The following is a 72089-nucleotide window of genomic DNA, read 5'->3' as shown; positions in this document are numbered from 1 at the left end:
ACGAAAACCTAAATATCTCTTAACATACAACTCATATGACCGTTTCGTTTCTTCCATATGAAAGTAGATTCATCAAGGTTCATTTACATAATTTATTCACTATTTAATTCCATTCCTAATATTTTTAGTGATTTTTCACATCCACATCGCTGCTGCTGTCAGCATCTGCCTTTAAGGTAGACTTTACCTATTTCATAGTTTCCAGGATTCAATTAACCCTTTTTGCATGCATAGCACAAAGTATATCATGATTAACCATTCCAATGGCTAATTGTTTCCAAACATTTCCATACCTCTTAGTGATCAACATACAAACGATTGTAGTACTATGCTAAAAACGTATATAAGCCATTTTCTCATGGCTATCCAAAGTGTACATACCAAAGTTCAAACAAACATAATAGCCTATACATGCCGAAATGTTCTCTTAGACCATCTAAGAAGAAGATACCAAAAAGTTGCTAGTCGGTGTGATGACTTCGATGACGGTCCCGAATACGCAAAAATTGAGTCCAAGAAACATAAAATAGGTGACAATCAAACACCGAATGAGTATATAACTCAGTAAGTCATAAGCAATGCACTACCAACCATTAATAACATTATCACAGGAGGAAACAAAATGGAACGAGGCTAATTACTCCATTCAAACCGAACTATACCATAGTTCCTTAGACCTTTCGATTCAATCTCATACCAAGTTACACATTCACATCCCATATACTAATCAATAGGATATTTGAGGCATTTTTATACACCATTTTGTTTTCGTTACAATCATACGACTACATGACCTTTCACTTATTCCACGATAATTCTTATGTACGTGACTTCAATTAAAATTGTCACATAGGTTCAAAACTTACCAAGCTCAACTCCAAATATAAATATAGCGCCCATTAGCCACGAACTCAAGGTACTTACCCGATCCGCTGTCCGTGGTCAACTCAATAATGTCGCACACTCAGTGTCAATAGTGATTCAAAAGCATATAGTGAGTCCGCACACTTAGTGCTATATAATCAACTCACGCACTTAGTGCTATATGATCAAACTTGCACACTTAGTGCTGTACAAATTTTAAACCCGCACACTTAGTGCCATTCTCATGATCACAAATGTTTATACCCGCACACTTAGTGCCGAAATCAACAACTCAATACATCTCACCTCTTTTCTTTTCATTCAATACTCTCATCACCACATACATACATGTATATAAATTTATCATTCCTTTCGGCATAATTACATAGACATTATGTCTATTTAAATCAATACAAAATATATGCTTAGTGACCTACCTTGTGTTGGGTAAAATAGTTCCAAGTCGGGTACTCGATGACCTTCGTCTTTCCCTTGCTTGATTCTCCTTCTTTAACTCCTTGAGCTTAATCAATAAATCAACTAGTTTAACCATCTTGCTGAGCATTCATAATTCAATTACACATGCATATGTATGTTTGTATATTCGGCAACCATCCTCACTAATTACCCAATTTAGTCGATTATACACATAATTAAAGGTAACATCACGAACGGGCATACTTATATATATTTATACATATATATATACACTTCCAAATGGGCATCACAATTAGATTTAACACCACCTTCATACTCAATTAGATGGCCGAATGTATGTATATATATACAATGTCAACTATAACATCTTTTAAACACCTAATTTCATCTCATGAACACTTAATCAAATTTTCCTAATCTAGCATATATTTTCACATCTATTTGTATCATCATGTAAATTCACATATAACTACATTTCTTAAGTTCTACATCTTAATGCCCATTATAGCCACTCCCATGGTCTAAATCTAACAATCGGCAACACCTACCTTTTCACTATGTTTGCGAATACTCATTCTCTTCTTAGTCCTAAATTCGGCACTTCCAACAAATTAGCTTAACAATTCCAACTTTCATGCTAACATCCCAAGCAACTTAACACATCCATATAACTAACATGTTAATAGCTTCAAGGTATCAACTAAAATTTTTAAGCTTCTTTGTCAAATCCCAATTCTCCAACAACCCCAAATCCAACCATGGGATAGATAGAATTCAAACTAACAACTAAAACATGCATGAGTCTCATGGACAACATCAAACATACCTTGGTCTAGCAACTACCATGGCTGATTTTCTCAAGCTCTTCCCCCCCCTTCTTCTTAGGACATTCGGCCAAGCAAGGAAAATGAAAGGATGGACACTTTTTTTTTTCTTTTCTTAGTTTTCATCATATTCATTTTTCATTATTTTATTCTTTCTAACATAACCACTAACTAAACATGTTTGCAACATGTTTCCACTCATAGCATGGCCGGCCATCATGCTTAACTTTTGGGTAAATTGACATGCAAACCCATCATTTTCACATTATGCATTAATAGCCCCCTTTACATTTGCCTAGCACATTTCTAGATTTTCTCACATAAGTCCTATTTGATAAAATTCACTTACAATTAACAAAATCCAAACATGAAATTTTCACACATGTATATGTACATATAATGAGCATCAACTATAACGGTCAATTATTTTTATGTCTCGGTTTAGTGGTCCCGAAACCACTTTCCGACTAGGGTCAATTTAGGGCTGTCACATTCCCTTTTAGTGTTTTAAAAGTCGACTTTTGTTAAGCTAACCAAGTGAATGGAAGCTGGGCACCAGGTAGGTATCCGTAACAGAGGAGGTGAGCCATGAAGGCTGCTTAAGTACCAAGCTCTTTGATTGGATCCAATCCTAGACATGCCCACATCCATTGCCACACTTGGTTATAACAAACTGAAATTTCCCTGAGTGGTCATCTTTGGTAAATCGAATATTCGTGACGTCGTGTTATTTTAAAAACAAGTACCGTTTTGAAATCGCACCCTAAGTCTAGCCCATGTGAATTATTATCCATCAATTTAAAGTTATTTGAAATAATATAATCCCAAAAAAACAAAGAAGAAAATAAAGTTAAAATGGCTTTATTACAACCCAGAAATTAAATAGTAATTAAAAATAGCTTAAGAAAACCAATCTCTTTTTCAAACCCAAAAGCGTCCACCATGTTCACTCTGAATCCCCTCCGGCTCCACGACACTCCTATCAAGGCCCACCTGCAAGGTTAAAGAAGGGGTGAGTTTGGAAACTCAGTGTGAGGAAAACCCATTCAAAGCCCAAGTCAGCTCAAGCCCATTGGGCCTAAGCCCATTCAGTTAACAGTGAAACTGGGCTAGAGCCCTTTTCAGATCACAATAAATTGGGCTTAGCCCCTTATTCAGATAACAGTACGGCCCATAGGCCCATTTCAAAATACATGCAACATCAATAAACATATGCAAGCCTATTTTGGGAGACTACTCAACCCACCAACCGCTACACTCCACCCGTACCAGCCCTACACTCCATGTGGGGAATAACTCAACCCACCCAGCCTTACACTCCATAGTTGCAGCCTTGCTACTCAGTTAACCATAAATTGAGGCAAATTGTAACACCCCAAACCCGAGACCATCGCCGGTGTCGGACCCGAGGGTTAACAAACCAAGTTCACATGTTTTTGCCCACCAATTTGACATTTCCAGTCAGGCTGGAAAACTGCGTCACTGTCGCCTTAAAAATCATATCTCGAGTTTCAAAACTCGGAAACTGGTTTCGTAAATTTTCCCTGAATTTAGACTCATATATACATCCATGGATTTATTTCTAGGATTTTTGGTCGGGCCAATTGGTACAGTTTATTAGTTAAAGTTACCCAAGTTACAGGGATCGACTGCTCTGACCTTCGCGCGGTATAACTTGAATATCTCTCTGCACAGGGCTTTAATGCTGGTGTCGTTTGTTTCTAATGAAACTAGACTCAAAATGGAATCTGTACATATAAGGTATATCTCCTAATTCTTTTGGATAATTTATGGTGAATTTTTAAAGTTGCGACAGGGAACCCAGAAACCATTCTGGCCCTGTCTCACAATAGCTTTAATATCTCTTAACCTGTAACTCCTATGACCGTTTCGTTTCTTCCATATGAAAATAGACTCATCAAGGTTCATTTACATAGCTTATTCACTATTTGATTCCATTCCTATGAATTATGGTGATTTTTCACATTCACGCCACTGCAGCTGGCAGCATCTGTTTTAAGGTAGGACTTACCTATTTGGTAGTCTCCATGATTCAACTAATCTTGCCATACATAGGTTCATATATGATCATTTTAACCATGCCAATGGCTGATCATATGACCAACATTCCCATTTCCAAACCATAGCCACATCATGACCCCAAATATATATACATACAACCCACAATAAGTCTAAGTTCATGCTCCCTTTTGAGCCATTTTCGCATGGCCATACAAACTTACATTACAACGTATTTAACAAACAAGAGGTAGTCCTATACATGCCATCTCAAGTTCAACCAAAATTTATACCAAAATGGAGGCTTGATAGTGTGGATGACTTCGACTTCAACGATCCCAAATCCGATTGCCTCGGCGAAATCTAGAAAACTAAGAGCCAAAGCAACGGGTAAGCATTTTATGCTTAGTAAGTCTCAAGGAATATAATGAACTATAATTTACAGCAATACATTCACATAGCCAAATGCATCATTTCATTAATACACATTCTTACTTCATACTTCATCATTGTATAAGTTCGCAAGCATCAATCAATTCAATAACTGAAATTCATTAGTCGATTGAGCGAATGTTGCTCAAACACGTCGACTTTCCAATGCACATATAACGTACCTTATCCTTTGGGCTGTCCGAGTGTACTAATTAAATTCATTTCAGCAACCAACACTCACCTCCAGCCCAAGATTCTTGAATATAACCGGATATAATCACGTGCACAAATGCCTTGGTCTTAGCCCGGATAGAATAACTTCGCACGAATGCCTTGAGCCTTAGCCCGGATATAACCACTAGCACAATTGCCTTGGTCTTAACCGGATATAATTTCAGCATAATTGTCTTGGGCTTAGCCCGATATCATTCAATTTCTCATGCACACATACATCAATAATCATTGGACATACATATTTCATTTTCAGTTACTAAGGCTCAAACACAATTAATATCATTAGCATATTCGCCTTGGGACTTAGCCCGGTGGAATTCAAATACTCATACACACATAATCAATAATCATACACATCCATATTTCATCTCACATAATTCAAGTAAGGTCACTTCTTGAGGACTTACCTCGGATGTTGTCGAACGGCTTTTTCGGCTATTCGATCACCTTTTCCTTCCCTTGTCCAATTGTGGCCCTCTTAGCTCTTGAGCTTAATTCAAACAAATTCAATTTATTAAAACCTCATTGTGCTTGCTTATGGCGAATATGACAAGGATTTTAAATGGTCATATGGCCACTCTTTAGCTTGAATACACAATGGTCATGCACATTTTATACTACATCAAGCAATTCAATACAATTTATTTGAGCATCAAGGAAATGCTAAGGCCTTCAATAGGCTACCCAAGGCCGAATATTCATGTACATGTTGAGGTCAATTTTGCACTTAATACCTCACAAAAACAGCATGCAATCTACTAATTTATGCTTTGCACATTGTGGCCCAAAACTTATAATATAGCATCAAGCACTTATATGTGTGCTAGGCAATTGTGCTTGCAATTTCACAAGCATTCTTCCACATTTTCTTCTTTAAATCAATATATTCATCACTTAGTTCATAACCAAACATAATGTGCAATCATATATATGCATATATGAGCATGGCGAATTTTCAAGGTGTCCATAGCCATCCAAAACACAAACTTTTAACTAACATGCAAGAAGCATGAATCATGCTCAAGAATGCATCATGGCCAAGTATGACAATCATGCTCCTTTTCAACTTTAATCATGATAAAACAAAGAGAAAACTCAAAATCTTACTCATGAGTAGAAAATCCATCATTGCATGCATCATCATCAAGCTTCACACTTAGCATGCAATGGCTTTATCACTATAACAACTTTGGCCAAATACCATTTCCATGGCATACCAAAGATTTGAGCCATGGCTAACATGCACATCAAGTTAGCAACCAAAACATGCATGAAACTCCCAACACAACCTCATACATACCTTAATCTTGATGCAAACTTAGCCAAATCTCCTTCTAGATCTCTTCCAAACCAAGCATGAAGCAAAAATCCTCCTTCTTCCTTAGTTTTGGCTCAAAGAAAGGATGAACAAAATTTTTTCTTTCCTTCTCTACAACTCACGGCAATGGGGTATGCCACTCTCTCACACACATTTTTTTTCATTCTTTTCTTACCCATGCTTATTTGTTTACTATTTCTCCCTAATGCCCAACAAAACATGTTTCATGACATGTTTGACCCATATTCTTTGTCATGGCCGGCCATTACTTGTAGAAAGGGGGAATTTGACATGCAAGTCCATTATTTTGCATGCATGCTTTAATTAGTCATCACCTATTTTCCTATCGTACTTTCAAAGTTCACTACTAAGTCCTTTCTTATAATTTAGCACCTAATTAATAAAAATCGAGACACGAAATATTTACGCATACCAATTCCACATACAATAAGTACGGAATATAACACTTAATTATTCTTGTGACTCGGTTTCGTGGTCCCGAAACCACTCTCCGACTAGGGTCACATTCGGGTGTCACAACTCTCCCCCACTCAAGAGATTTTCGTCCCCGAAAAGCTTACCGGTAAATAGGTTCGGATATCGCTCTCTCATTGAGTTCTCGGTCTCCCAAGTAGCTTCTTCTATCCGTGCTTGAGCCATAACACTTTCACTAGCGGAACCCGCTTGTTTCGCAACTCTTTCACTTCTCGTGATAGGATACTGAATTGGTTCTTCCTCATAACTCATATTAGCTTGAATTTCAATTTCGATGGACTAATCACGTCGTTGGATCGGATCTATAACGTCAAGCATCGAAGCGTGGAAGACATCGTGAACCTTTTGAGTTCGGGGCAAAATCAAGCGATATGCCACCGGACCGACTCGCTCGATATCTCATATGGCCCAATGAACCTCGGGCTCAACTTGCCCTTACTAGAACTCGAGTATTTTTTTCCAAGGCGATACCTTGAGGAACACTTTATCACCCACGATACTCGATATCCTTACGCTTCATATCCGCGTCGACTTCTCGACGATCGAAGGCTATCTTCAAACTTTCACGGATTACTTTTACTTTCATTCGGCATCCCTAATCAAATCCACCGAAAATCTTGCTTTCACCAAGCTCGGTCCAAAACAATGGTGTACGGCATTTACGCCTCGTACAAAGCCTCGTAGGGTGCCATCTTAATACTCGATTGAAAGTTGTTGTTGTGCGAATTCAATCAACGGCAAATACCGCTTCCCATGAACCACTAAACTCGAGGACGCAACATCTTAACATATCCTCAAGTATCTCGAATTACCCGCTCGGATTGACCATCGGTTTGGGGGTGGAAGGCGGTCTTTGAAATGCAACTTGGTACCCAAAGCTTCTTGCAACTTTTTCCAAAACCGCGAGGTAAATCTCGGATCTCTATCCGACACGATAGAAATAGGCACCCGTGTAATTTCACAACTGAGAAACGTACAATTCCGCTAATTTGTCCATTGAAAATCCGTATGTACGGGACAAAGTGGGCCGACTTAGTCAATCGATCTACCACGACCCAAACCGCATCCTTCTTACTTGCGACAATGGCGGTCCGGATACAAAGTCCATTGTGACTCGATCCCATTTCCACTCGGGTATCGTGATTGGTGAAGTAATCCACGAAGGCACCGATGTTCGCTTTCACTTGTTGACATATTAAACATCTTGAAACAAAGTCGGAGATGTCTCGCTTCATACCATGCCACCAAAATCGACGTTTCAAATCATTGTACATCTTCGTACTCCCGGGTGGATTGCCATTCGGCTACAATGGGCTTCATTGAGAATTATCGAAATGAGTTCAATTCTTTGGGACACAGATCGACTTTTGAACCTCAAACAATCGTCATCGTCGATTTGAAACTCCGAGTCCTTGTTCGAACACACGCGGCCGCTTTGCAACCAACTCGTCATCGACTTTACGAGCTTCTCGAATTTGGTGTGTCAATAATGGTTTGGCTTTCATTTCAGCCACTAACACACCTTTGTCGGATCGGATAGACAAGTGCACATTCATCGCTCGTAAAGTGAATAACGATTTACGACTCAAGGCATCCGCAACTACATTCGCCTTTCCGGGTGATAGTCAATGATCACTCATAATCCTTTAACAGCTCGAGCCAACGTCTTTGTCGCAGATTTAAGTCTCGTTGGGTCATCAAATACTTGAGACTTTTGTGATCCGAGTATACATGGCACCTTTCACCGAATAAGTAATGTCGCCAAATCTTTAAAGGCGAATACGATGGCGGCCAATTCGAGATCATGAGTCGGATAATTTTTCTCATGTGGCTTTAATTGCCTCGACGCGCAGGCCACAACTCGACCTTCTTGCATTAATCGCAACCTAACCCAAGTAGAGAGGTCGCTATAGATGACAAACTCCTTGCGGACTCGGGTTGCACTAGAATTGGGGCTTCAGATCAAATAAGTTTTCAGATTGATCGAAGCTTTTTGGCATTTCTCCGTCCATTCGAACTTAACATCCTTTTGGAGTAGCCGTCATCGGCGTGGCTATCGTTGAAAGCCTTTACAAATCGTCGGTAATGTAAGCAAGCCCCAAAAAGCTTGAACCTCGAGAATATTTCTGGAGGCTTCCAATTTAGTATGGCTGAAATTTTATTGGTTCGACTCGAATACCGTCTGATACCACATGACCCAAGAAGCTTACCTCTCTTAACCGAACTCACACTTGCTGAACTTAGCATATAATTGCTTGTCCCGTAAAATTTGCAGCACTAACCGCGGTGTTCAAAGATGTTCGGTCTCATTTCTTGAATAGACCAAGATGTCATCAATGAACACGACTACGAATCGATCCAAATATGGTCTAAAGATTCGATTCATTAAATCCATAAATACCGCGAGGGCATTAGTGAGCCCAAACGGCATCACCAGAACTCATAGTGACCATATCTCGTTCTGAAGGCAGTCTTGGGCACGTCTGAATCTCGGATTCGCAATTGATAGTAGCCCGATCTCAAATCTATTTTCGAGAACACCGAGGCTCCCTTCAGTTGATCGAACAAGTCATCAATACGTGGCAACGGATATTTGTTCTTTATCGTCGCTTTGTTGTCGGCGATAGTCGATGCATAGTCGCATGGTTCCATCCTTCTTCTTCACGAACAACACCGGCGCACCCAAGGCGAAAAACTCGGGCGAGCAAAACCTCTATCCACCAATTCTTGCAACCGAAGTTTTCAACTCCTTCAATTCCGTTGGTGCCATACGATACGGAGCTATCGAAATTGGGGTGGTACCGGTACCAATTCGATGCCAAATTCTATTTCTCGAGCAGTGGTAAACCCGCAATTCTTGGGGAAAACATCCGGTATTCACAAACCACGGCGCAGATTCGGGTTTCTTCTCGATTCCTTGTCATCGAGTGCGTCGCGCAAGGTACGCCGCACCCTTTTCTTACATATTTACGGGCCAACATCGGCGATATTACGGTGGCAACCCCTTTAAGTCCGTGGACTCAACCCGAATTATTTCATTATTCGCGCACCTCAAATCGATAGTCTTGCTCTTGCAATTTACAACCGCATCGTGCATGGTCAACCAATCCAAACCAAGAATAACATCGAACTCATCGAATGGCAAAAGCATTAAGTCCGCCGGAAAACAAGAACCTCGGAACACTAGGGGACTTTTCTTGCACACTTTGTTAACAAGCACGTAATGACCCAAGGGTTTGACACCGAATTACAAACTCAAGAGACTCAATGGGCAAAGTCTTCTGGATGCTAAGGTTTCACATATATAAGAATGAGTAGAACCGGGTCAATCAAAGCAATTACATTTGTATTGAAAAGAGTGAAAGTACCGGTAATAACATCCGGAGAGGCATCCTCGGCGTGCGCGATGGCATAAGTCCTAGCAGAGCACGAGCCTCGGATCGATGGTAGCATCTCTAGATCCTCTCGACCGCCATGACATTGCCCATATTTCTAGGTGGCCTACCTCGAGCGATGGTAGCACCGGGTTTGCACTCGACTTGCATTCTGTTCATGCATCCTCGGGCAATCCTTCATAAAATGGTCGGCCGATCCACACTTATAGCAGGAGCGATCACGAAACCAACAGCTCCCGAATGCCATTTGCCACAATGTGGACACTCCGTCCTCTCTCGGCGATCATTTCCGCCACCAAAGCAATCGAGGTGACTCGTGTGGTCACGGGGTCGATCGCGTCCTCGTCTAGAAAATCCCAAACGCCTCTAGACCGGCTCGCATCATCTCGAAATCTCTTCGATGCTTGTTGAAGAGACTTTCCGAGGACCTCTTCGAATTCTCCAATCCCCACATCGCTTTTTGTTTCTCCTTTCTAAGCTCTTGACTTTACAAGCTCGCTCAACAAGTACTACTGAACTCTCGTATCTCGAGAATGCCAACAAACATCCTTATATCATCATTCAGCCCATCCTCGAAGCGTTTGCACATAATAGCTTGGACGAAATGCATTCTCGCAGCGTCTGGCTAAGCCTCACAAACTTTCGTTCGTAGTCGATAACGGACATAGAACCTTGCTTAAGATCAAGGAACTCCCTCCGCTTTTGGTCGATGAATCTCTGATCGATATACTTTTTTGAACTCGGTTAGAAAGAATTCCCAAGTCACTTGCTCTCTAGGCACCACAAGTCGAGTACTCCACCAATAGTAGGCGGACTCGCGTAGCAAGGAGATGGTACACTTTAAGCACTCATCGGGTGTACAGGATAGCTCATCAAGCACCGGATAGTGTTATCTAACCATAATTCAGCTCGCTTCGGCATCATCATCATCCGTAGCCTTAAATTCAGTGGCCCCATGTTTTGAATCCTATCGATTGGGGCTTACCCGACCTTATTGGGTCGATCCACCGTGGTATTGTAGGTGCGGGGTTGCATTCGTCGGGAATGGAGGTGGTGGAACGGCCGTGTTGGTTCGAATGTATTGATTAAACCATTCGTTCATCACACTATAAAAGGCTTGCTTAGCCTCGTCATTAGGATTGCTGGCCATAGGTTGAGAGTCCGCCGCTGTCCCTTGCGCGGGAGCAGCGCCACACTCTCCACATCATCAGCTATCGCTTCGGTTGGGATCGGGATCCATTGCTATAAACAAACATGAAGTCAAATTGTCGAATTCATCACACTATCGATTCATCATTTAATGGCATGTATAGCTAGACCCCAAACACATCACGGTAGTCCTAGAATCGACTAAACCGTGGCTCGATACCAATAAAATTGTAACACCCCAAACCCGAGACCATCGCGGTTAGTCGGACCCGAGGGTTAACAAACCAAGTTCACATGTTTTTGCCCACCAATTTGACATTTCCAGTCAGGCTGGAAAACTGCGTCACTGTCGCCTTAAAAATCATATCTCGAGTTTCAAAACTCGGAAACTGGTTTCGTAAATTTTCCTGAATTTAGACTCATATATACATCCATGGATTTATTTCTAGGATTTTGGTCGGGCCAATTGGTACAGTTTATTAGTTAAAGTTACCCAAGTTACAGGGATCGACTGCTCTGACCTTCGCGCGGTATAACTTGAATATCTCTCTGCACAGGGCTTTAATGCTGGTGTCGTTTGTTTCTAATGAAACTAGACTCAAAATGGAATCTGTACATATAAGGTATATCTCCTAATTCTTTTGGATAATTTATGGTGAATTTTAAAGTTGCGACAGGGAACCCAGAAACCATTCTGGCCCTGTCTCACAATAGCTTTAATATCTCTTAACCTGTAACTCCTATGACCGTTTCGTTTCTTCCATATGAAAATAGACTCATCAAGGTTCATTTACATAGCTTATTCACTATTTGATTCCATTCCTATGAATTATGGTGATTTTTCACATTCACGCCACTGCAGCTGGCAGCATCTGTTTTAAGGTAGGACTTACCTATTTGGTAGTCTCCATGATTCAACTAATCTTGCCATACATAGGTTCATATATGATCATTTTAACCATGCCAATGGCTGATCATATGACCAACATTCCCATTTCCAAACCATAGCCACATCATGACCCCAAATATATATACATACAACCCACAATAAGTCTAAGTTCATGCTCCCTTTTGAGCCATTTTCGCATGGCCATACAAACTTACATTACAACGTATTTAACAAACAAGAGGTAGTCCTATACATGCCATCTCAAGTTCAACCAAAATTTATACCAAAATGGAGGCTTGATAGTGTGGATGACTTGACTTCAACGATCCCAAATCCGATTGCCTCGAGCGAAATCTAGAAAACTAAGAGCCAAAGCAACGGGTAAGCATTTTATGCTTAGTAAGTCTCAAGGAATATAATGAACTATAATTTACAGCAATACATTCACATAGCCAAATGCATCATTTCATTAATACACATTCTTACTTCATACTTCATCATTGTATAAGTTCGCAAAGCATCAATCAATTCAATAACTGAAATTCATTAGTCGATTGAGCGAATGTTGCTCAAACACGCCGACTTTCCAATGCACATATAACGTACCTTATCCTTTGGGCTGTCCGAGTGTACTAATTAAATTCATTTCAGCAACCAACACTCACCTCCAGCCCAAGATTCTTCGAATATAACCGGATATAATCACGTGCACAAATGCCTTGGTCTTAGCCCGGATAGAATAACTTCATACGAATGCCTTGGGCCTTAGCCCGGATATAACCACTAGCACAATTGCCTTCGGTCTTAACCGGATATAATTTCCAGCATAATTGTCTTGGGCTTAGCCCGATATCATTCAATTTCTCATGCACACATACATCAATAATCATTGGACATACATATTTCATTTTCGTTACTAAGGCTCAAACACAATTAATATCATTAGCATATTCGCCGGGACTTAGCCCGTGGAATTCAAATACTCATACACACATAATCAATAATCATACACATCCATATTTCATCTCACATAATTCAAGTAAGGTCACTTCTTGAGGACTTACCTCGGATGTTGTCGAACGGCTTTTTCGGCTATTCGATCACCTTTTCCTTCCCTTGTCCAATTGTGGCCCTCTTAGCTCTTGAGCTTAATTCAAACAAATTCAATTTATTAAAACCTCATTGTGCTTGCTTATGGCGAATATGACAAGGATTTTAAATGGTCATATGGCCACTCTTTAGCTTGAATACACAATGGTCATGCACATTTTATACTACATCAAGCAATTCAATACAATTTATTTGAGCATCAAGGAAATGCTAAGGCCTTCAATAGGCTACCCAAGGCGAATATTCATGTACATGTTGAGGTCAATTTTGCACTTAATACCTCACAAAACAGCATGCAATCTACTAATTTATGCTTTGCACATTGTGGCCCAAAACTTATAATATAGCATCAAGCACTTATATGTGTGCTAGGCGAATTGTGCTTGCAATTTCACAAGCATTCTTCCACATTTTCTTCTTTAAATCAATATATTCATCACTTAGTTCATAACCAAACATAATGTGCAATCATATATATGCATATATGAGCATGGCCGAATTTTCAAGGTGTCCATAGCCATCCAAAACACAAACTTTTAACTAACATGCAAGAAGCATGAATCATGCTCAAGAATGCATCATGGCCAAGTATGACAATCATGCTCCTTTTCAACTTTAATCATGATAAAACAAAGAAAAACTCAAAATCTTACTCATGAGTAGAAAATCCATCATTGCATGCATCATCATCAAGCTTCACACTTAGCATGCAATGGCTTTATCACTATAACAACTTTGGCCAAATACCATTTCCATGGCATACCAAAGATTTGAGCCATGGCTAACATGCACATCAAGTTAGCAACCAAAACATGCATGAAACTCCCAACACAACCTCATACATACCTTAATCTTGATGCAAACTTAGCCAAATCTCCTTCTAGATCTCTTCCAAACCAAGCATGAAGCAAAAATCCTCCTTCTTCCTTAGTTTTGGCTCAAAGAAAGGATGAACAAAATTTTTTCTTTCCTTCTCTACAACTCACGGCAATGGGGTATGCCACTCTCTCACACATTTTTTTTTCATTCTTTTCTTACCCATGCTTATTTGTTTACTATTTCTCCCTAATGCCCAACAAAACATGTTTCATGACATGTTTGACCCATATTCTTTGTCATGGCGGCCATTACTTGTAGAAAGGGGAATTTGACATGCAAGTCCATTATTTTGCATGCATGCTTTAATTAGTCATCACCTATTTTCCTATCGTACTTTCAAAGTTCACTACTAAGTCCTTTCTTATAATTTAGCACCTAATTAATAAAAATCGAGACACGAAATATTTACGCATACCAATTCCACATACAATAAGTACGGAATATAACACTTAATTATTCTTGTGACTCGGTTTCGTGGTCCCGAAACCACTCTCCGACTAGGGTCACATTCGGGGTGTCACACAAAGCCTCTAGTACGTGGACAAGCCACTTTCAGTACTTCCTCCATCAATATCCTAGTCCCATGCATCAGATAATAACAACATGGCATGTAGTAAATAACAACAGTCAAACATGCATTTAGGTCAATTTACTCCTAGGGGTATTTCGGTACTTTATCTCCTAGGGGTAAAACTGTAAATTTTCCACTTTTTAAAGGTATTTCAGTAATTTATCTATTTTAGGGTTTTTCATGCATATTCCTACCTTTCACGTACTAACAGAATCACTTACTAAGGGTTCTTACCGAATTGGGCCCGTTGGCCCATTATTCCAATTTTGGCCCATTAAGCCCAAAAATATCGAGGGCACAGAAATCATGCACTTTGCAGTCCAAACATTGTAGCTTACCAAAAACATTAATCGATTTACCACACGAGCATTCGCACACTCGCAAATCTACAAAATACCGATTTTCAACTTTTCGGCTTTTGCCGATTTAGACTAAGAAAGGGTGTCAGTTACACACTTATTTTATGACAATTTGTTTGACGAGATCTACGCATGAACGACCTACATTTATATTACTACCACGTTAATCTAACTACCGAAATGAACTACATGATAACTCCTTACCTTATTCAGCCATAACAACTTAGACACTAGCAATCCTACCTTTGTCGAAGTTTGCGACTAAACTTAGATCCCGTTGCTCCACTTGTCCAAGCCCTTGATCAGCAGCCTCTAGATCACATTATTATCAAGAAAAATTGTTATTACAACCCCTTAGGGCTACAAGTCCAAATCGACAGCCTCCCTAACCTTTAGGGGTTTCGGCTTTTCTAAAATACGAAATAAAGATTAGATTGAAAAGACTTACCATCGGTTCCTTCGGTCAATGATCCCAATTAATTTCTACTCAATTCTGATGCTGATCTAAGCCCTCAAATGATAACAAAAGTCGAGCCTTCAGTGATCTCACTATTCGGCCAAGTCCCTAAGAGAGTGGGGTTTTCTGCTTTTGTTGAACCTGTGTAAAGAAAGATGAAATAGGAGGGTTTTGCTATGGTCTTGTCGACAGAACCTTGAGGTTTACAGAACTAGAGAATCGGTCAATAATGATGGAAAAGATAATAAAATTGGCTAGGAGAAATCGGCACAGAAGAAAGTATAGTTTTCGGGATTTCAGCTTTTTATGGCAATGGCTATGAAGGTTTTAGAATCGTCTAAAGAAAAAGATGGAGATACACAGGTGGTTAGAGAGATTCTACTATGGAGGAAAAGAAGAAAAATAAAAATTTGAAGAGAAAAGGAGAAAAGAAAGAAGAGGAGAATGGTCGGCAAACGGCACAACTTTCCCTCCTCATGCCAAATTTATACTAGCACTTAACCTAGCCGAATTTTCCCATGCTAGAGGCCCTTGATCGGCCAACTCCTGCTCCTTGATCAGCTCCTAAATCTTCTCCTTTATCAGCTCCTAAATCCTCTCCCTTATCAGCTCCTAAATCTTCTCTCTTATCAGCTCCTAAATCTTCTCCTGACAGCCTTTCACTTTAGTTCCACTGCTTACCTTTTCTGTACATAAAAATTAATATCACCAATTTGCTTACCTTGCGACTCGAACCGTTGCTCTCCTTGGGCATCCACACGCCACCTCTCAAGCCCCCAAGTGACGCCACAAGCCAACTTACTACGGGCTTCCTTGTGTTTTATTTTACCCAGTTAATACCTTAAAGCCTAGCTAACTAGAACCCCTTCTTCTACAGAATTAAAATTAACTAAAATTACCGGATTTTAACTTAAACTTGGGCCTTCTAGAGACCCACTAACCTGATTAAATCTACGCCAAGTAGATAGAACACCAAAATTTAAAATTTTCCAACACTCACAGAATTCCCGAAAATTGGGTTGTTACACCCTACATGGAGAGCTTGGTTAGTACGGGTGGAGAGTAGCGGATGGTGGGTCAAGTAGTCTCCCCAAATGGGCTTGCATACATTCATTGGTATTTCATGTGATATTGAAATGGGCTTGCATACATCCATTGACATTACATGTGATATTGAATTGGGCCTAAGGGCCATACCGTTTACAGTAAAGGCTTCGGCCCAGTAACCGTTAAACGAAAGGCTTCAGCCCAGTCTATGTCAAGATTAAATAGGGCTTTGACCCAGATTGTACTGATACTATGTTTCACTGTTTTTTTGTTATTGGGATTACACACTGAGTTTTCGTAAACTCACCCCGTTTCTAACTGTGCAGGTAATCCCTAAGCTTAGATGGTTTGGAGCTACGAGGGACTCGAAGATGGCCACACTACTGTTTCTGTTTCTTTTAATTGCAATAAGTAGCCGATTTATTTCTTTATAAGTTTTATCTTATTAGTATAATTATTTGGTTTTGGGTTGTAATAAGGCCATTTTAATTATTTTTCTTGGATTATTTTATTTTATACCCTATATTTTTCTGATAACAATATGAGTTAGACCTAAGGCGTGTTTCCAAAATGATAATTGTTTTCAAAATAATGCAACGATACAATTAATCGGTTTATCAAAAATATCTACTTAAATGAATTCCAACTCGTTTTTCTCAAAACCTAACCTAGCACCAAAGTGTGGCAATGGTTATGGGCATGTCTAGGATTGGATCCAATCAAGAGCTTGGTACTTAAGCAGCCTTCATGGCTCACCTCCTCCGTTTCAGATACCTACCTGGTGCATAGCTTCCATTCACTTTATTAACTTAGCAAAGACTATCTTTTAAAACACTAAGAAGGACGTTGAAAGAGGCATGGGTTTTCTTAAAAACTTCAATGTGACACGTCGGATCCGGCCATAACATCTGGGCCGAGTTTGGGGTGTTACATTCATGCACTAATATAATCATACTATAACTTCATAATAATAATAAAAATAATTTCCCAACTTCGGATTTGTGGCCCGAGACCACTGTTTTGACTAGGCCATAAATCGGGGTATTACACTAAGCACACGGGCGTGTGACTTGGCCGTGTGACTTCAACTTATTGATGACATCATAAATAGAGAATTACATGGGTTAGGGACATAGGCATGTGTGAACACACGGCCTACCCACATGGGCGTGTCCCAAACCCACACGAGCATGTGACCCTTGTTTTGATGAAAAATTTTCTAAGTGTTTTAAAAATTTCTAAAGTTCTTAGTTTAGTCCCGAACTACTCCTAATGCATGTTTTGGGCCTCGTAAGCTCATTTAAAGGATGATATGAATGTTTTTAAAAAGTTTTAGATTTGGGTGAAAATTCATGTCTCAATTTGAATGTTCACTTGTGTTTAAGTCCGGTAATGCCTCGTACTCTGTTCTGACATCGAATACGGGTAAGAGGTGTTACATGTATACTCGTTCTAATGCTTCAGTTGGGTATCCCAACAGAGATCGTGGGGAAGTAGTATTTGGGTTCTAAGGCCCAAACTACGTTAATAGCGAGTGCTGGTAATGGTAGGTCTAATAGACCTGAACATCAATACCGTGGTAGACGACATCCCGGTGAATGTAAGATGAATAATCAAGCTTGCTTTAAATGTGGCTCCCCAGATCACTTCATTCCAGATTGCCCTGAAATGGCTGAGAAAGATAATTTTTAGAATGCAAGGCCAAGTAACACTGCCACTAGAGGAAGACCACCAAAAAATACTTGGAGTGGGAACAGTAGCAGAGGTGTGATGAAAGAGTTAACTGCGAGATCAGAGGTCAGAGCACCTGCTAGAACTTACGCTATTCGTGCCCGCGAAGATGCGTCATCCCCTGATGTTATCACTAGTACATTTTCTCTCTATGATACTAATTTAGTTGCATTGATTGATCTTGGATTGACTCATTCTTATATTTGCATGAATTTGGTATCTAGTAAGAATTTTCCTGTTAAGTCTACTGAGTATGCGATTAAAGTGTCGAACCCTTAGGCAAATATGTTCTAGTTGATAAAGTTTGCAAGAGTTGTCCTTTAACGATTTGGGCTTACTATTTTCCGCTGACTTAATGCTTTTACGATTTGATGAGTTCGATGTAATTCTTGGTATGGATTGGTTGATTCTACATGATGTCGTAGTGAATTGTAGACGAAAGGTTATTAAATTGAAATGTCAAAATAATAAAATTTTCAGATTGACCGGAAGAGTCGGGTGAGTTACCTATTGTAATTTCATCGACGTCGGCTTAGAGGTATGTAAGAAAAGGTTGTAAAGCTTATCTTGCGTATGGACTAAATACGGTAGTGTCTGGATTGAAGATTAAATCTGTGCTAATAGTTTGTGAATATCCGGATGTGTTTCCAGAGGAGTTGATTACCACCGATTAGAGAGATTGAGTTTACTATTGATTTGGTACCAGGAACTTCACTGATATCGATAGCTCCGTATAGAATGGCTCGAACTGAATTAAAAGAATTGAAGTCTCAGTTTCAAGAGTTGACAGATAAGGGTTTTGCAAGACTGAGTTTTTTGCCTTGGGGTGCACCAGTGTTATTCGTCAAGAAGAAAGACGGATCCATGAGAATTTGTATTGATTATCATCAACTTAATAAGGTTACGATAAAGAACAAGTATCCTTTACCTAGAGTTGATATTTGTTCGACCAGTTGAAAGGGACAACAGCGTTCTCGAAGATAGACTTGAGATTAGGCTATTATTAGTTGAGAGATAAAGAGTCAGATATGCCGAAGACCGCATTCAGAATGAGGTATAGGCATTATGAATTTCTTGTTATGTCATTTGGATTAGCAAATGCTCCTACAGTTTTTATAGACTTGATGAATCAAATTTTCTGACCGTATTTAGATAAATTTATGGTTATTTTTATTGATGACATTTTGATTTATTCACGAGATGAGTCTAAGCATGCTGAACATTTAAAAATTGTATTGTAGACTTTGAGAGATAAGAAATTATTTGCTAAATTCAGCAAAAGTGAGTTTTGGCTCTGAGAAGTCAGATTTTCGGGACATATTGTCTCAGCGAAAGGTATATGGGTTGATCCGAGTAAGATTTTGGCAATTGTTGATTGGAAACCTCCGAGAAATGTATCCAAAGTTAGAAGCTTTTTGGGTTCGGTTGGTTATTATCGACGTTTTGTTAAGGGATTTTAGATGATTGCTACACCTATGAATGTGAAATTCGAGTGGTCTGAGAAATGTCAAAAGAGTTTTGAATAGTTGAAAGCGTTGTTGGCCGAGGTACCAGTATTTGTGCAACCTAAGTCGGGAAAAGAGTTTGTGATTTTTAGCGACGCATCACTGAATGGTCTTGGTTGTGTGTTGATATAAGAGGGTAAAGTGATAGCTTACGCTTGAGACAGTTGAAACCACACAAAAGGAATTATCCGAGGCCATTGTGTTTGCTTTAAAAATTTGGCGACACCATTTATTCGGTGAGAAGTGTCACATATTTATTGATCACAAGAGTTTAAAGTATTTGATGACTCAGAAAGATTTGAATTTGCAACAATGGAGATGGCTCGAGTTGTTGAAAGATTATGAGTTGGTAATCGATTATCATCCTGAGAAGGCGAATGTAGTCGCCGATGCTTTGAGTAAGAAATCTTTGTTTGCTTTGAGAGTAATGAATACCCGACTGACTTTGTCTAATGATGGATCGATTGTAGCTGAGTTAAAAGCTAGACCGGTATTTCTTGAGCAAATTTGTGAAGCTAAAAACTGTGGTGAGTTGCAAGCTAAGAGATTTCAGTGTGAATCGAATAGTGATCCAGATTTTCAGATTGGGATCGATGATTATTTGATGTCCCAAGGTAGGATTTGTGTACCGAAAGATACTGAGCTAATTTAGAAAATTCTTCATGAGGCACAAAGTGGTTGTCTTTCTGTTCATCCAGGAAGTATGAAGATGTATAATGATTTGAAGAAATTGTATTGGTGGTCGGGTATGAAACGAGATATTTTTGAATTAATATCGAGATGTTTGATTTGTCAACAAGTAAAGGCCGAACATCAAGTACCTTTGGGTTTACTTCAGCCTGTGACTATACCCAAGTGGAAATGGGATAGAGTTATGATGGATTTCGTTTCGGGGTTACCTTTGACTCCGAAGAAGAAAAATGCCATATGGGTTGTTGTTGATAGATTGACAAAATCAGCTAATTTTATTCTGGTATGTACTGATTATTCACTTGATAAGCCAGCTGAATTGTACATTGCTGAGATTGTTAGATTGCACGGGGTGCATATTTCTATTATTTTGGATAGAGGTTCGAGGTTTACGTCCCGATTTTGGAAGAAATTGAAAGAAGTGTTCGGTACAAAGTTGAATTTTAGTATTGCGTTCAATCTGCAAACCGACGGTCAAATTGAGAGAGTGATTCAAATTCTCGAAGATATACCTCACTGTTGTGTTTTAGAGTTTGAAGGTAGTTGGGAGAAATACCTACCGTTAGTCGAATTTGCTTATAACAACAGTTATCAATCGAGTATAAAGATGGCACCGAATGAAGATTGTATGGCCGCAAGTGTCGAACTCCGTTGTACTAGACTGAGCTTAGTGAGAAAAAGATTTACGGAGTTTATTTGGTTAGAGAAACTAAAGAAAAAGTGAAAGCGATTCATGATTGTTTGAAAGCAGCTTCGAATTGACAGAAATCGTACGGAGATTTGAAATGAAAGGATATTGAATATTAGGTTGGTGACAAAGTGTTTCTGAAAGTGTCAACGTGGAAGAAAATTCTTAGATTTGACCCCAAGTAAGTTGTGTAACACCCCATACCCATAGCCCACGTCGGAGTGGAGTATGAGGTATTACCTAACTCGATCTCATGCACCAAAATGTCCACAAGTCACCAAGACTTGGTCCAAGTTAATACTTTTTTAATTTCTACTTTAAACTTCTTATTATGAGCCTACGAGCCCCAAATCGACCATTGAAAACTATTCGAGATCAACCTGGGTCCTTAAACCATCTATAGAAAATTTGACTTTGAAATAAGGCACATGCCCGTGTGGAAGGGTAACACGCTCGTGTGGCCATTTCGACATGGTCGTGTGATGGCCCGTGTGGCTCACATGGCCAAAGCAATATAGGGACACACCAGTGTCCTCTGCTCATATGGAATTTATTCTAAATGCATACCTATAGGGGTTTTCACACGGCTTGGCACACGGCCATGTGCTTGGACTGTGTCCTTCACACAGCCATGACACGCCCGTGTCTTAGCCCATGTGCAAAAACATGGACATTCTGTCTCTGACATCAGCATCCCTAAAATGACACACAGCCAAGGCACACAACCGTGTCCTAGGTCGTGTCCCTCAGACGGCTGAGACACACGGTCGGACCACATGCCAATAGGGCAGATCGTGTGTCACACACAGCCTAGGCACATGCCTGTGTGTCTACCTGTGTGGACAATTTAAGGCTATTTACCAAGCCTCCTTGCCACCCTTACTTACACAACTTACACATTAGCAACCAAAGCCAATACAAGGCTATCTCATGCAACCAAATCAGCCACAATAAACCACATTCTACTCATCTACGAAGATAACATCTTTGTATATAAATCAAAATGAATATTAACCATCATTCAAGGCTTAATACAAAATGAGAGATTTATCCCAAGCCAACACATTTGGCCTAATTGAAAATGACACAAATCAAAAGTCTAGTTCCCTATACATGCCATATTAAAAAATATAAATCAAACTATACAGAATGCTTTGATTGATAGTGTGATTGATGTCTTTGATTCCTATTGATCCTTGAGCTAGATAGGTGGAACTATAAGAAAATGAAAATGAGAGGGAGTAAGCATAAAGCTTAGTAAATTGCACATAAATAAATATACAACATAACTTTATCATCCATCAATAATTATCATAATACACAAGTGGCATAAGCCAAACTTACTCATCAATTTCCAATACACCTCACATAGCATATATTGAGCTCACATTTCATACATAACATATAGGTACCTGTACCACTCACAACACGGTTATACTTTCCTTGTTAACTTAAAATCATACATTCACTGTTGAACCATTTGGAACATTATCAGATACTCATTTAGCCTCAAACATGGGTGCAGGTGCTGATGCCATGTCCCAGACATGGTCTTCCCCAAGCTCTCGCATATCTGTGCCGATGCCATGTCCCAGACAGGGTCTTACACCGACACATCTAGTAGTCGATACGTGTCCCAGACATGTCTTACACTAGCTTACGTCTCGAGGCTGATCCATGTCCCAGACATGTCTTACATTAGCACTCGTCTCAATGCCGATGCCATGTCCCAGACATGGTCTTACACTTGCTCTCATAATGTGGCCCAAACGTCATGGCATGGATATCCGATTTATTTTCTAGGTTCAAACAGGAACTCTACTATCTTTATTACCATCATGCTTTCCCAATTCCACAATCAAGCAATTCATCCTATATTAAATTCAAGTACAACTCAACACATACATTAACATTGTAGTTGTACTATTTACATACAACTTACCTCGGATTAGAAAAATGTGACGACTAGACGATTTAATCGATTTGCTTGACCTTCCCCCGGCTTATGTTTGGATTTGTTGATTCTTGATCTATAATTGCAAAATGCACTTAAATAAAATTAAGAAATCGAAAATTCATATCTTTGGTAAAATGACCATTTTACCCCTAGACTTTAACAAAATGACCAATTTACCCCTAGGCCCGAAAATCTATTTTTATCTAATTTCTTCATATTTTAAGCCTAGTAAAATCCTTTTTACTCTTATAGCAACTTGAAATTCCCACTATTTCACATACTTGACATCTATTTTACAACTTATACACAATATAGTCCTTTTAGGGTTTTCATGCTAACACCTTTAACAAAAGTTGTTCATAACACACCCAAGACTTATTTTATTCCATAAAAACTCAGCAAACGTTACAAATCCTTTCATGGCAAAGCCCTACACTATTGATCATTTTGCAAAATAGTACCTCATTTGAAAGTTGATGCTTTAAGGGTCTCAAAAGTACAAAAATATTCAAAAAAGCCATTAAAATCACTTACTTGTGAAGACTTAAAGTTGCTAAAATTTCAAGCTCTTAAAGCCCCATTTCTTTGTTAAAAATTTTGGTGGTAGAGAAGAGGATAAGAAGGTGCTATTATATTTCCCTTATTTTATTTCTATTTTAATCAATTTAGCCATCAAACCCACCAAATTTAAAATTTGTGACCAAGTTTGTCTCCTATGGCCGGACATGCCACCATAAAAGGTCTAATTTCCCTTTAAAGACCCCCAATTTAGTTTCTCTAGCTATTTGGCACTTTTAGCTTTCAAAATAGGACTTTTGCATTATATGCGATTTAGTCCTTCTTCACAATTGGGCTCACAAATGTCACAATTAACTCACCAAATTTTTCCTACACTCTTAAAAACGTGCTATAATATCTAAATAATTATAAAATAATTTAATTGACTCCAGATTTGTGGTCCTGAGACCACTATTCTGACTAGGCCCTAAATCAGGTTGTTACATTTCTCCCCCTTAGGGATTTTCGTCCTCGAAAATCTTACCGGCGAATAAGTTTGGGTACTGATCTCTCATAGTCTCCTCGAGTTCCCATGTGGCTTCCTCGACTCCATGTCTATGCCACAAAACTTTCACGAGTGCAATACTCTTATTTCTTAACTGTTTTACCTCCCGAGCCAAAATCTTGACCGGCTCTTCGCCATAAGTCATGTCCGGATAAATCTCAACCTCTGTTGGCACAATCACATGAGAAGGGTCTCAACTATAGCGGTGTAGCATGGATACATGAAACACGTCGTGAATCTTTTCCAACTCTGGTGGCAAAGCCAATCGATAGGCAACCGGTCCTACGCTTTTGATAACCTCATAAGGTCCTATGAAACGAGGACTTAACTTGCCTCTTCTACCAAATCTAAGGACTTTCCTCCACGGGGATACTTTCAAAATTACCTTATTTCTGACTTGACACTCAATTTCCTTTCGTTTCAAATTCGTGTAGGATTTCTGTCTATCTGAGGCGGCCTTCAAGTAGTTACGAATCACTTTAAATTTCTCTTTAGTCTCTTTGATTAAATCGACCTCGTGAATCTGACTCTCTCTGAGCTCAGTCCAATATAAGGGTGTTCGACACTTTTTCCCATACAAAGCTTCATAAGGCACCATTTTCAGACTTGTCTGATAACTGTTGTTGTAGGTGAATTAAACCAATGGCAAGTACCTTTCCCAACTACCTTGAAACGCGAGAACACAACACCGCAACTTGTCTTCTAAAATTTGAATCACTCTTTTCGACTGCCCGTTAGTTTGCGGGTGAAATGTCTTGCTAAAACTCAACTTTGTCCCCAATGCCTTTTGTAGCTTTTTCCAAAACCTCGACGTAAATCTAAGGTCTCTATTCGAAATAATCGACAAAGGCACTCCATGCAGCCTCACAATCTCAGAAACGTACAAGTCGGCCAGTTTCTCGAGAGAGTAATTGGTATGCACTAGTATAAAATGTGCCGACTTTGTTAGCCTATCAACAATAACCCAAACAACATCCTTTTTCTTTGGTGTTATCGACAAACCCATCACAAAATCCATATTAATCCGATCCCACTTCCACTTGGGGACCGTGATAGGCTGAAGTAAAACTGAAGGTACTTGGTGTTCAGCCTTCACTTGATGACACACAAGACATTTGGAAACGAATTCTGAAATGTCTCTTTTCATCCCCGACTACTAATACATTTTCTTTAGGCCGTTACACATTTTCACACTACTTGGGTGGACGGACAAATACGCGCTATGTGCTTCCTCTAAAATCTTCTGAATCAATTCGTTGTTCTTGGGTACACAAACTCTATCTTTGAACATCAAACACCCATCGACACCAACATGAAACTCAGATTTATTTTTCATCTCACACTGAGCCAACTTAGATTGTAACTCTTTATCACCTTTTTAAGCTTTGCAGATCTATTGTACAAATGTCGGCCTGACTCTCAACTCTGCTAGAATCAAACCATCATTAGATACAGTCAATGATTTTCTACTAAAATCGTCAGTGACTACATTCGCCTTTCCCGGGTGATAGTCAATTATCAGCTCATAATCCTTTATTAGTTCTAGCCATTTTCGTTGCCGTAGATTCAATTCCTTCTGCGTCATTAAATACTTGAGCCTTTTGTGATCAGTAAATACTCGGCATTTCTCACCATACAAATGGTGCCTCCAAATCTTCAATTTGAACACGATGGCAGTCAACTCTAAATCGTGTGCCGGGTAATGTTTCTCATGTGGCTTTAGTTGTCTTGAGGCATAAGCGATAACCTTGCCTTCTTACATTAGCACGCACCCCAAACCATTCAAGGAGGCGTCGCTATAAATCACAAATTCTTTACCCGACTCTGCTTGTACTAACACTGGGCTTCGTTCAACAAAGCCTTTAATTGTTCGAAACTCTATTGGCACTTTTCTGTCCATTCAAACTTGACATCTTTTTGCAGTAGTCTTGTCATAAGAATAGTTATCATAGAAAATCCATTTACAAACCACCTATAGTACCCAGCCAAACCTAAAAAGCTTCGAACTTCTGTCACATTCTTCGGTGGTTTCCATTCAACAATAGCCGAGATTTTGTTTGGATTAACTCTAATCCCATCACTCGATACAATGTGTCCAAGAAATCCGACCTCCTTAAGCCAAAATTCACTTTTGTTGAACTTGGCATACAACTTTTTGTCTCTCAAGGTTTGCAACACAGTTCTCAAATGCTTCGCATGTTCATTCTCATCACACGAGTAAATCAGTATGTCGTCAATAAAGACCACCACGAACTTATCCAAATACGGCCAAAAAATACGGTTCATCAAATCCATAAATATCGTCAGAGAATTAGTCAAACCAAAGGGCATGATAAGGAACTCATAAAGCCCATATCTCGTTCGAAACGCAGTCTTTGGTACAACTTGCTCTTTAACCCTTAACTGATAATTGCCAGATCTCAGATCAAGCTTGGAGAACACCGTGGCTCCCTTCAATTGATCAAGCAAATCATCGATCATTGGTAGAGGATATTTATTCTTTATCATCACCTTGTTTAGTTGGCGGTAGTCAATACATAGCCTTATCGAACCGTATTTCTTTTTCACAAATAACACTGGTGCGCCCCATGGTGAATAACTAAGTCTCGCGAAACCTTTATCCGTCAATTCCTGAAGATGATCCTTTAACTCCTTTAATTCAGTCAGAGCCATCCTATATGGAGCAATAGAAATGGGTGCCGTGCCCGGTACCATCTCGATTCCAAACTTGACTTCCCTCATTGGAGGTAGCCCGAGTAATTCTTCTAAAAACACATCTATAAACTTAGAAACCACTGGTACCGATTCAATCTTCAACTCAGACACTTGGGTATTTAGCATGAAAGCTACATAAGCCTCATATCCTTTTCTTAAATATTTCTCAACAATCGACGATGATATTATCAAGGGTAATTTATTCGATTCACCTGGCCCAACTGTACCAGTTTGGTTTTGACCCCAGTCGGAATAGTGGTTTTGAGACCACATATCTGAGTTAGAAAAATATTTTAATATTATTTTCTGTTCCTATTATAAGTGAATTTACATGTGTGAAAGTCTCGTGTGAAGATTTAACTGTTTGTGTGTTTAATTGTCAAAAAGGACTTAATCGCGTAGAATGTAAAAGTTGTGTGCTAGATGCTAAAGTGCCAAATTGCCATGTCTTTATAATTGTAAGGTCCTTAGGTTGTAAATGGACCCTTGGAATATTGCATGGACAAAGTTAGTCATGATTTTATGAATTATTAATGTTATAAAGCAAGGGTAAATTGGTAAAACATGAATTAAAGTATGTTTAATAAAACAAAACTTAAAAATATGCCATTATGTTCATCTTTGGCCAAAAATTAGAAAAGAAAAAGAAGAAAGAATGCAAGCTAGGGTTTCGACACTTTGAGCTTGAATTAAGATATGTTTTAGTTTTGGTTTTTGATGATTTTTATGTTTTTGAGATTGTTGCTTAGTCTACTATCAAGCCCATGTCATAATTTATGGAATTGATGATGTGTTCATGAGATGAAGTTGTTGAATATGTTATTTTTTTGTTGTTAAATAATGAATTATGGAAGCTTGGTATGTGATTAATATGTTTTGTCTTTGGATTTTTAATGAAATTGAGTATTTTGAGCTAAATTGTAAAAATGTTATTTTGCGAGACTAAAATGTGAAATAAATGAAGTGTATGGATTTGTATCAGAGCTATGAGAATTTGGCTAGGCTTGTGTACAAGCAAATTTTGTGTAATTTGTGATTTTGTGAATTAGGGACTAAAGTGTCGAAATGTGAAAATGTGAGGGCTATTTTGCAAAATGCCCTAATTGTGTGCATATGGATTGTTTTGAATGATTTGGTGAATAAAAGGGTTAATTTTGAATACATTTAGATCAAGAAAAGAGGAATTCAAATTTAGACCGAGGGAAGTCGAAGATTGTAGAATAAACGTTCAAGTCGACAACTTCGAGTACGAGGTAAATTCGTATGTAGAACATGGTATTATAAGCACATATTTCTATTTTGATTATATGTAGATGTTTAAATAATTGAGCTGAATGTATATGATGATGAATCGAAAGCTTTAGCACTAAGTGTGCGATTTAAACTAGCTTCGGCTACTTGAGGCACTAAGTGTGCAATACCGACTTAGTCTCGGCTATTTGAGATGGCACTAAGTGTGCAGAAATATTCTAGCTTTGGCTAACCTTATAGCACTATTTGTGCGGATGTTTAAAATATGAATAAGCTATGGAAAGTCTTATAATATTCAACAAGAGGTAAGTATGAAAGTGAATAAGTACGGGAAGATCCAGGTATGTATGATACCTAAGTGGTAGATGATATTATGTATGTGAATTTCATTAAGTTGATATGATCTTATGGATTGACATTGTGCAAATACTCATATATTTCATATAATTTTGATGATTTGAGTACGAGCTTACTAAGCTTTTGAAAGCTTACTGTATAGTGTGTTTGAATTGTTTTGTAGATATCGTAGCTACTACAAGCTCGGGGATCTTCTAGGACCAGCAGCACACTATCGAACTTCATTTTGGTATTTTTGAATATATATATTTGAAGTATGGCATGTATAGGCTAGTAGTTGTGGAAGTATGTTTTGTGATGTATATATATTTAGCCATGTGAATTGGCTAATTTGTGTTTGAACTCATAGTTGATAATGGTTTATGATATGTGATGTTAATTTGAAATTGTAGTATGCTTAGTTGGATAAAGAAAATGGTAAGTGTGGTGAGTTTTTGGAATGAGATTGTATGATAATTTGATATAATCTTACATTATGTTCATTATAAATAGGTAAGGTTTATAAGTATATAAATGGTTGATAATATTATGGTATGAGTGATATGTGTTTTAGCATGAAAAATTGGTTGATTGGATTGTTCATATATGCTTGTTTCCATGCTTGTAGGTTGACCTAAAAAGGGGTGGCAATTTGACTTAAACCAAGCCTGCATTGTGCCACACGGCCATAGCACACGGGCGTGTCTGTTGGCCTTAGGGGAAAGTTAGTATGTAAACTCTATTTTGAGGCGGCCTGGTTACACGGGCGTGTGACCTCAACAGAATGGAAAAATTTTCTAAGTATTGAAATTTGTGAATGTGTTCGGTCTAGTCCCGACCTCTTACTAACATGTTTATGGTCTCATTAACCTAAGAAAGGAACTTAATGTTTATGTTTCATTATAATATGATGATGTTTTGATTTTAAAGTGATTACGAAATGTTCTGATGTGTCCAGTAATGCCTCATAACCCTAGTCCGGTGATGGATACCGGTTAGGGGTGTTACACCAACCCAAAGAATATTCTTGTCTTTACATTTCAGTCCAATAACTTTTCTCCTGTAACATCCCAAAATAGGGCCTAAACGGAACAGTGGTTGCGAAACCACGAATCTGAGATAAAAAAGTTTATTTCGATTAATTTTTATAATTTACCGAGTGATTAGATACATGTGTTAGAGTATCGATGAAAAATTTTATAGATAGCATGCTTAATTTGCCTACTAGGGCTTAATTGCAAAAGTTGATAAATATGAGTTTTAGATGCTAAAGGATTAAATTGAAGAGTATAATTGAAGTAGAGGTCCTTAAATGGCAACTATACCATTAGGTTTTCATGGACAAAAATGGACATACATAGATAAAAATAACTAAAGTTTTAATGAAGGGTATTTTAGTCATTTGGTAATTAAAAGATTAAAAAAAGGAAAAAGATGACAAAATGTGCCAATCTTCTTCATTAGGCTGAAATTTCAAGGGTTCTTCATAGCTAGGGTTTTGTCAAGCTTCCAAGCTTCATAGTAAGTGGTTCCAAGCCCTGTTTTTAATGTTCTTTATATTTTTGAAGTCCCGGTAACTTGATTTAGCTTATTCTAGCAATAATTTAACCTAGGGTTCATATTTGGAAAAATACCCATAGGTGAAATGTGTTTATTTTGATGTTTTATGGTAGAATATGAAGCTTGAAATTATGTTAAAGACTTGAGCTAAGCGATTTTAAGCGAAAACGAGTAAAATGACATAATCGGTAAAAATACCTAATGGTCATAAGTACATGTTAGAGTGGTAATTTGATGTTGCCATAGGTAAAAAAATGATAAGCATGTCATAAAACATAAGAATTAAGGATAAAGTTTCATTTCTGAGCCTTGGGGCAAAAGTGTAAAATGCAAAAGTTTAGGGGCAAAATCATAATTTTGCCAAAGTTAGAGTTAAAAACTGTTTCGATAAATGTGAATATTAAATAAGTTAAATTTGCTATTATAGATCAAGAAGAATGAAATTCGGGGTTAGACCGAGGAAAGAAAAAGGTTGAGGACTAAATCAAAATATTTGATCGTATTTTATACCGAGGTAAGTTTACGGTAAATAAATGCAATGTTTTATTATTTATAATTAATAATGTTATTTTTCAGCATTTATATATTTATTTTGTAAATTTATTCCTTGATGATTCAAGCAAGAATTGACAGAGAAATGATATTTAAAAGTCCCGGTTGAACCTTAGGAATGTGTAGGCTACAAATCTCATGACATTAGGGTTTAAGGATACCAAGTAAGACCATGCCAAAGCGTGGCATTGGTAAGTTTTATAAGGCAAAGAAATCATGTAAGACCATGTAACGCCCCGTACCCGAGACCGTCGCCGGAGTCGAACACGAGGTGTTAACAGACTTAATTCATTACTTAAACAGCTCAAACAATTTATTTTTAAAATTTTCAGTCAAGCTAACAATCTACGTCATAGTCGCTTAAAAATTCATATATCGAGTTACGAAACTCGAAATCCAATTCCGTAAATTTTCCCTGAAACTAGACTCATATATATATTTACTAATTTCTTTCTAGAATTTTTGGTCAAGCCAATTAGTACAGTTTATTAGTTAAAGTCTCCCCTGTTTCAGGGTTCAACTGCTCTGACCTCTGTGTATTATGAATCAGATATCTCCCTGTACAGAGTTTCAATGACTATGCCGTTTATTTCTAATAAAACTAGACTCAATAAGGAATCTGTAAATATAAATCATGACTTCTAATTATATTTTAAAAATTTATGGTGAATTTACAAAGTCAGAACAGGGGATCCAGAAATCGCTCTGGCCCTGTTTCACAAAAATTTAAACATCTCATAAAATGTAATTCATATACCTGTTTTGTTCAATCCATATGAAAATAGACTCATAATTATTAAATTCCATATTTTATTCATCATCTAATTGTATCTCTACTATTTTTAATGATTTTTCAAACTCACATCACTGTTGCTATCTGAATCTATTTTATGGTAAATTTTACCTATTTCATGGTTTCCATGGATTAGCTAGCAATTTAGCATACATAACACCAAATATGATCATGATTAGCCATTCCAATGGCTAATCATTACCAAGCATTTCCATACCACTCAATAACCATATCATAAGACCATATATACAAAATGATTATAATGCTATACATGCCATACTCAAAATATACAAGCCATTATGCCAAGATGGTATACGGATATAGTGTGAGCATGCCTCCGACCGTTCCCGATTTCCGAGCTGGCTTGTCAACAGTACAAGGAAAGAAAAGGAGGAAGTAAGAATAAATGCTTAGTAAGCTCACATGCAAATAGCAAGTAACACAACTATATAAGCAAACATAAAACATCATTTGCATAATCATCACCGAGACATTCATATCACATTTTCATTTATCATCTTACCATATTGTTGTTATATCGAGTTTTCAACCCGAGGGTTAAGTACATACTTGTTCAAAGTATTCATTTCACAACACTTACCAATATGTCCCTTTCATCTCGAGTATTCCTCCATTTGAGTAGAATTTTACCCGTTGAACACATCAGAATATAATTCGGATACATGAAAAGTTTGCACATAAGTGCCACATATGTAGCCAAGCTACCATGTAACCCGCCCATAAGTGAACTCGGACTCAACTCAACGAGCTCGGGCGTTCGCATCTATAAGTGAACTCGGACTCAAGTCAACGAGCTCGGATGCCTAGTTACATCTCTCGAACTCGGACTCAACTCAACGAGTTCGGACATTCGCATCCATAAGTGAACTCGGACTCAACTCAATGAGTTTGGATGCCCAAATATCCTAGTGACATGTCACTTGTATCCTAATCTATTCCTAAGGTTCAAACGGGCGTTTTCCTCGATCACACATCTTTGCCATCTTCCACGGAATATCGAAATTGATACTTCGGTGATAGTTCATACTCATCAAGTAATTCACATAATTACATATTATTCAACAATAACCACAAAGCATAATATTTCATGATAATAATCAGCATCATATCATATAAACAACATTAAATTGCTTAAAATGACAATTATGTTACTACATTTACACATGAACTTACCTCGTATGCGAAAATGGCTACTTTTACCATTTCGTCCACAACTTGGTATTTTCCCCATTTTAGCCCGAATTTTAGTTTTCCTTGCTCTATCATTTAAAATATAGTCTAATTAGGACTCACATTATTCAAATTGACCCAAAATCATATTTTGGAAAAATTATAGTTTTGCCCCTAAACTTTTGCATATTTACACTTTTGCCCCAAAGCTCCTAAATTAATCTTCAGCCTATTTTCTTATGTTTTATGACATGCTGATCATTTTTCCCTTCTATGCCAACATCAAATTCTCACTCTAACATGTACTTATGACTATTAGGTATTTTTACCGATTAAGCCCTTTTGCTAGTTTTCGCTTAAAACCGAGTAGCACAAGTTGTCTAACATAATTTAAAACCTCATATTCTATCATAAAACACCAAAATACACAAATTTCACCTATGGGTATTTTTCCAAATATGAACCTTAGGTTGAATTATTGCTAGCATAAGCTTAATCGAACTCTGGGACTCCAAAATGTAAAATCATTAAAAGCGAGGCTAGAACGGACTTGCAATCGAGCTTGGAAGCTTGAAAACCATAGCCATGGTTTCTCCTTGCTATATTCGGCCATGGGGTTGAAGATGAGCAAAATTGGCTTTTAATTTTGTATTTTAATTCATTTTACCCTAAATGACCAAAATGCCCTTACTACTAAACTTTCCAAAAATTCCATCCATGTCCAATTTTTGTCCATAGACTTAGAAATTGGTAAAATTTCTATTTAAGACCTCCTAATTAATATTTAAAACAATTTCATACTAGAAACTTCTAGAATGCAAGTTTTGCAAATTATTCGATTTAGTCCCTAATTTCAATTTAAGCACTTTATGCATAAAATTTCTTCACGAAATTTTCACACAATCATGCAATCATATCATAGACCTTAAAATAATCATAAAATAATTATTTCTATCTCGAATTTTGTGGTCACAAAACCACTATTCCGACTAGGCCCAAAATCAAGATATTACAACTCTCCCCCCTTTAGGGATTTTCGTCCCCGAAAATCTTACCAGAAAAGTGGTCTTCAGTTAGATTCCTCAATTTCATATTCAGTGCCGAAGAACTTTCACTTAGGCTGTACCTCCAATACATCTCTTTAATTTCTCATATGATCTGAAAGCTTACAGTCTCAACTCTCAACTGTTCTTAAATTTTCAACCCTTCTCAGTTTCCCATGATATCATGACATAAAACCCAGATCTCAACTTGATTTAATGGAGACCGGAATTCCAAGAATTCCAACAATCAAAGAGACCTGAAATTCCATGAATCTGATGAGTAGGAATTTATTCAATACATATATGATTTATAGATCTCGCCAAACATTTAACAATAGGATACATCACATTTTTCTCTTTCCGCCATGGAAATATTTCTGATATGGCCTCAAGAATAATCCTTCTCATTTCCATCCCAATATCAACACTGGCAAGGATAATTTTGATAGATCCCAATGCTCGGTTTTAACCTCTTTAACAACTCAGATTTTATGTAACATCGAATGCTCTAAACTATCACATTACCTCACTGTCTTGAAACACATCACAATTCATACAACGATTACATTCTTGAAAGTCGAAGTCTTTACTCAATGTAGACTAGTCTAGTTCGGGCGCTTGAGTTACCAATATTCTCATCTATCCAAACTTTTTCAACATGTAATAAACTTTTCAGCTTTCAGAAGACGAAAACCTTATCATTCGTAGTGATTTTAACTAATATCCAACTCTTTCTAATAAATATACACTTCTCGTTCAGACTATTTACTCTTTTATCTGTACAAAATGAAATTCTATTATCAGACTTGAGAAAAATAATCCTGACATAATTGTCACATGAAATCTTTCAAATAAATAATTCACCATACCGACTGAAACTCGCACTTTTATCACTTATGCCTTTACTGATGTCAAATCCTTACACAGAAATTAGAAAAAAATCCCAATACTAAAATCACCACATTACCAAGATCAAATTAGAAGTATAGTCATATTTGACATGATTATCACGAGCTGAAGAACGCACTTCGAACATGAGTCTTAATTGACAAATTATGGAACAAAGATAACAAGAAAACCGAATAAAGAAATCCAAGATAGAGAAACCCAGAATAAAGAAATCCAGAATAAAGAGATCCAGGATAAAGAAACCCAAGATATGATACTATCTCGGGAGAATCGAAAACCAAACTCATAGAGAAAATACAGAATACCCCGATAATTCTTCAAAGAAAGAAAGTCCAAAAGAAAACATCATTTAATCCCACTGGAATCAAATATAACAAGAACAATATATCTTCCCATACATATATATCAGATGAAGCATCAAGTAGAAGAAACAGAAACATAATATCTTACGAATTCTCTCATCAATTATTATCAGACGAAATGAAATAGAATACCCAATGAAATAGAGCAATATAAATTATAAACCAGTCAGACTACCAATGCTTTCATCCAACACCAGAATTAGAAGACATTCCCATATAACAAGAATTTCTTCAGAAGATCAATAGCCATAGAAATATTTCTGAGAATGGGTAAACACATAGAACATCTCAAAAGAGACTGCTAAATCTGTCCAGTCATAACTGTCACACTCAGATAGTTCACATTTCAAATATCATTTCTGTAACACGCTGTGCCCGAGACCGTTGCCGGAGTCAGACACGAGGGGTTCGCAGACTTAAATCACTTATTTGCACGGTCCATTTTAAATTTCCAGACGAGCTGGCTAACTGCGTCACTATCACCTTAAAAATCATATCTTGAGTTCCACAACTAGAAAAACAGTTTCGTGATTTTTCCCTGAAACTAGACTCATATATGCATCTACAAATTTTTTTATAGAATTTTTGGTTGGGCCAATTAGTACAGTTTATTAGTTAAAGTCTCCCATGTTACAGGGATCGACTACACTGACCTTCGCGCATTACAACTTGGATATCTCCCTGTACAGGGCTTCAATACTGATGCCATTTTTTCTATAGAAACTAGACTCAAATAGGAATCTATAAATATATGGCATGACTCCTGAATGTCTCTGGTTAATTTACAATGAATTTCCAAAGTCGGAACAGGGAATCCAGAAACCGTTCTGGCCCTGTCTCACGAAAACTTAAATATCTCTTAACATACTATTCATATGATCTTTTTATTACTTTCCTATGAAAATAGCTTCATCAAGGTTCGATTACATAATTTATTCACTATTTAATTCCATTCCTACTATTTTTATTGATTTTTCAAATCTACATCACTGCTGCTGTCAGCACCTACCTTTAAGGTAGACTTTACCAACTTCATAGTTTCCATGATCCATCTAGCCCTTTTAGCATAAATAGCACAATTTATGATAGTGATTAACCATTCCATACCATATGATTATAACATTATGCTCAAAACATATATAAGCCATTTTCGCATGGCTATCCAAAATTATACAAATCCAAAGGGGTCTATGACCCACAACAAAAAGGGGTAGTCCTATACATGCCATTTCAAAGCTCAACCAAAATTGTACCAAAAGGGGGCTTTGATAGTGTGGGAGACTTCGACTTCCAAAAAAGTCCCGAGTCCGATAGGTGACAAACCAAAATCTATAAAGCAGAATCAAAGAAGCGGAGTAAGCATTTAATGCTTAGTAAGTTTTAAGCAAAACAAAGTGTTCTCAATCACTATCATTGGTCATTCATTTCAACTGTTCGATGAAGTTAATCTAGAGCTTCATCTCGAACTATAATATGATTAAACGCAACACTTGGCTGTCACATATATACTTTCGAATAATAATGACCTAGATGGTCAAATATTTCCAAAGCACATTCTTCATCGATTTTCAACTTTCAATAATCCTTTCCACTTGTTCATAATCACATCCATATTTTTAAGTATTTCAACATGACAAGTACTAAATTACCATAGGCACATAAAGAACCAAACATATTCCCTATCACGAATACGTAAGCTTACAAATCATAATCCTTACCTTGTACTGGCACATCTAGCTCGACCCAACCCATACTCAAATCACAAGGCTTTTGGGCAGAATATGCACTAATACATAAGAATATTTCATCACATACTTTATTATACAAACATACCATTACCAATTAGATCATTCTCATATTTGGAGTTATAATATTAATCACATTTACCTACCTCTTTGATCTTGATAATTCACCTCGAAATCACTCCACCGATGAGTAAGTAATGTCGTACTGAACATCTTAAATACATAATACTTATTTGATAGTAACTTAATGCAGATACTCAATATCAAAGTCTTACTTGAATCCTAGCATTTAGCATGAGGTCTTTAAAGCTCGGATATAGTACGAACACGAAGCCTACGGACATTAATCGGGATAATGTTCTCGCATAAAGCTGCGGGGTTTTAACCCGGATATAATCTTGACACAAATGCCCTTCGGGACTTATCACATTTATACATTCACTACTTTCATATGAACTAGAATCTCAATGCTTTCACACTGAATTCAGATTTGTTCGTAAACTACATATTTCATTATCAAATTATACATTACATTACATATGAATTCTGATATTCCATAGTACGATATAATGAATCTTTCTGATAACAATAATGATATCTCTACAGTATCAATACCATGATTCACGCTAAAGATGACTATTAAGTCAAACAGGATCAAATCTTCATATCACCTAATATCGTCTAATCTTAAATACATTCTATGATAATCCATAACTTAGTCCTTTCATAAATCGATTTAATTAAACGATTCAATTAATCATCCATACTGAACCTATTCAACTACGATACTTAATCTCTATAATGTTCTACTATTACTATTTATAAACTCAATACTATAGTATTCATCTACTTGATAATTACTACATATTATTCAATATAAAGCTTACGTCAAATTGCCTTACCAAATATAACTCTACAATATCATGACCTAATACATTTCTAAAGCCATCTTTCAAATACATAATTTCACAATTTCATTGCATTATTCAATCACAATCAGTAGATCACGTAACATACTATTAATAGATCATAAAACAAACTTTAATGCATTAGTAATTAGCAATACAAGTCTTATCACTATATATCATCACCAACTTAACTCATAAGTTAATAGCATTATGCACTAATTCATAAGCTTAGTCAAACTTCATAAAAAGTACCTAACATGCATTCAATTTACCAAATCTTCAGTTATTAATTCTTCGACTCATAATACGACCTTTGATCACAAACTAACAACTTAAATACACATACATACTAATTACAAAGCTTACACATCATTAATTCATAACACTATTACATAATACTAATCATCAACTTATCAATATAGCACTTACTCTACAATACTTTACATACCTACTATATCAAACATCTACATTTAAATTATATGGCACATGTATAAATATCATTCTAATATTAATCATAAATCAAATTACTAATATCCAGATATTCTGCATACTCTTATCACATATATATCACATCATTATGACATCATGCCTTAATCACTATCATACACTTTACTCATTTCACATACAATTCGCTTACCACTTATTACACTTTCAATTATGATATGTCTCATTAGTCTTCACATTATCCTTTAGTATCAATTCACTTGTATCATTAATCTATTACAACTCCATTACACATCATTAAGCTCTATACATATACAATTTCTATTGCTTTGCATATATACTCGATTTCAATACAAGCATACTACTATATAACTGTCACTTCATAATGCCGTTACTTACCATTACTACTTCACATCTTCACATGCCTTATCAGTCATCATATCACTCATATAATCATCATTCACTATTATGCTACAATTTCATGACATCATTCGCTTGAAACATCAATTACTTTCACATTCAATTAATCGCCATTAGGCCTATACTCAATTACCTTTCACATTATCTTGCCATTCGCTTATCACATATATCCATTTACATTATACATGACTTCTTATCATGCATAGCTACTTCCACTCAATTCATCTGCATCTTACAATATACACTATTCATGATCATTTGCTGCTCATACATACATTTACTTCATATTTGCTATATTACTATTAATCTCACAATGTTTACTCAATGTAGCATATCTTACAATAATATCACAATTTACTCAATCCATTACCAGCATTCTTACTATAAATTCTATTTAAGGCTTACAAATAACTCAAATCAAGGTATTTCGGTATTACACTCATTCAATTTTTCATAAATTTCATTTAGGTATCATAACAATCTCAATTTCAGTCATTACTAAAATCTGACATCTCACTACGTTTTATAAGCAATTCTCAAATTGTAAGTATTAAATTATCAATCTCAATTCAATTTAACTACTTATCAACTTAACTACACTTATAACATTTACTATCAATATTATTGCTAACAAACCAGTTTGATTTACACCGTACTTTTACTCAAATGACATTACTGCATCATTTCTTAATCCAAAATCTTTATACTTAATCATTAATTCACACTTATGGATATTTACTAATTATCACTTTATCTATAATTATTAATTCACTTTATTCCTAAACCTACACTTATAATCACATTCTCATTAATTACACATCTATGGCATCATTCTTACTTTATCAACCTTATAATCCAATTTATGCATTTACAAACAATACTACATATCATACTTATAACATTCTAACTACTTTATCCATTAAATTGAATTCTAATCACATATAACAATTACTCATCAACAATTCCATATTAATTACCATTACATTACTACTTACTATAAAAATACTCAATATTTATCACATCTATACTTTAAAACATTTCATCAATCTATATCATACATTACTTCAACAAACTATTCTAAAATTAACTTCATAACAATTATATATTTACATCAAACTTATATGTCACCTTAAACATATAATGTAATCAACATATTTACATAATTCAACAATTACATCATAACATTCCATCAACTTATTATTAAATTATAATATAACATTTATTTATATCAAAATCATATTCTAACTCAAAACCATATTCTTAATATCCTAATATACAAATTTATATAAACTATTATACATTATAACTACCAAATCAAACTTACCAACATAAATATAACAAATATTCCAATTAGCCATCATCCAATTATTCACATATACTTACAACATTTTTACATACCAATTAACCATATATACACCAAATATTCAACGACATCAACCATCATTAATTTACTACTTCTTCTGAATAACTATCATAAATATATTTTCAGAAATTCTTAATAACATTTATCATCAATACTTATCGATAACAAAACCAAATCTTTCCTTACCACATTCTCAATACATCATCAAATTGATAAGACAACTATTCTTTCCACTAAAACTCAATAATTCTCATCAATTAGACTAATTATACATAAGACATATAATCAAAACTAATTTCATTATGCAAATTCTTCCCTGCACTTTGTTTCTACCCATTTTAACTAATGATTTTCAACCAAAATTTGTCGCATCCCTGTTACTACTATGTTCACGTGCATAAGGTACAATTTGTTTCTCCTCCCATTCTCATTCATATAGTTCCATATATTTCCCCATATGATATTTCCCATACTGCAATCAAATTTGCATACATGCAAACCCTTTTTACAACATGCATTAATAGGCTTTAAGATAACCCTCTTTATTACACACTTTATGATTAAAGTATGTCCTTAATAACATCATTTAACAAATTACTAATAATTTACAATATTTAAACATGAAATTTATGTACATTCACTTATACATTAATGCACATGTCATTATTACCTAATTTATTTTTCAACTTTAGTCAAAATTTTATAGTAATCTAAATCAAATTTTCTTATTAATTACTTTTACATTTACCTTTAAAATTAATAAAACCTTAATTACATACAAACTTTCAATAAATGAAATAACTTTTAGCATAAATAGCACAATTTATGATAGTGATTAACCATTCCATACCATATGATTATAACATTATGCTCAAAACATATATAAGCCATTTTCGCATGGCTATCCAAAATTATACAAATCCAAAGGGGTCCATGACCCACAACCAAAAGGGGTAGTCCTATACATGCCATTTCAAAGCTCAACCAAAATTGTACCAAAAGGGGGCTTTGATAGTGTGGGAGACTTCGACTTCCAAAAAAAAGTCCCGAGTCCGATAGCTGACGAACCAAAATCTATAAAACAGAGAATCAAAGAAACGGAGTAAGCATTTAATGCTTAGTAAGTTTTAAGCAAAACAAAGTGTTCTCAATCACTATCATTGGTCATTCATTTCAACTGTTCGATGAAGTTAATCTAGAGCTTCATCTCGAACTATAATATGATTAAACGCAACACTTGGCTGTCACATATATACTTTCGAATAATAATGACCTAGATGGTCAAATATTTCCAAAGCACATTCTTCATCGATTTTCAACTTTCAATAATCCTTTCCACTTGTTCATAATCACATCCATATTTTTAAGTATTTCAACATGACAAGTACTAAATTACCATAGGCACATAAAGAACCAAACATATTCCCTATCACGAATACGTAAGCTTACAAATCATAATCCTTACCTTGTACTGGCACATCTAGCTCGACCCAACCCATACTCAAATCACAAGGCTTTTGGGCGAATATGCACTAATACATAAGAATATTTCATCACATACTTTATTATACAAACATACCATTACCAATTAGATCATTCTCATATTTGGAGTTATAATATTAATCACATTTACCTACCTCTTTGATACGATAATTCACCTCAAATCACTCCACCGATGAGTAAGTAATACGTACTGAACATCTTAAATACATAATACTTATTTGATAGTAACTTAATGCAGATACTCAATATCAAAGTCTTACTTGAATCCTAGCATTTAGCACGGTCTTTAAAGCTCGGATATAGTACGAACACGAAGCCTCACGGACATTAATCAGATAATGTTCTCGCATAAAGCTCATGGGTTTTAACCCTGATATAGTATCGACACAAATGCCCTTCGGGACTTATCACATTTATACACTTTCACATCCATCGCATTGGCCACTCGGCCTTATCACATATATACACTTTCACATTCATCACATTGGCCATTCGGCCTTATCACATATATGCACTTTCACATTCATCACATGGGCCATTAGGCCTTGTCACATATATACACTTTCACATTCATCACATCGGCCATTAGGCCTTATCTCATATATGCACTTTCACATTCATCACATTGGCCATTCGGCCTTATCACATATATACACTTTCACATTCATCACATCGGCCATTAGGCCTTATCTCATATATGCACTTTCACATTCATCACATTGGCCATTTGGCCTTATCACATATATACACTTTCACATTCATCGCATCAGCCATTAGGCCTTATCACATATATACACTTTCACATTCATCACATCGGCCATTAGGCCTTATCACATATATATATCTCATACATATTTCATATTTTTCTTGTACATCAATTTCAGCAATAGCTTATAAGCAACTCAAATAGTTTCATCAAAGTTTACAACAAAATCACATATTCACTAAAAGCAGTTTTCCTGAGCAACTGTCACTTAATTGTTTATAACTGGAGCTACAAAACTCAAAATCAATTGACGTTAATTTTCCCCGAATGTAGACTCATGTATCTTTCATCCATAAAATTTTCAGAATTTTAGGTGAGGCCAATCAATACCAGATTTTTCTTAAAGTTTTCCCCTGTTTCACTGTTTGACTAATCTGACCACTCCTCACTACGAATCAGATTTCTCATTGTACAGAATTCAAAATGTGTTATATTCAATTTCATTTGAAACTAGACTCATTAAGGAGTCTAAGCATATAAATTTTACCTTATAACCATTTTTGTGCAAATTATAACGATTTTCTAAAAACAGAACAGGGGATTTCAGAGTCATTTTGACACCGTCTCACACAACTTTAAATATCTCTTTATAGGAAATTTCGTTGCTCACACGGCCTCTTTTATAAGGAACTAGACTAATTAAGCTTTGATTACATATTTTATTCAGCCTATAATTCCACACCAACAATTTATGGTGATTTTCTAAAATCACGTTACTGCTGCTGTCCTAAGCAAATTATTACAATTTGCTCTTAAATTTCCAAGTCCAAACACTTATGAACTTACCATTTGAGTTTAAGACATATCACGGCCACATCATATATTATTAAATCAACTCATTATGTCCTATTATGATTGAATTTACTCAACGTCTAATCACTTAAAACTTACCTCGGGAGTGGTCGACGATTAGATATCCACGGCTATTCGTTTACTTCCTCTTTTCCCCTATCTGACTTTGATCCTCTAAGCTCTCGAGCTAAATCAAACAATTTACTTCCCAATCAAACACAATCACACGGCATCCATATACATTTTAGAACCATTCTTAACATATTTACTACTCATTTACAAACAAAATACTCATATCACATTTATAAAACTACCTTTCATAAACGCTATGTATAAATATGCATTTCTTCACTATTTACTAAGTCAAGCCAAACCACATGATTTATTAATCGTTAATATATATATATACAACCCTTTACCATTTCCAAAATACATATGCATGGCCAACCTTTTAACCATATATTCGGTCATAAAATTTATTCTTTAATAATTCAACCAATTTCACAATTTAAATCAAAACTAATTGCATCATTTATAACCGTACCTAAATGAACATCAATTAGTATACAAAACATATTCATACGTTAATATCTCAAACCTTACCATAACAACCAATATGCAAGATATCACATGTACATAACTTAGCTTATGAAAACATATGTATTACATCATAAACACATCTTTTACCAATTACCTCACTTAAGCCAAATTTTTATAATCAACCACAAAAAAATATACCACAAATCACACTTCCAAAATGAGCTACTTCCATGGCCGATTATACTTCATCATTAACATATCTCATTTTCGGATCATATAATCAACATTTGTTCAAGACATCAAACCTCTTTAATTTCAGCTATTACTAATATAAACATTCACAAATCATATACTTAGGAAGACCGATTTCTTTCCATAACACATTTATCATCAATACTTAGATGAAACAACCAAAATCCCTTCCTTTATACCATAGCCGAATGCTCCAATCATCCATCAAAATTACAAATTTTAGCATGGGCTAAGTAAGAACCGTGATTATTTACCTAAAACAAGTTAAAATTTCACAATTACACATAATATACTAACCTTTTTAACGACTCAAGTGACCAAAAATTCTTCCCCTCCTTAGTTTCTTCTATCCGGCCATGTTGAACAACAAAGAAAGAATTTTGTTTCTCCTCCCTTTTCTCTAGTCACGGCAATGGGGAGTAAGGGGGGGGGAGACAACTTTGGTTTCTCCTCCCACTCCCCTCATATTTTATTATTCTTCCCACACATATTAGCATAAAATGTCCATAATATGTTTTTCCCATAGCATGGCCGGCCACCATCTAGATTTTTTTGGCTAATTTGACATGCAAACCCTTCTTTTATACAACATGCATTAATAGGTCCTTATAGATTAACCCATCGCATTTTAAAAGTGTCACACATAAGTCCTATTATGATAAAATTCACTTGCAATTAACAAAATTTCAAACATGAAATTTTTACACATGCATATGTACATATAATGAGCATCAACTATGACGGCTAATTATTTTTTTATGACTCGGTTTAGTGGTCCCGAAACCACTTTCCGACTAGGGTCAATTTAGGGGTGTCACAACTCTCCCCCACTTAAGAAATTTTCGTCCCCGAAAATCTTACCGGTAAATAGGTTTGGGTAACGTCCTCTTATTGAATTATATTCATATAAACATTAGCTCATCGATAGCAATTGTAATTCATTATTGATTTCGCATCGATCTATAGAATCATTTTCTTTTCTTAAAACAAATACATAAACATTTCTACAAGTATGCACATATATCTCATTTTCTTGATTTCATAAGCAATGATCACTTAATTTAATTCACAAATGCATTTCAAACACATATTAAGCACATATTAAAACGTATAGTTCACATCATCAACCCACATATTTGTAACCCATATTTTCATTCATGTATAAGCTGTAACCTGACCGAAAGTACACATATACTCAAACATCCCAATAAATATCCTTTATAACTCCATCATATCTCACTTATTTAGTATACATAACATAATATAGTATGAACTCACAAAATTTTACTTTCATTTGATTTTCACATACCTTCCGCACATACCTGTATCACTTATTCTGATCTTACTTTATTTATCATTTTAAATATACCCGTTGAATCATTCGAAATCATTACGGATGCCCATTAAGCACATATAGCTCTTACAATGCCATATTCTAGATATGGTCTTACATATTCTCACATATCGAGCCGATGCCATGTCCCAGACATGGACTTACACATTATCTCAAATCAATGCCTTCGTCCTGCATTTAGGTCTCACATGAATTCCACTTCACACACTTAGTGCCCACTGACCAATCTCGCACTCATAGTGCTCGGTTAAAGGAATTAGCGTACACATAGTGCCTCTAATCATTCACACACATAGTGCTCTTATTCATTCGTTATTACACATTGAAATGACTTAACCAAGTATATAAACATCATGTATGTACACTTTTAGACATATCATCTCATTTAAATTTGAATTCAGATAGTAATGAACACTTAAACTTTGCTCAAATTACCGCACGAAGCCTACTAGGCATGAAGGCCCTAATACACGCCACCAAAGATGATTTCTCTTCGACCTAGCCTTGATATAACACCAAAGACGAATGCTCTTCTGGGCTTAGCCCGGATATATCACTAGCACGAATGCTCTTCGGGACTTAGCCCGATGCATCACTAGCACGAATGCTCTTCGACTTAGCCCGGATATAACCACTTGCACAAGGCCTTCTGTCTTAGCCCGGACATGGTCACTAGCATAAATGCCTTCGGACTTAGCTCGGATATAGTAACTCGCATTTAATGCCTTCTTGATCTTAGTCCCAAGTTATAGTCACTTAGCACAAAAGCCTTCGGACTTAGCCCGGATATCATTCAATAACCATGCACATATATCAATAAATCATGACACATCCATATTTCATTTTCATTACCAAAGCTCAAACACAAAACACTTATCACACTTACAAATTTTCGCTCAATAGCCACATACAAAGAGCATGATTTTGATTTACTTAAGACATAATCTAATCGAATCATATTCTAAATTCCATTACTCAAAACTTACTTATATTATACCCTTTTCAATATTGACACAGCATGAGCATGTCTCAGTCCTCTCAATACCATCTGCCATACTTCGATCGGATCGAATTCATTACAATAAATAAACACATTTTCAATTGTCGTAAATCACCACACTATCAAATAATCACATAATGGCATGTATAGCTAGACCCAAACGTATTTCACGGTAGTCCTACAATCGACTAAATCGTGGCTCGATACCAATAAATTGTAACACCCGTGTCCGAGACCGCTGTTTGAGTCGCATACCTAGGGTTCGCAGACTTAAATCACTTATTTGCACGGTTCATTTTAAATTTCCAGACGAGCTGGCTAACTGCGTCACTGTCACCTTAAAAATCATATCTTGAGTTCCACAACTAGAAAATCAGTTTCGTGATTTTTCCCTGAAACTAGACTCATATATGCATCTACAAATTTTTTTATAGAATTTTTGGTCGGGCCAATTAGTACAGTTTATTAGTTAAAGTCTCCCATGTTACGGGGATCGACTACACTGACCTTCGCGCATTACAACTTGGATATCTCCCTGTACAGGGCTTCAATACTGATTCCGTTTTTTCTATAGAAACTAGACTCAAATAGGAATCTATAAATATATGGCATGACTCCTGAATGTCTCTGGTTAATTTACAATGAATTTCCAAAGTCGGAACAGGGAATCCAGAAACCGTTTTGTCCCTGTCTCACGAAAACTTAAATATCTCTTAACATACTATTCATATGATCTTTTTATTACTTTCCTATGAAAATAGCTTCATCAAGGTTTGATTACATAATTTATTCACTATTTAATTCCATTCCTACTATTTTTATTGATTTTTCAAATCTACATCACTGCTGCTGTCAGCACCTACCTTTAAGGTAGACTTTACCTACTTCATAGTTTCCATGATCCATCTAGCCCTTTTAGCATAAATAGCACAATTTATGATAGTGATTAACCATTCCATACCATATGATTATAACATTATGCTCAAAACATATATAAGCCATTTTCGCATGGCTATCCAAAATTATACAAATCCAAAGGGGTCCATGACCCACAACCAAAAGGGGTAGTCCTATACATGCCATTTCAAAGCTCAACCAAAATTGTACCAAAAGGGGGCTTTGATAGTGTGGGAGACTTCGACTTCCAAAAAAAAGTCCCGAGTCCGATAGCTGACGAACCAAAATCTATAAAACAGAGAATCAAAGAAACGGAGTAAGCATTTAATGCTTAGTAAGTTTTAAGCAAAACAAAGTGTTCTCAATCACTATCATTGGTCATTCATTTCAACTGCTCGATGAAGTTAATCTAGAGCTTCATCTCGAACTATAATATGATTAAACGCAACACTTGGCTGTCACATATATACTTTCAATAATAATGACCTAGATGGTCAAATATTTCCAAAGCACATTCTTCATCGATTTTCAACTTTCAATAATCCTTTCCACTTGTTCATAATCACATCCATATTTTTAAGTATTTCAACATGACAAGTACTAAATTACCATAGGCACATAAAGAACCAAACATATTCCCTATCACGAATACGTAAGCTTACAAATCATAATCCTTACCTTGTAATTGGCACATCTAGCTCGACCCAACCCATACTCAAATCACAAGGCTTTTGGGCGAATATGCACTAATACATAAGAATATTTCATCACATACTTTATTATACAAACATACCATTACCAATTAGATCATTCTCATATTTGGAGTTATAATATTAATCACATTTACCTACCTCTTTGATACTGATAATTCACCTCGAAATCACTCCACCGATGAGTAAGTAATACGCACTGAACATCTTAAATACATAATACTTATTTGATAGTAACTTAATGCAGATACTCAATATCAAAGTCTTACTTGAATCCTAGCATTTAGTCACGGGTCTTTAAAGCTCGGATATAGTACGAACACGGCTTCACGGACATTAATCGGGATAATGTTCTCGATAAAGCTCATGGGTTTTAACCCGGATATAGTACTGACACAAATGCCCTTCGGGACTTATCACATTTATACACTTTCACATCCATCGCATTGGCCACTCGGCCTTATCACATATATACACTTTCACATTCATCACATTGGCCATTCGGCCTTATCACATATATGCACTTTCACATTCATCACATGGGCCATTAGGCCTTGTCACATATATACACTTTCACATTCATCACATCGACCATTAGGCCTTATCTCATATATGCACTTTCACATTCATCACATTGGCCATTCGGCCTTATCACATATATACACTTTCACATTCATCGCATCGGCCATTAGGCCTTATCTCATATATGCACTTTCACATTCATCACATTGGCCATTTGGCCTTATCACATATATACACTTTCACATTCATCGCATCGGCCATTAGGCCTTATCACATATATACACTTTCACATTCATCACATCGGCCATTAGGCCTTATCACATATATATATCTCATACATATTTCATATTTTTCTTGTACATCAATTTCAGCAATAGCTTATAAGCAACTCAAATAGTTTCATCAAAGTTTACAACAAAATCACATATTCACTAAAAGCAGTTTTCCTGAGCAACAGTCACTTAATTGTTTATAACTGGAGCTACAAAACTCAAAATCAATTGACGTTAATTTTCCCCGAATGTAGACTCATGTATCTTTCATCCATAAAATTTTCAGAATTTTAGGTGAGGCCAATCAATACCAGATTTTTCTTAAAGTTTTCCCCTGTTTCACTGTTTGACTAATCTGACCACTCCTCACTACGAATCAGATTTCTCATTGTACAGAATTCAAAATGTGTTATATTCAATTTCATTTGAAACTAGACTCATTAAGGAGTCTAAGCATATAAATTTTACCTTATAACCATTTTTGTGCAAATTATAACGATTTTCTAAAAACAGAACAGGGGATTTCAGAGTCATTTTGACACCGTCTCACACAACTTTAAATATCTCTTTATAGGAAATTTCTTTGCTCACACGGCCTCTTTTATAAGGAACTAGACTAATTAAGCTTTGATTACATATTTTATTCAGCCTATAATTCCACACCAACAATTTATGGTGATTTTCTAAAATCACGTTACTGCTGCTGTCCTAAGCAAATTATTACAATTTGCTCTTAAATTTCCAAGTCCAAACACTTATGAACTTACCATTTGAGTTTAAGACATATCACGGCCACATCATATCTTATTAAATCAACTCATTATGTCCTATTATGATTGAATTTACTCAACGTCTAATCACTTAAAACTTACCTCGGGAGTGGTCGACGATTAGATATCCACGGCTATTCGTTTACTTCCTCTTTTCCCCTATCCGACTTTGATCCTCTAAGCTCTCGAGCTAAATCAAACAATTTACTTCCCAATCAAACACAATCACACGGCATCCATATACATTTTAGAACCATTCTTAACATATTTACTACTCATTTACAAACAAAATACTCATATCACATTTATAAAACTACCTTTCATAAACACTATGTATAAATATGCATTTCTTCACTATTTACTAAGTCAAGCCAAACCACATGATTTATTAATCGTTAATATATATATATACAACCCTTTACCATTTCCAAAATACATATGCATGGCCAACCTTTTAACCATATATTCGGTCATAAAATTTATTCTTTAATAATTCAACCAATTTCACAATTTAAATCAAAACTAATTGCATCATTTATAACCGTACCTAAATGAACATCAATTAGTATACAAAACATATTCATACGTTAATATCTCAAACCTTACCATAACAACCAATATGCAAGATATCACATGTACATAACTTAGCTTATGAAAACATATGTATTACATCATAAACACATCTTTTACCAACTACCTCACTTAAGCCAAATTTTATAATCAACCACAAAAAATATACCACAAATCACACTTCCAAAATGAGCTACTTCCATGGCCGATTATACTTCATCATTAACATATCTCATTTTCGGATCATATAATCAACATTTGTTCAAGACATCAAACCTCTTTAATTTCAGCTATTACTAATATAAACATTCACAAATCATATACTTAGGAAGACCGATTTCTTTCCATAACACATTTATCATCAATACTTAGATGAAACAACCAAAATCCCTTCCTTTATACCATAGCCGAATGCTCCAATCATCCATCAAAATTACAAATTTTAGCATGGGCTAAGTAAGAACCATGATTATTTACCTAAAACAAGTTAAAATTTCACAATTACACATAATATACTAACCTTTTTAACGACTCAAGTGACCAAAAATTCTTCCCCTCCTTAGTTTCTTCTATCCGGCCATGTTGAACAACAAAGAAAGAATTTTGTTTCTCCTCCCTTTTCTCTAGTCACGGCAATGGGGAGTAAGGGGGGGGGAGACAACTTTGGTTTCTCCTCCCACTCCCCTCATATTTTATTATTCTTCCCACACATATTAGCATAAAATGTCCATAATATGTTTTTCCCATAGCATGGCCGGCCACCATCTAGATTTTTTTGGCTAATTTGACATGCAAACCCTTCTTTTATACAACATGCATTAATAGGTCCTTATAGATTAACCCATCGCATTTTAAAAGTGTCACACATAAGTCCTATTATAATAAAATTCACTTGCAATTAACAAAATTTCAAACATGAAATTTTTACACATGCATATGTACATATAATGAGCATCAACTATGACGGCTAATTATTTTTTATGACTCGGTTTAGTGGTCCCAAACCACTTTCCGACTAGGGTCAATTTAGGGTGTCACAACTCTCCCCACTTAAGAAATTTTCGTCCCTAAAATCTTACCGTAAATAGGTTTGGGTAACGTCCTCTTATTGAATTATATTCATATAAACATTAGCTCATCGATAGCAATTGTAATTCATTATTGATTTCAGATCGATCTATAGAATCGCTTTTCTTTCTTAAAACAAATACATAAACATTTCTACAAGTATGCACATATATCTCATTTTCTTGATTTCATAAGCAATGATCACTTAATTTAATTCACAAATGCATTTCAAACACATATTCAAAGACATATTAAAACGTATAGTTCACATCATCAACCCACATATTTGTAACCCATATTTTCATTCATGTATAAGTCAGAACTCTGACCGAAAGTACACATATACTCAAACATCCCAATAAATATCCTTTATAACTCCATCATATCTCACTTATTTAGTATACATAACATAATATAGTATGAACTCACAAAATTTTACTTTCATTTGATTTTCACATACCTTCCGCACATACCTGTATCACTTATTCTGATCTTACTTTATTTATCATTTTAAATATACCCGTTGAATCATTCGAAATCATTACGGATGCCCATTAAGCACATATAGCTCTTACAATGCCATATTCTAGATATGGTCTTACATATTCTCACATATCGAGCCGATGCCATGTCCCAGACATGGACTTACACATTATCTCAAATCAATGCCTTCGTCCCAGACGAGGTCTCACATGAATTCCACTTCACACACTTAGTGCCCACTGACCAATCTCGCACTCATAGTGCTCGGTTAAAGGAATTAGCGTACACATAGTGCCTCTAATCATTCACACACATAGTGCTCTTATTCATTCGTTATTACACATTGAAATGACTTAACCAAGTTTATAAACATCATGTATGTACACTTTTAGACATATCATCTCATTTAAATTTGAATTCGTATAGTAATGAACACTTAAACTTTGCTCAAATTACCGGCACGAAGCCTACTAGGCATGAAGGCCCGAATACACGTCACCAGCATGATTTCTCTTCGGGACCTAGCCCGGATATAACACCAGCACGAATGCTCTTCGGGGCTTAGCCCGGATATATCACTAGCACGAATGCTCTTCGGGACTTAGCCCGGATGCATCACTAGCACGAATGCTCTTCGGGACTTAGCCCGGATATAACCACTTGCACAAGGCCTTCGGGTCTTAGCCCGGACATGGTCACTAGCATAAATGCCTTCGGGACTTAGCTCGGATATAGCAACTCGCACGAATGCCTTCGGATCTTAGTCCGGTTATAGTCACTTAGCACAAAAGCCTTCGGGACTTAGCCGGATATCATTCGGATAACCATGCACATATATCAATAAATCATGACACATCCATATTTCATTTTCATTACCCAAGCTCAAACACAAAACACTTATCACACTTACAAATTTTCGGCTCAATAGCCACATACAAAGAGCATGATTTTGATTTACTTAAGACATAATCTAATCGAATCATATTCTAAATTCCATTACTCGAAAACTTACTTATATTATACCCTTTTCAATATTGACACAGCATGAGCATGTCTCAGTCCTCTCAATACCATCTGCTACAGCTCGATCGGGATCGGAATTCATTACGATAAATAAACACATTTTCAATTGTCAGAAATCACCACACTATCAAATAATCACATAATGGCATGTATAGCTAGACCCAAACGTACTACGGTAGTCCTACAATCGACTAAATCGTGGCTCTGATACCAATAAAATTGTAACACCCCGTGCCCGAGACCGTTGCCGGAGTCAGACACGAGGGGTTCGCAGACTTAAATCACTTATTTGCACGGTTCATTTTAAATTTCCAGACGAGCTGGCTAACTGCGTCACTGTCACCTTAAAAATCATATCTTGAGTTCCACAACTAGAAAATCAGTTTCGTGATTTTTCCCTGAAACTAGACTCATATATGCATCTACAAATTTTTTTATAGAATTTTTGGTCGGGCCAATTAGTACAGTTTATTAGTTAAAGTCTCCCATGTTACGGGGATCGACTACACTGACCTTCGCATTACAACTTGGATATCTCCTGTACAGGGCTTCAATACTGATTCCGTTTTTTCTATAGAAACTAGACTCAAATAGGAATCTATAAATATATGGCATGACTCCTGAATGTCTCTGGTTAATTTACAATGAATTTCCAAAGTCGGAACAGGGAATCCAGAAACCGTTCTGTCCCTGTCTCACGAAAACTTAAATATCTCTTAACATACTATTCATATGATCTTTTTATTACTTTCCTATGAAAATAGCTTCATCAAGGTTTGATTACATAATTTATTCACTATTTAATTCCATTCCTACTATTTTTATTGATTTTTCAAATCTACATCACTGCTGCTGTCAGCACCTACCTTTAAGGTAGACTTTACCTACTTCATAGTTTCCATGATCCATCTAGCCCTTTTAGCATAAATAGCACAATTTATGATAGTGATTAACCATTCCATACCATATGAATATAACATTATGCTCAAAACATATATAAGCCATTTTCACTGGCTATCCAAAATTATACAAATCCAAAGGGTCCATGACCCACAACAAAAAGGGTAGTCCTATACATGCCATTTCAAAGCTCAACCAAAATTGTACCAAAAGGGGCTTTGATAGTGTGGGAGACTTCGACTTCCAAAAAAAAGTCCCGAGTCCGATAGTGACGAACCAAAATCTATAAAACAGAGAATCAAAGAAACGGAGTAAGCATTTAATGCTTAGTAAGTTTTAAGCAAAACAAAGTGTTCTCAATCACTATCATTGGTCATTCATTTCAACTGCTCGATGAAGTTAATCTAGAGCTTCATCTCGAACTATAATATGATTAAACGCAACACTTGGCTGTCACATATATACTTTCAATAATAATGACCTAGATGGTCAAATATTTCCAAAGCACATTCTTCATCGATTTTCAACTTTCAATAATTCTTTCCACTTGTTCATAATCACATCCATATTTTTAAGTATTTCAACATGAAAAGTACTAAATTACCATAGGCACATAAAGAACCAAACATATTCCATATCACGAATACATAAGCTTACAAATCATAATCCTTACCTTGTACTAGCACATCTAGCTCGACCCAACCCATACTCAAATCACAAGGCTTTTGGGCAGAATATGCACTAATACATAAGAATATTTCATCACATACTTTATTATACAAACATACCATTACCAATTAGATCATTCTCATATTTGGAGTTATAATATTAATCACATTTACCTACCTCTTTGATACGATAATTCACCTCAAATCACTCCACCGATGAGTAAGTAATACGCACTGAACATCTTAAATACATAATACTTATTTGATAGTAACTTAATGCGATACTCAATATCAAAGTCTTACTTGAATCCTAGCATTTAGCCGTCGGGTTTTTAAAGCTCGGATATAGTACGAACACGAAGCCTACAGACATTAATCAGGATAATGTTCTCGCATAAAGCCTGCGGGGTTTTAACCCGGATATAGTACTGACACAAATGCCCTTCGGGACTTATCACATTTATACACTTTCACATCCATCGCATTGGCCACTCGGCCTTATCACATATATACACTTTCACATTCATCACATTGGCCATTCGGCCTTATCACATATATGCACTTTCACATTCATCACATGGGCCATTAGGCCTTGTCACATATATACACTTTCACATTCATCACATCGGCCATTAGGCCTTATCTCATATATGCACTTTCACATTCATCACATTGGCCATTCGGCCTTATCACATATATACACTTTCACATTCATCACATCGGCCATTAGGCCTTATCTCATATATGCACTTTCACATTCATCACATTGGCCATTCGGCCTTATCACATATATACACTTTCACATTCATCGCATCGGCCATTAGGCCTTATCACAATATACACTTTCACATTCATCACATCGGCCATTAGGCCTTATCATATATATATATCTCATACATATTTCATATTTTTCTTGTACATCAATTTCAGCAATAGCTTATAAGCAACTCAAATAGTTTCATCAAAGTTTACAACAAAATCACATATTCACTACAAGCAGTTTTCCTGAGCAACAGTCACTAAATTGTTTATAACTGGAGCTACAAAACTCAAAATCAATTGACGTTAATTTTCCCCGAATGTAGACTCATGTATCTTTCATCCATAAAATTTTCAGAATTTTAGGTGTGGCCAATCAATACCAGATTTTTCTTAAAGTTTTCCCCTGTTTCACTGTTTGACTAATCTGACCACTCCTCACTACGAATCAGATTTCTCATTGTACAGAATTTAAAATGTGTTATATTCAATTTCATTTGAAACTAGACTCATTAAGGAGTCTAAGCATATAAATTTTACCTTATAACCATTTTTGTGCAAATTATAACGATTTTCTAAAAACAGAACAGGGGATTTCAGAGTCATTCTGACACCGTCTCACACAACTTTAAATATCTCTTTATAGGAAATTTCTTTGCTCACACGGCCTCTTTTATAAGGAACTAGACTAATTAAGCTTTGATTACATATTTTATTCAGCCTATAATTCCACACCAACAATTTATGGTGATTTTCTAAAATCACGTTACTGCTGCTGTCCTAAGCAAATTATTACAATTTGCTCTTAAATTTCCAAGTCCAAACACTTATGAACTTACCATTTGAGTTTAAGACATATCACGGCCACATCATATCTTATTAAATCAACTCATTATGTCCTATTATGATTGAATTTACTCAACGTCTAATCACTTAAAACTTACCTCGGAGTGGTCGATTTATTAGATATCCACGGCTATTCGCTTACTTCCTCTTTTCCCTATCCGACTTTGATCCTCTAAGCTCTCGAGCTAAATCAAACAATTTACTTCCCAATCAAACACAATCACACGGCATCCATATACATTTTAGAACCATTCTTAACATATTTACTACTCATTTACAAACAAAATACTCATATCACATTTATAAAACTACCTTTCATAAACACTATGTATAAATATGCATTTCTTCACTATTTACTAAGTCAAGCCAAACCACATGATTTATTAATCGTTAATATATATATATACAACCCTTTACCATTTCCAAAATACATATGCATGGCCAACCTTTTAACCATATATTCGGTCATAAAATTTATTCTTTAATAATTCAACCAATTTCACAATTTAAATCAAAACTAATTGCTTCATTTATAACCGTACCTAAATGAACATCAATTAGTATACAAAACATATTCATACATTAATATCTCAAACCTTACCATAACAACCAATATGCAAGATATCACATGTACATAACTTAGCTTATGAAAACATATGTATTACATCATCAACACATCTTTTACCAATTACCTCACTTAAGCCAAATTTTTATAATCAACCACAAAAAAATATACCACAAATCACACTTCCAAAATGAGCTACTTCCATGGCCGATTATACTTCATCATTAACATATCTCATTTTCGGATCATATAATCAACATTTGTTCAAGACATCAAACCTCTTTAATTTCGGCTATTACTAATATAAACATTCACAAATCATATTCTTAGGAAGACCGATTTCTTTCCATAAAACATTTATCATCAATACTTAGATGAAACAACCAAAATCCCTTCCTTTATACCATAGCCGAATGCTCCAATCATCCATCAAAATTACAAATTTTAGCATGGGCTAAGTAAGAACCATGATTATTTACCTAAAACAAGTTAAAATTTCACAATTAGACATAATATACTAACCTTTTTAATGACTCAAGTGACCAAAAATTCTTCCCCTCCTTTGTTTCTTCTATCCGGCCATGTTGAACAACAAAGAAAGAATTTTGTTTCTCCTCCCCTTTCTCTAGTCACGGCAATGGGGAGTAAGGGGGGGGAGACAACTTTGGTTTCTCCTCCCACTCCCCTCATATTTTATTATTCTTCCCACACATATTAGCATAAAATGCCCATAATATGTTTTTCCCATAGCATGGCCGGCCACCATCTAGATTTTTTTGGCTAATTTGACATGCAAACCCTTCTTTTATACAACATGCATTAATAGGTCCTTATAGATTAACCCATCGCATTTCAAAAGTGTCACACATAAGTCCTATTATGATAAAATTCACTTGCAATTAACAAAATTTCAAACATGAAATTTTTACACATGCACATGTACATATAATGAGCATCAACTATGACGGCTAATTATTTTTTTATGACTCGGTTTAGTGGTCCCGAAACCACTTTCCGACTAGGGTCAATTTAGGGTGTCACAAAGGTATAAGACTGCCAATTCTAAATAACTGTCGAAACGTAATCACTCTCTAAACTGTGGTAAAAATCTTTTTTCAAAAAAAATTAAATTATCAAAATTTTTTTAAAATAATCTAATTATACTATTCACTCAGATCTAAAACTTTATTAACAAACACCATTCAAAGCATAATTAACCCACTGGAGTCTAACTTTTTTTAATTCAGACCTAATTTCAAAATTTTCAACAATTTTTTATTTGGGCATATTTTAACTTGACTATAGACCGGTATTTTTAAAAAAGATCATTATTAATTCAAGGACAACTTCCATAATTTATATTTTTTCTAAAATAGTTTATTTTATCTCTTTTTTTAAACTTCACCTTAGTTCTTTCCTCCTTTAATTTACTCCATATTAAAAAACTTTCGACAAATAACAAGGGCCCAACAACATTAAGACAATCAAGGGCTTGGCATCAAAACGTCAGACAAATAAAAAAAATTATATTTACAAAAAAATTCCTGTTTATATAGTAAAATAAAATGTAATTAAACGAATTCAATCATTTTATTAACTTTTAACTTTTATTCAAAATCAAAACATTCTCAATAAACTCTTGCCACCTAAAGTTTGAAAATTTTATAAACTCATATCTTGTATAATTCCTTTATCAACCGATACATAAAATGATAGAAAATTACTTGCTTAAGTAGCGTAAATAATGTTTACAATAAACTGTTTTTCCCCTAACTTTTCTCTTTTATCGGCTGCTTTTTGCTGCTCATTTTAGCTGCTAATTATCCTCTCTTTATCTGCTATATTGCTCTATACTTACTCTCAATTTTTTTTAATTATTACAATTAATTAAAATAAGTTTCAATTATTTTTAGAAAAAAAATTATTTCCATTTTAAATTTATTTGGCAACTTTTAATTTCCTTTTTTACCCAATTTATAAAGTTTATTTTAATAGAAATTTCTACTTTTAATATTTAAAAATTTTACAATTAAATTGAATTTTTCGCTTTAGAAAAATTTATTTTTCATCAAATTGTTTAAATTGTCAAATTATTTTATTCACAAATATCTTTTAAGCTTAACTCTTATTAGATTTCGGATCGTTCTTCCCTTTATAAAAATTATAAAAGCAATTTACTTAATCTTAAATCTTAAATACAATTTTCTTAACAACTTAGTATTACCTTCTTCCACTTACTTAAAATTTTTAATACATTATTAAAAAATTTTAACAAAATTAAAATTTTATAACTCAAAATAAATAAAATTTAACTTTCACTAAAATTTAACAAAAAACAATCAAATCGTTTATTTAATTAAACTATTTAAATAATACATTTTTTCACTTAACCCTTCAATCACTAAATAAATTGAAAAATTCAAATAAATATATAATAACAAATCCCTTTTTTTCTATTTCCCCTCAATAAATTTTTTCCATTTTTTTCTCATAAAAAAATTTTTTCCTGCCATGATTAACTTACATATTTTATTAAAACTAAAAAATTATAAAAAAATTCAAATATTTTTTCTGCAACTTCGGATTGAACTAAATTCCAAATAAGTTGGACTTATTAATATATTTTTATTTTAAAAAATTATTTTTTAATATTATAATTAATATAATACCTTACCTTTTAATAAAAACCAAACTTACTTTAAATAAAATTTTTTTTTTTTCACTTTTTTTTTTAACTATAATGCCTAATACTGATGCCGTATAAATTCGAGATCTTCCAACTAGATCATATTTTTATAATACATTAATTTTAATTATAATATTAATCGACGAGCACCCCATTTGCCACATGTGCATGTCGAATTGTCGACTAGCTGTCGAACGTTGACTACTGTCTTAAACTGTCGTGACAAACTTTTTTCCAAAAAATTAATTCACAATTTTTTAAAATAATCTTAAATTACTTTATACCACCCTGATTAAAATTTATAACAAAAGAATCACAATTAAAACCGTTGACGGTGTAATTTCGTTTTAATTCGGACATCTTTTTTTATTAATTACCTAATTTCCTTTTTAACCTTTAAAATTAATAAAAAATTCTTAATATACCAAACCAAACTGTCCACTACAATGAAATAAGGTTTAATTACCTTTTAAAACCCTCACTTCATGTTTTAATAATCATTTAGTACAATTTAACTAATAGTGATTGAATTTTGCAACTTTTACGATTTAATCCTTTTTACTTGATTAACTATCTAAAAGTTAAAATTTTCTAACCAATTTTTAATGTAGTACGTTAATAACCTTATAAATAATAAATAAATTATAAAATACTAATTCACTTATCAGAATGGTGGTCTCAAAACCATTGAAAAATGGGCTGTTACACAGGGCACCAGATCCAACATTAACTTGTTAGAAAGTCAAGGTTGAACATCAGGTTCCCTCGGGTGAATTGTGTTCACTGGAGATTTTTGAATTGAATTGAAATAGGATCACAATGGTTTTTATTTCGGGGTTTCCGCTTAGTGCATCAAAGAAAAATATTTGGGTAATAGTTGACAGGATAACAAAGTCAACACACTTTGTGGAAGTGCGTACGAACTACTCATTAGAAAAATTGGCAATGTTGTACGTTTTAGAAATAGTTTGCCTACATGGTATTCCCTCATTAGTTGTATTTTACCATGATTCTAGGTTCACATCAAGGTTCTGGAAGCAATTACAGACATCTCTTGGAACCAAGCTTCAGTTCAGCATTGCCTTCCATCCTCAAACTGATGGACAATCAGAAAGGCTGGTCTAAGTATTGGAAGATCTGCTCAGAAGTTGTGTGATCGACTTTGGGATGACCTAGGAGAAATACTTGCCTTTGGTAGAGTTTGCGTATGACAATAGTTATCACGCAGTTTGGGCATGTCTCTTTTCGAAGCATTATATAAGAAGAAGTGTCAATCACCAGTTTGCTAGTTGGAGCTTAGTGAGAAAAAGCTGTTTGGACTAGACTTAGTCCACAAAGAAGAATAGAATGTAATGGTTATCAAGACCCACTTAAAGATTTCCTAAGATTACCGGAAAGCATACGAGATAGAAAAAGGAAAGATGTATCCTATGAATTTGGCGACAAGGTTTTTCTTAAGGTTTCATATTAGAAGAAGATTATTCGCTAGCTCAAGATTCATTGGACCTTGTGAAATTTTGGGGTGCATAGGCCATAGGCATATCGATTAGATCTTTCACTAGAACTATCCAAGATCCATTATGTATTCCATGTGTAGATACTACGAAGGCATCGCTTAGATCCAAACCATGTGGTTCAATTAGAGGCATTGGAGGTGGATCCAAATTTGTCTTGTGAAGAAGAGCCCAACTATATCCTGGATAGAGAAATCAAGATGCTAAAAAATAAGGAAATTCCCTTGGTTAAAACTCAAAATAGGGGTCAAAATTTCACACAATTCACATGGCCAGCTGTACAATCATGTGAATGTTTGCAATGTATTGCAATTTAGTACACACAACCACAGTCTATCACACAGCCTGGCCACACGGCCATGTGACCCCTATTTTGAGTTTTTGCCACACTTTTTTGAAAATTTTTTGCCATTTGAGAGACTGAGACCGTGTCAAAAGTCCTGCACCTAATTTACCAATGGTGCATAATTGTGTCAACCAACCGTGTATGGCACACGGTCGTGTGGCAAACTATGACATGACCATTTTACAAAAGATACTATCCAAACCTTTAAGAATTATCTAACACATGTTTATGCACAACATAATATTGCCTAAAACATTTCAAGAATTCTGTCTGAATTACGATACAAATTGTTGGGAAATATGCCCACATTGTAGTAAACATGTAATTGTTTTCTATTTATTTGAACGATGAATAAATAAATAAAGTTAAATTCACATTTCACTATTATGTCTTTTGTATTCTATATTTTATATTTTGCATGCATAGTGAAATTGTGACAAGCAAATATTAGCTCATTGATTGTCTAAGTTTAAACTAAAGATAAGTGGTATTGTAAGAACGTTTACATTGCGAGGAAGACAACTTACTTCAGTAGATAATCTAAATCAGTCCATAATCCTGTAAAAGAATCAAAGTGACCATTTAATTCAAATACTGAGAAGGATTATTATGTCATCCACAATTCCAATTGAGGAGATTGCTAGTCTAGGCTATCGGAGTAGTTGACTCCACGGGTAGAGATATAGATGTATTCATTAGTAGAATGATACATTGGACTGGACCCAAGATGAATTAATTTTCAATCTATTTGTGAATTAAATCACTTGTAATGTTCATGGTGTGATTTACCTAAATCCTAAGTTAGCCACTGACCAAGCGTATGCAATTTATGTGCTTTGATATAAGTGGAGGCTTATGCTCTAAAGATGATCGAGCCCATAGCAGGTATGTTGGGTACATGACTTGTGTATGGCATGGCTTTATTAGCAACAATGGAATTCATAGATCAATTAAAGGGTTAATAATATCCTCTCATTGACATTGTGTGGATTGATAAATATGGAATGTGGCCACAAGTTGCTAGTTCTCGAACAAGCAATTTATCACAGTCATTTGTTGACAGTGACCATATTAATCATTAAGAAGACACAATGGTGACAATGAGATAAAATAGGATTGTATTGAGTGAATGAATTTAACTCAAAGGAATCAAGGATATCATATGAGGGTAACACACATGACAAGGTCATTGGACAAAGCAGTTGGATGAATTGCTTTCGTAAAGAGTATACAATAAGGAGTTTTCAATCATGGTACTTCTTGTGGACTGGCTCCATGATTAAGTAATTGCGAATTATCAAAACGATACTTCTAGAGATACTAGAGCCTAATTGTATATGTCTAATTGGTCCCTTCTCTAGCTCAACAAAAGCTCGATTGGACTCCATTTGAATCAAAAGAAAATTCTACGACTTTGAGAATAATTTAATTGAGTCAATTTATTTGATGTGGAATTAAATTAGATGGTTGTAGGAATTATTCAACTAGAGAATTTGATTAAAGAATTTTCTTCAAAAATTAATTTGGAAAATCTAAGTGATTTTTGGAAAATTTAATTTTGATCTAGAAAATTAAAATAATCAAATTAATTAAAATTAATATGATATTTTTAGAAATTAATTTTCAAGTCTGAAAATTTGATCTGAGATAGTAAATTGGGCCTGAGAGCCCAAAACTAAAACCAAGACCCAAAAACTGGTCGAGCTGGGTCCTGTATGTGAAATCGGGCCGACGATCCAACCGATGGCTAGACCGAATAGGTTGATTTGTCACTGTCCAAGATCGAACCGGCTCGAGGTGCCGTAAGGATGTCGCACCTGCATCGCCAAACACGGCGTTGCCGGCGGTTGCGATGACAGCGTCCCGGTGGCCGGTGGTAGTTGGTCTTCGGTGGTTGAGTAGTGAAAGAATTACACTCTTACTAGGACTCTACCAAAGAATTTGATATCAAATTAACTATTCAAAAAATAATATTATTTTAATAGTTTATTATTAAATTAAATTAAATATTTATCTTAATAGTATTTTATTAATTTAATATTAAAGTGCTTTTCTTAATATCAAATTTAATTTAATGTTTATCTTATTGATAAACATACTATTATTTTAATAAGATTTAATATTTAATTTAATTTAATGCTTAATCAATATGCCATTTTTGGCACCATCACAAACAAGTTACAGTTCATTACCAAAGCATTGCTCTAGGATGGAAGGATTCAAATCTCCGCATAGCGAGACCAAAACCCATTTCCTTACCACTTGGCCACACCGCATTTAGATTTATATTTGAAACTACTAAACACTAATATGGGTATTCCTTGTTCGTCAATTCAAGTTCCAAATAGCAATAGCTATGGAATAGATTAGATTCTTGCTACAATTTTTGCATGTATGGCGCCAAAAACTTGATGTGTCACGTGACTAACTAAAAATACAACAAAAGCAAGTGCACCAATCGATAAATAGTATAGCTACAGTGAGTAGAGATATCGTATCCAGGAGGACTAAAAAACTAGTAATTATCGTTTTCCTATTATTTAACCGATAATTTGGAATGATTAATTTAAACTAAGATTACTAAATTAATTTAACTAAAGAACTCAACAGAGAATTAATCAGGAAAATAATTGAATAATAACCAATAAGCGAGACAATACCCGGGAAAGAATCCACCTAGACTTCATCTATCATTATGAATCTGAATTAAACGATTTATTCACTTGGTATCTTGATCCATAGAAATTCCTAAATTATGATAATATCTCTTTTGAGAGTAAGAGTAACTGATTCTAGCTTGATTAATTGAAATTTTTTTCTAATTAAAACCCTTTTTGTCACATTAACTCGATCTATGGGTTACACTATTATATTTGACTCTAATCCAGTAGATTTATGTCATCCTATTTCTAGGGTTGCATGAAAGTCCACTCAATTATGCTAGATATACTTTTAAACAGAGGCCTTTCCTCCTCTGATATAAGCACATTAAACATGAACCCCAAAATATTAAAACAATAGATAAGCACACATAATTGAGAACAAGAATCAAGTATTTATCGCATAAGACAAAAATCAAATAATATAATTCATCATAAGGTTTATCTCTCTTAGGTATCTAGGAAATTCGTTCATAATTGTGAATGAAAACATCTTAAAGACAGAATAACGATAGGAAATAAAGAAACTCATAAAAACTTCAGAAGAAATCAAAATGAGGACTTCAATCTTGCTAGAAATCTGCTTCAGAGTTGGCTCCAATGGTGTTCTTCGAGTTGTTTTCTTCAATATTCTCTATTTGGAATTTATAAAATTATGAATGCCTAGAAAGCCTAAAAATTACGTTTTACCACGTGTTTACGATGTGAATCATGAAGTCGACATGGTCTGGTACATGGCCGTGTGTCCAGCCCGTGTGGCTCCTAAAATCTACTCCAAATGTCTGATTTTTGCTCATTTGTCACTCCTTTTGCTCCCAAATGCTCTCCTAAGTATAGTAACATGAATTTAAAGGATTAGGAACATAAAATTTAACATTTTGTATAAATAATCATCCAAAAGTGTATTAATAATGAGATTAAAACATGTTACTTTTATCACTTATCAAATATCCCCACACTTAAGCGTTTGTTTACCCTCAAGCAAAATCCTTAACCCACATTAAAGTAAACCTTTCTCAACTTGTAATTCTCATCAATAATGTCTCAAAAATAACTAGCAAACAATCATGCATTGACAATTCAACTAAAATGGTGCTAAATATTCAAACAATCCAAGTTGAAAATTTTAAAGTACGAAAACATAGGTGTCACCCCTTGTTTAAGTAATTACCTTTAATTCAAAATCAACAGGACTTAACATCCTCACTAAAGATTGACTCAAAGCACTCAAAGTGTTTAAGGTTCAAGAAATACGCACTCAACAATCGAACAAGAAATGTCATTACCATAAGCTTGCTTGAAAATCAAATCTCCACCACTACAAAATGATATGACACATAATTCAAGAGGTCTTTAAGAGGTTGTAATGGGACTTCGGTTAAGGGTATGAAAAAGGCCAAAAAAGTTGGTTACGATCGAGATCAAGTTGATAAACTACCAAACTAGAAAAAATAAACAAATGCTGAATTAAAAGAAAGTGCATCAATCAATGCTATTCAAGAATAAAAATGAGCTTATCAACAAACTATGAAATTAACTGTTCAAGCCTAATCAAATAATAATTAATTAAAAATAAAAAAATAGAACGTTTTTTGAGAACAAGAATAAAAAAATTCAGCAATTCAAAAAAAAAGAAAAGAAACATAGTTAGACAACTAACCAAATCAAATCTCGATAAAAAAATAATCAACAAAACGAGAAAGAGTCACAACGAAAAAATTGTGTTATGGGTTAATCATTAACAGGTTAATCAAGAAAGAAAATATGTTAGGGTCAGCAGGGTTCACTAAGGTTTAATTCAATAGGTAGGCTTTTTACAGGTTAAGTGGGTTAAAACCTAAGTGCCTCTATCATTTCAGTATATCAAATCAAAGGTGTGGTCTCGACATGTATAATCAAAGCATTTCTAGAATAACAAATCAAGTTTACACACTCATAACCAAAAATAAAATGATCATGAAAAATGTATGCTCTATAGGCTCAAAGTCTCACAAAAAATCATGGTTTTGATGTCAAACTTACAAATTTAAAACTCCAAGATAAAACCTCAATTCAAAGAAACAACCTAAAATATTTATTTCTAAAAATAAATTATCATGCTACATCCCATGTAGACAAGAGAGCTACGTGAGAGATAAATGTAGCTAGGTCGCATGCGTGATTCCAAGTGAAGGACACCATGTAGACAAGAAAGCTATGAGACAAATCGGCTAGGTCGCATGAGTGGTACTAAGTGTTCACCATGTGTACAAGAGAGCCAAATTAAATGAAATATGATGGTGGGGCTGTGTGCTGAAACCATCAAGTATCGAGGATTAATCCGAATTGTTCAACGTGATGGCTTTGTGGTGACATTGTAGTCATGGGCCTATACTTGTGACGTATGAAATGTGGTGAAAATGATTTGTGATATATATATATATATATATATATATATATATATAAGTTAAAATGAGGTTAGTACAAAGAATGTGTGAAAGAGTGAAATTAGCATTAAAACCGTTTTGGACAGTAGCAGTGACGTGAATTTTAAAAATCACCAAAAATAGAAGGAATTTAATTATAGGTTGAATCAGATGTGAAATTAAAGCTTAATGAGTCTATTTTCATATAAAAGAAACAGAGAAACCAAAGGAATTCTATATTTTGAGATATTTACAATTGTGTGTGACTTTCTCAGGATGACTATGTGATCCCCTATTCCAAATTTGAAAAATCATTAAAAATTGTAAAAAAAAATTAAGAAATATAGTTTATATGCCTAAATTCCTTATTGAGTCTAATTTTAAATGAAACAGGTTTCATGGTTATTTGAATTGTGTACTGAGAGAAATTCAATTTGTAGTGAACAGAGGTCAGATCAGTTGAGCTGTGCAATAGGGGAAACTTTAACTAATAAAATGTACTAATTGGCTGAACCAAAAATTCTAGAAAAAAATTAGAAAGACGTTTTATGAGTCTAGATTTAGAGAAATTTTACAGATTTGAATTTCGAGTTTCGTAACTTGAGTTATGATTTATTTAGTAATCATGACGCAAGAGGGACAGCTTGATCAAATCGAAGTAAATAGTAAAATAAAAAATATGATATAATTGAGTTATGTTGTAAACATATTAGATTCCTTATTTGTTATTTATATACTTACTTACTAAGCTATAAGCTTACTTTCTTTTCTCTCCTTTGTCTTATAGTGTCATCCAAATAGCACGAGTTAGAAATCGTTGAAGATCCGCCTCGCACTATCAATACTCTTGGTATTCGAACTCAACATTTTGAAATATGGCATGTATAGCAGACTTAGTTATTTTGTTACATGGCATAATTGTCTAGGTTTAAAATACTAATTATAGTATCAAACTAATCATTTTTTACGAAGCCTTTGAAATTGGTTTGTATTGTTAATGGCATATGTTATAATGATTCATGATCAAATTGCACGCCATATTTTTGTTGGGCTTTATTTAATAGTATATACTATAATTTTTTAATACCTCGTACCCTGTTTCAGCGACGGATACGGGTAAGGGGTGTTACATAAGGTATGGATTTTGTTTGGTTTTTGATAATTTCTACGTTTTTGTGATCGTTGCTTAGTATACTATCAGGCCCATGTCTTAATTTCTGATTTTGTTGATGATTTTGAGTTAGGCCATTGTTGACAATGTGAGCTTTATGAAGTTTGATGATAGTAAATTAGAGATATGTGTTAGATTACTAAGTTTTGTCTTTGAATTTTTGATGAATTTGAGTAATTTGGACTAAATTATGATATTTGTAAATTGAGGGACTAAAATGTAAAATAAATGAAACATATGGACTTATATGAATACTATGAGAATTTGGCCTAACATGGGTATATGCAAATTTTGTGTATTTTGTGATTTTTGTGATTAGGGACTAAATTGTCAAAATGTGAAAATATGAAGGCTAATTTGTAAAATGCCATGTGTTTGTGGATTGATTTGAATAATTTGGTGTATAAAAGAGTTAAATTTGAATTTATATAGATCAAGAACTAAAGAAAACATAATTAGATCGGGGAAAGTCGAAAGTCGTTGAGTAGACGATTCCGTCTATCCAAATCCGTACGAGGTAAGTCAATATACAAATAAATGTGTTTTGAATTGAATTATTATTGATTATATGCTATTGAACTATGATGAATGAATATATGAGTTGAGAAAAATGAGACATTCGAGAAAGTATCGACAAAGTTTCGACATCCGAAAAGTCCCATACGAACCTTAGGAATAGTTAGGATACATATGTCATGACATAAGATCCGATATGTGTTATCGTATAAGACCATATCCGGGACGTTGGCATTGTATTTGATTTTGTGTAAGACCCTGTCTGGGACTGTTGCATCAATATTTGATTACATGTAAGACCACGTCTGGGACGTTGGCATTGTATGAGATTTTTGAGCTTTTTGCGTATCCTTATGATTTCGAACGGTTCAACAGGCATTCCGAGAAATGAATGATTATATGTGAACATGTATCTGATTTAGGTACATTTGAAATGAGTATCATATTTGATGTTGAATGGTAAGTATATGTACTTTAGTGAACAAATGTTGATATGTGATAAAAGCATGAGGAAATATATTGTATGTGCTAAAAATTTGGAATATGTGAAATGTATATGAACATTGAGGTTTGTGATAGTATTTGGCTATGAAGTATATGTAATTTGATGATGCTTTTATATTTAAATTGTTAAGTTTATTTGTATATGGCTTACTAAGATTTTGAAAGCTTACTTTGTGTGTGTTTGCATTGTTTTATAGATATCGAAGCTACTGAGAGCTCGGGGATCGTCGAGGATCATCATCACACTATCGAACTCTATTTTGGTACCTTTTGAAAATTTATATATTGTAATATGGCATGTATAGGCTAGAGGATTTTGGTTATGTTTTGTGGTGTGTATACCTAGCCATGTGATATGGCTTGGTTATGGATGAGATTATGAACGAATTTGGTATATGCTTGTGTTCATAAATGGTATGTTTTGATGTGCTTCAATGGCCTAGTGAAATGGTTAATTTGGTAAGGTTTTAGCATGTGAATGGATGAGGTGAATTGGAATTATGAAACATATGATTTAATATGACTTTGGCTTATGATTTAATATGATTGAGTATAGATTATAATCTTTAATTTGATTGATAATAATATGGCACGAATGATGTAATTTTTGGTATTGAAATTGGCTGAAATTATGGTGCAAATGTGCTTGGTTTGATGCTTGTATGTTTGACCCAAATTGGGTGGCAAATTGGCTTTTCAAATGGTCTATATGGGCAGAGACACTAGCGTATATCTCAACTGTGTGCAACATATGGTCATGTTGCACAACCATGTGTCCCCTGGGATACCCTACAATTTTAAGTTAGTCTTGAGCACGGCCAAGGCACACGGGCGTGTGGCTAGTCGTGTGACCCAAGTCAGTTTCGACCATGACCAAGGCACACGGGCATGTCTTGTGTCCATGTGATTAAGTCAGTATGTATGCCCTAATTTGACACGGTCTAGACACATGGGCATTTCTAATGCCGTGTGAGGCACACGACCTGTTCACACATGCGTGTGACTTCTGTAAATTAGAAAATTTATTTAAGTTTCAAAAAATTTTGTATGTGTTCAGTGTGGTCCCGACCACTTTCTAAATCATGTTTAAGGTCTCGTTGGCCTATGTAAGAGACTCTGTAATGATTTATGATTATGTGTGAATGATGTTTGTTAATTATTTTTGAAATGTTCCAATTTGTTCGGTAATGCCTTTAACCCTAGTCTGGAGATGGATACGGGTTAAGGGTGTTACAAAGATAGTTTAACACCCCTAACCATTATCCGTTGCCGGAATAGGGTTACAAGGAATTTCCATATAATACACCACATTCACATACATAAGAATGCAATCATACTCATACTCCAATCATCTTAATCGCTTTGTCCCCTATAAGGTCCTAAGAGACCTTAAAACATGCTTAAAAGTGGTTCGGGACTAAACTGATAACATTCGTAAACTTTGAGATACATAGAAAATTTTCCAACATTTCAGGGTCACACGCCCATTTGAATAGGCCGTGTGCCTCACATGGCTACCAGATACGCCCGTGTCACAGTCCGTGTGAAAACATGGCAAACATATTGACTTGCACCACACGGCCGAGGACACGCTCATGTGCCAGGCCATGTGAAATCTAAAGGGGGTTACTGACTTGGGTCACACGGCTGACCACATGCCCATGTGCCAGCCTGTGTGACACAAACGGCCAGTAGACATGCCCGTGTTCTAGACTGTGTTAAAACTATAGGGTATACTGACTCTAAATCATAGGGCTACCCTAGGGGATAGACGACCGTGTAACATGATCTTGTGTCACACACGGCTGAGACACACGCCCTTGTGGACAAAAATATGCCATTTGCAAAGCCAATTTGCCACCCTTTTCCCATGCTCACCTAGCCATAAAAATGATACCATTTCAACACATATATAAGCAACAAAAAATATGCCAATTCATATTCATTTTATGCCATCTATTCACAACCATTACAACCAGTCAATTCCACAACCAAAACATACCAATTCAATATGCTAAAATCATCAAACTTACATAACTTAAAAATGCATTTACCCTTCAACTTATCACCTATTTCATACCTCAATTTATACCATTCCTCAAGCATTTATAACTAACCAAATCAACATTTATTTGGCTATATTCGCAACTATGACAAACATACCAAATCAAGCCATCATATAAGGCATTATATACATTACATATATCACTTATTAAACACATGATTCAAGCAAACTTTAAAGGCCATACATACCAACAATTTACATGGAAAATCTCATGGCTAAAATCATGACTCAAAAATATACCAAAATGATACTAGCCTATACATGCCATATACCATATATATACAAAGCTCCAAAAGTACCAACGAGATGATTGATAGTTTGATGACGTTTCTCGACGACCCCGAGTCCAAGCTAGCTTTGATGATCTATAAAACATGAAAAGAACACACAAAGTAAGCTTTAAAAGCTTCATAAGCCATATATAAATAAATCTAGCACATGAATCACAACATTTTCATCAATAGGCCAAATACAAGTAAACACATATAGATATACAACTCTTTCTCAATGAATACAAATTCAAATTCACCTATAATTTCATCAACCATTTCTCTTTCCAATTCTTGTATGAATCTCGTATCTACCTGAGTCATTTAGCTCATTATCACATTATTTCTCAACTTGTCTTTGCCCATTGAACCATTCGGAGTCATTAAGGATACTCAGAAATTACATAAGTTCATAAAATGCCATATCCCAGATATGGTCTTACATGTTATCACATATCGAAGCCACTGTCCCAGACATGGACTTACATGTAATGTCAATACAATGCCAATGTCCTAGACATGGTCTTACATATAATCACATCTCGGTAACCTAATGTCATGACATTCGTATCTTATACTATTCCTATGGTTCGTACGGGACTTTCAGATGTCATAACTTCATCGATTCATGCTCGTACTTGCTCGTTCGACATTCATAGCAATTCAATGATATTTAAAACATATATAATTCAATTCAAAGACATTTATTTGCATATGAACTTACCTAAACAGACTGGATCGACTATTCGTCAACTTTCGATTTTCCCTGATCTAAATCCGTTTTCCTCCTTTCTTGATCTAGATGTATTCAAAATTAACTTATTCAATCACATATTTATTCAATTTAATCCATAAACACATATTTGGGCACTTTTACACTTTGGCCCTTAAAGTTCCATATTTTTACAATTTAGTCCTATATTCACAATGACATCAAATTCATACAATTCAATTTAATCCATGCTTAGCCGAAATACCATAGTACCCCTAGCAGCCCATATTTCACATTTATTCACACTTTAAACCCCATATTTTCATCTTTTCACAATTTAATCCCTAATTTGTAATTTTACCAAAAATCACTTAACAAATCATGAAAATCTATCATCTAACTCCCATAATTCATCATCAAACATCATAAAACTCATGGATTCATCAATGGGAACTTTCAAAATCATCAACACTTTCAAAAATTTAGGCATGGGCTAGCTAGTACTTAAAGCAACGATCACAAAAACATAATAATCATCAAAAATCGAATAAAATACATACCTCAATCAAGTTAAATGAATGCCAACATTTTCAATTCTTCAAACCCAATTCTTTTATTTAGTATTCGGTGGTGGAAGAACAAAAATAATGACTGAAATTTTGTTTATTTGATTTAATTAACCAGAATAACCTAAAGCTCAGCTTTAACATGCTAACAAATTAAACATTTCAAAACAATTTTTGAAATATCACGCTTCATGCCATGCCACCAATAAATTTGTTTCAGATTGTTATACATTTTCGTACTTCCCGGATGAACAGACAAACGACTACTATGTGCTTCACTCAAAATCAGCTGAATTAACTTTGAATTCCTTGAAACACATATTCGACCTTTGAATCTCAAACAATCATCAGAGTCAACTTGAAACTCTGAATCTGGGTTAGAATTACATTGAGCTATTTTAGCTAACATTTCATTATCAATCATCTGACAGTCTCACTTTCAACTCAGCTACAATCGAGCTATCATTAGATAGAGCCAACTGAGTATTCATTGCACCTAAAGCAAACAAAGATTTTTGACTTAAAGCATCAGCAACAATATTAGCCTTTCCTGGATGGTAGTCAATCACTAACTCGTAATCTTTTAACAATTCTAACCACTTTCGCTGTCATAGATTCAAATCTTTCTGAGTCATCAAATATTTTAAGCTCTTGTGATCAGAATAAAAATGACATTTCTCGTCGTACAGATAATGGCCCCAAATCTTCA

This window comes from Gossypium arboreum, chromosome 12 (genome assembly GCF_025698485.1).
Source record: "Gossypium arboreum isolate Shixiya-1 chromosome 12, ASM2569848v2, whole genome shotgun sequence".
Classification (NCBI taxonomy): Eukaryota; Viridiplantae; Streptophyta; class Magnoliopsida; order Malvales; family Malvaceae; genus Gossypium; species Gossypium arboreum.
The sequence above is the reverse complement of the archived record's forward strand: the minus strand, read 5'-3'. Positions refer to the sequence as shown.